Here is a 70,151-nt window from a genome sequence, read left to right as displayed (position 1 = left end):
AACTCACTCCCTCCAGGGTAAGGATAAAAATAAATAGCTGTAAGGATCGAAAACAAATGGGAATCTGGACACAAAGCATTAAATCTGAGCTCAATATTCAGCCTGGGGCTCGCAGTCAGGTTTTGCAGGCCTGGTTGCCCGCCTCCCCCCAACACCCTCCCGGCGTCGTGCACCAGCTGGGGCTCCTCGGCCCCGCCACGACCCGCAGGACACCCCTTCTCCCCCGGGGAATGGCCGGGGCTGTGGAGACCGGGGCCGGGGGGGGGTGCGGCCCTGAGGTGTCGGCGCTGAGGAGACGGCGCGGCGGGAACGTGGCGGGCAGCGGCCGCGCTCCTCCCGTCCGGCGGGCGGCGCTGTTCTCCCCACCGCCCGCCGTCTCCTGGCAACGGGGCGGGCCCGGGGCGCGGCCCCGCGGGCGGCGGCAGGTGCGGGCCGGGGCGGGCGGGCAGCGGCGGAGGTCCGCGCCGTGCAGGTACGGTGACCGCGGGCCGGAGGGGTGGCGGGGAGCCGGAGGTGAGTGGTCGCCCCGCCGGTGCCCGCGGGAGGAGCATGCGGCGGCGCCATGAGCCAGCAGTGGGACGTCGGCCGGGCCTTGGCCCTCTCCGGCCTGTTCCGTCTCCTGCAGGGCGCGGGCAGGGCCTGCGCGGCCCCTTTCCTAACGCTGTACCTCCGGCACCTGGGGCTGCCGGCCCCGCTGGTGGGCGTCGTGGCCGGAGCCAAGCACCTGGCGGCAGCTCTCTGGGCTCCCCTCTGCTCCCGCTGCCCCAGGGGCCGCGGGAAGCGGCGCCTTCTGGTCGCCAGCTACTTGCTGGGCTCGGCGGGGGCCAGCCTGCTGCTCACCCTCATCCCGCCCGCCGACGGGGACGCGGGGTACAAGTACTGTAACGTCAGCCAGCAGCCGGGTGACCGAGGGGCCGCCGCCACGGTGCCCAGCCTGGGCACGAGCAGCCAGAGTGTTTTAAGCACGAGTGCTATTACCAACGCAAAAGCTGTGTCAAAAGAAACAGTGGAAGTGACTATTGATGTTTTAATGGCGAGCAGAAAGCCAACACTAACCAGTGCAGCCTTCCAGGGATTATTTGGCCTGACAGATACGCTAGAGAAAAAAGGCAGAGGGATTGGTGAAGGTGATAAAAAGACAAATGGCTACTTGGATGGTCCCTCTGGCTGGACAATGTCTGTGGAAGCAGTTAACTGGGAGACACGAGAGCCAGAAATGCCAGCTTCCTACAGACCTCCCTTACATGGACTCGAGAAGGAAACGAGCAGTCCAGGTTCTACAGCAAAAGATCTTGCTGGTAATGCTGAAGAAAGCCTTAATGCTACTGAAAGTAATGAGCTCTCTTTGTTTAAAACAACTCTTCCGACTTTTAGAGATGCTTACGTGTCTGGAAACCTTGCAGACCACCAGAAAGACGCTCGAGATGTTAGCCTCCAGGCAGTGCAAAACATCTTTCAGGACAGAGAACATCAGATTTTTCTTATGGTACTGGGTGCTGTTGTGCTTTGGGAGCTGTTGGCTACTTCTCTCGAATGGACAGTGGATGAGAGTCTCTATGAATATCTCGACTTTGTTGATGCAACTGACAGGTATGGCAAGCTGTGGATTTGGAGTTACGTGGGTGCATCTGTAGGCGCCTGCAGCATTGCCGTATTTGTGGATCAACTCAACTGCTTCCTCAGCAGTACAATCACCCGCCTCGCCGTCCATTTCTATGGCTATGCTCTCCTTATAATGCTCTCGTTGGTTGTCAGTGTCTTTTTTCCTGTCCATGTTCCCAAGAGAACCGACCGTGTTAACAAAACCGCCAAAGCCCTGGCTCTCCTGTGGAGTGACGGCCGAGCGATCCTGTACGCCATCACCGTCTTCCTCACTGGCGCTGCTGGGTCTGTGGTGCACAACTTTCTCTTCTGGCAGATGCAGGACCAAGGCAGCAGTGAGCTGTACATGGGGCTCTCTGTGGCTGTCGGGCTAGTTGCTGAAATTTTGCTTTATTTCTTCAAAGGGAAGTTGCTGAGGACTTTCTCGAGCAGCAAAATTGTTGCAGTCAGTCTAAGCCTCCTGGCAGTACAGCTTCTAAGCTACTCCTTCTTATGGACAGCATGGTCAGTTCTCCTTACCCAGATTTTATCCGCCTTTAGTAGCGGTGCTTTGTGGTGGGTGGTTAACATGACAGTGGATGACATAGCCACTCCAGGCATGGACAGGTCCCTGCATGCTGTTCTTCAGGGTCTCTGCTATGGTGGAGGTGCAAGCTTGGGCAGTTTTGCAGGGGGATTTGTCATGAAGCACTTTGGCCTGGCAGTTCTGTACAGGGCGTGCTGCGTGTGCCTGATGCTGTGGCTGTTCTTGTTCTTAATTGTCCAGTCTAAATTGCCGCGGCAAAAAAAAATTAATTATTCTCGTCTCCTGGCTGCCGATTCCAGCGATATGAGTGACTCTGATGAGGAGAACGAGAGGGACTGGCTGGTAAAAGCTATGAAGGATGAAAGCTTTATTAGGAGTTGGTCACAACAGCATGGGATCAATTAATCTGTACTTGAATGTAGGGGGTGGAGTGGTAACCTGGTATGGTGGTGATGATGCCCAGAAATGACCGTTAATCCTAAAGTGCTAAATATATACACTATATATCTGACAAGACAGATTTTTATTAAAAAAAAATTATAAAAGTTTTTATTTTCTTAATTTATAGTGTTCTTTTAGTAATTTTTCCTTTTTAACTTAATGATTTTGCTTCCAAAATTATAACAAGCTATTTCAGGTATACCTTCACTGAAATGAATGTAGCTAAGTTTTTAGTCAAAAAGCAAACTTGAATTCTTGCTCCCCAGAGCTGATGCTGTGGAAACTGTGAAACTGTGACCTGTACTTTGACTCAATTGAATGAAAAATATTGTAATGCTAATGACACACTAAACTTTTTCAAGGTGCTATGTCTGTGAACTCTTTTCGCTGAATAAGGGATGTGAATAAAAAAAATGATTCATTTGCTCTGCTGTCATTTGTAAAATCAGGTTTTGCTGCAGACCGTCTGTCTTCCCATGTTTTGGGCTTTAAGCGTGCTTCTGCATCGGCGTCTATTAGAAAGAACCCACCATGTCCGCTTCCAGTCAGTGCCTGCTGGCTGTCCAAATCGAGCAGAGCAGCCTGTGGACTTCCTTGTGTTTATTTACCTAAGGTGGCACCCAGCTTTCAGGGTGACCAGGAAGCACTCTGCCCTCCTGGTTTGAGTAACTTCTGTGAGCTGGGAATTACCGTGGGGGTATATTCGTGGGATACGATTTCAGAAGGAACCTGGCACTAGCTGAGGTGATCTGGTTTAAGCTGGTGATCCTCCCCTGGTGAGTTTGGCTTGAGGGCAGCCCTCTTCTCACGTTTCCTGTTTAGAACTAAATCTCTGTCCTGAACAGGGCCTGCTGAGTCCAGAAGGATCCTCAAGCTGCTTTATCTGCCTTGCCTTAACCTTCAAAGCACACAGATTTCAACACCTCTTCAATGGGTAAGATTGCTTACAAACGAAAAATAGGTGGTCTGATCTCATTAAAAGATCTGTTTCAGACCTTAAACGGGGCTGGCGGAGAAGCTCTGAGCCTCACAGCCCTTTCAGCTGCCATCAAAAGCTGCTGTCAGTTTATTAGGTACTTCATTGGGCAAGCGACTACATCATTCCTTTGCAGAGGGACAGATTTTAGTAACACCTTCCTAATGTTTTACAAGCCATGAGAACAAGCCAGAGTCTGGCTGCAGAAAGCAGAATATTGATTTAAATGTATATTTTTTATATGCATATGTTTATATAATTTTAAATGCATATGTTATATGTAAGTGGCATTGCAGCCTGCCACCCTGCTGCATTCTGGACTCAGTAGAAAGTGGTTGGAGAGAAGGAAAAGCAAAGCCACTGAGGATAATCTCTTTGTCTGTGTGCATCGATTCCAAATTATCTGTACATGAAATGCTTTCAGGGCAATTAGTTCTCTGTTTTCTTGGCACAAATCACTATGCCATACAGAACACTCTACTAGAATGAATCTATAGATAGAATTGTGCTCGTGCCAAGAATAGCTGGAACTTTTGATTAAGACGTTACCTTCTCCCAGGAATTCAAACTCAAGTTGAGAACAATTTTAGTGTCAAGAATTTATGCCGGCCTTATTATCATATAATACCTCAGGAACTCTAATGACTTGTATCTGACTTCAGCCTTGAGTAACAACTGCGAGCAGCACATCACAAAGCCACGTGTGCTTTTGTGAGATGATTGCTGCAGAAAGAGCTGGAATGGTTTAAAACGCGGTTGCTTCTGTAGCTGGAAGTGACTGCCCTTATTTGAAGCCAATTAAATGGGTGATATGTGCTCTTTTTATCTGCTTCAGAAAAAAAAAAAAAAAAAAAAAAAAAAGCCCTAGCTGCTGTAGTTCCAGTTTTGCAAAGAAAAACCTTGAAATGAGAAGCGGTGGTGCAATCCCTCCTGTGACGGGGGTGGAGAGGTGACAACGGCTGTCTGGCAGAGCTGCAGTGTGACTCCCCCGGGCTCTCACCTCTGTGGTCAGTTTGGCCATGGATGGTTCGATGTGCTCAGCCACTGCCGCTACGAGCAGGGAGGATTTAAGGTATGGCCCAAAGCTTAGCTTCAGCGTGAGAATCTTGCATAATACGATTTTTTTTAAAAAGAGTTATTAATCCAATAAACACATTTGGTGCTGACTCAGGGGAGAATCGTATTTATACAGTTTGAAATATGTTCTGAATTACAAACCACTATGGAAGTGGATGTGGCAGAGGGCTCATTTGCTGACGAAATTGCACAAATTTGGTTAAATCACTTTCCACCGGGGTTTATGCAGTTTCTGTGTGTGAGCTCTCCATCAGTGACTCAATTTCTTCTGTGGTGGTCACAGACCCTGCAAGCCAAAAGGGGAAGGAAGGAGGTGGACTTGAATTGTTCTGTGTGAGACTCCTTCGCTCTGACCACAGCTTTATTGTTCTTGCAGAAGTAAGAACATGCTAAGGCCGTTAGGAAGATGTTAACTGAGAAGAACCAAACTGCCTTTGGGGAAAATAGATTCTCATGATGTATTTCCAACCACATCAGTGGTTATTTTTGCGTTACTTTGCAACTATTGACCAAAAAATGATGTCATACTTCTGTTTCTTTAAATTTTTATTCTTAAACAGCAATTGTAAGGTTAAAAGTGATTATAAAATCACATAAGATTTTACTGTTTGCCTACTTCACTGTGAAATTTAAGCAAATTTCAGGGGCTTATACGTAGAAATAGTTTGGGGTGGTTTTTTTGCCCCTTGGTGTCATTCCAGGGTCTCAGTTGAGCTGTCCCCTTCTTCTCTGGATACAAGTTGATTTAACTGAGCACAGAAGGCAAACCATAGTTAGCACTGAGGAACACGTTCCGCACAATGACGGTCTTTGTAGCTCTTAGATTTTCAACTTCACATAGCTCAATGTATGTGTACTTTGTGAGAGGTTTCAAAGGATCTAAGTAAATCAGTTTTATTAGATGAGACGTCATTTGCCAAAAAATGACAAAGGCCTCTTTGCTTATCGCGAAATGACTTACAGGTCCTGCAGGTAGTTTCGCTATACAGCTGATGCGGCTGAACTGCGATCTGTGTAACTCACCTCATCAGACACCTTATCTTGCTTTTAAAAATTTTGTTCCCAAGTTATAAGGGAGCTAAATTTGCAGATTCTGTCTTTCTCGCAGTTATTTTATGATGGGATATTGCAAATGTTTCCTTCAGCTGCTCTGTGTGCACCTCACATCAGCAATTGACTTAAAGAGTGTGGCACCTTCAGAATATGAAATTAGGTAAAACTCGCTGGGCACTGATCTCTAAATGTCCATTTCTCTTGTGGATCTGATCAGCATGGGAAGATCCTGTCCCGTGTTCTCCAAAGATTTCTATAATTCAGCAAACAATTGCCGCATGTTTCTTTGTGGACTGTTGTGAAATCTGCCCAGATGAATTCACAGGGAGGTTTTTGTATTTTTACAATGATTTGTTTCCCAAAATCGTAGATATGGACCATTTAGGTAAGTCCATTTAGCTGCAGTTTCACAAAAACACGAGGACGATGGGTTTTTTGAGAGCTGTGGAATTATTCTGCATGTTCTGAATGTTAAAAGCAAGAGCTCTTCAATTGTTTTGTCTTCCATGACAGGGCATAATGCTTCTAAGGCACGAGCCGTGCTGTCTTCTGGGCTGCTAGTAGAAGTATTTCTGATTTTGTTCATCTTTAAAGCACCGACAAGACATTACGAGTCTGATTTGAAGTCTTAGGTGAATTATGATTACAGCATGATACCGTGTCTTCGCTATACGGGTCCCATATAGACTTCTTAAAAGTATTAGGCAGCTCCTGACCGTTACTGGCACAAGCACTAAGTAGTACTAATGCAGGGGGGAAAAAAGTATCCGTCTTGAAATTTCTCGACACTCTCAGCTTGGCATTGCTGCGTTTATCAAGAGGGAGCCAATGTAAAGGAATCTCTGCTAATTTAGACTGTGCATTTCTCAGGGAACGGATAATTTTTTTTCCTGCATGGTTTCTCCCCGGGGCCCGGTTTCGCTGTAATATAAATGAGTTTTCTGGCTAAGGGCAATTTTTTACTCTAAATTGGATATGTTGAGACCATAAAACTGTGAACCTAAATGTAGAGGTGAATATGAGGCAACTTTAAAATTAACCTTTGCTTCACCTTTAATATTTAGAAATCTTGCTTGGACAAGTCAAGAACAGGATCACGACCTCACCAGTACAGCAGACAGGGAAGTTGGTAACACGGCTTCATTTTTGAAACTTTGGGAATGTTTCTACCTCTAAGCAGGTTGAAAGGTCAAAACTACGGAGGTAGTTACAACACCGAAAATAATAGGCTTGTGTTGACATGGGGTTTTATTGTCAGTAAAAGGAATTTTGAGCCAGGAAACACAATCACATGCTGGAATAATTTTAATATTCAAAGCATGAATTGAGAAACATGGCCCTGATTTTTTGACAGATCCTAAGGAAAATAAACTTATTCAATAACTCCAAACCATTTCTTCTGACATGTACATCCCTCTGCAGGAACAGGCATTCAGGTCCTTTCTCAACAAGTGACAAATTAAAATACTCGGCTTCCTTCTGTCATCAAGATGCGCCTGAGTTGGCAGCGAAGGGCCTTTTGACCATCACCTTGGAAGCGTTTTTGAAGACTCTGAATTTGTTGAATGTGGCTTAGCCATATCGGTTGTTTGCTGTTGCCTCCTCAGGTTGTTTCTTTGAGGAGCTTCAAATGACCGTGTCCATCCTAATGTTCTCCGAGCTGCATTTTAATTCTCTTTGTATTGTCAGCACCTTTCAAGTGCCTGGGAGATTGCGTTACTGTTGCTTGGTACGGGATGATGTTCTGTGTATAATGTATGTGTACTTTCGGTTGTGTAGGTGCTTGATTTCCACAGAAGTGACTGTATACAGGGAAATATTAGCACTTTTAAGAAATATTCTGCTAGTGCCCTGAAAGCGTTGCTGCTAGTGCCTCTGCTCTCATGTAGACCAGCGGGAAAGTCATCTCAAGGCCCATTAAAACTTCTCAGGTGTGGGTTTGAGCGCGTAGAGCCCACCTGGGTGAAGGAAGAGCCACGGAGTTCCCCTGCGAGGCCGTCCGCCCGGGGCACGCCGGCTCTGTGCCGTGTGGTGCACTTGATTTGCATTCACCTCTGCAAAATGGATTTGTGCATAATGATTACATTCAATGCGGCAGACCAAATAGCGTGCGTTAATTGCATCATAACTGTGTGTATGACTCGGGCCTGTTTGATTTAATCCCCTGTTTTCATTAAGAATAAGGTGAGCGTATAGAATGTGTCGAATTCAAGTTGCAGCCCACGGCAGATCTGGCTACTTGTGGCGAAAGTAATCCTGTAGAGTATTCGGCTGAAGAACTGATTTAAAATATTTACACGTTCATTTTCTCCGCATTGTGGAGCAATCAAAACAAGGTGAGTCACTTCAGACCTGAGTTCATAATTACAGTGATGGCAGAAGCTCATCATTTAATGAGCTGAGGAGCAGCCAGTTGGTGGCTGTTCTTACCTTTCCCATTATAACAACCAAACCACGAAATCCTGAAGTGGCTGTGTCCCTCAGCTGGGCTGTGCCTGTCTAACGGTGAGCCTGGGAGTTAAAATTATAGTCCAGCTGCCTCGGAAACAAAACTCGGGGCATTCCTGAACAATTCATTCAAATCGTGAAACTGTATTTTTTAAGAGAACACCGTTTCAGCTCTGAGGTGGGTTACAGCACATGTCCGTGGCCTTGTGGCTTTGTGTTGCTCCTGTCTGAGTGTCGCGCCTGTGTTCTCGGAGGATTGCTGGAGCGAGGTGCTGCTGTGCCTGCTCACAGCTCGTCGGCTCTCAGACGCTGCCGCTGCATTTCTAACTCAGAGCAGCAGCTCCCATGTCCCTTCTTTTTTTTTTTTTTGCCTTTTTTTTTTATGCATAGACTCTTAATCTTTGTCTCCTCATTTTGTTTATATGCCACAGTTATCCCTAGTGAATGAAGCACCTCCTCCTTTGCACGTGTTCTGGTTTAAAACGCTGGACCAGATCGAAAGTTAGCAATTCCTCTCTGGTTTTTTGCAATGGGAATTCCAAGATTTTGCTCAGATTTATGTCAGTTCCAGTAAGGACATGTCATACAGGTTGCCCAGAGAAGCTGTGGCTGCCCCATCCCTGGAGGTGTTTGAGGCCAGGTTGGACGGGGCTTGGAGCAACCTGGGCTGGGGGGAGGTGTCCCTGCCCAGGGCAGGGGGGTTGGAACTAGGTGATCTTGAAGGTCCCTTCCAACCCAAACCATTCTACAATTGTGATATTCCATGATTAGCTCAGCAGCCTGTCTCATTGGGGGGAGCAGTGAGAGACAAGGATGCTGCGGTGTACTGATAGCAGATGCTGCAGTCTGGTATTTCTCTGCAGGGGGCAATCCTCCGGACCCATCCCTTCTGTTGCCGTGCCTCTGGTGTGCGCACGGATACCTTATTTTATTGCATTGACTATCGACTTCCAGCAATGTCGCTGCCAGACGGGCGGGAAGACATCTGGGTGGCAGCATGAGAGGGCAGAAGCCCACAGCTCTCCCCCAAGCCTGGCCCTCACCTCTCCGCTGCCCTCGCCCTTGCTGCTCTCCAGCCCAGTGACTTTGTGTGGCACTTCCCAAAATGTGCTGGAGGGTGTCCCTGAGCTCCCTCCCACACGTGGTGTGTCCCAGCACCCAGCTTCACCCTCCCCTTGGAACTGTGCTCTTGCACAAAGCCAGCCTGGAGACATCAGTGCCACCTGCGGGCAGGTCCTAGCAGAGAACTGTGTCCTAGCAGGGGACGTGTGTCCCCTGTGTGTATTTTGGGGAACGTGTTCCTGAGGCCTCCACAGAGGACAGCAGGTTGGGAATCCTCGGTGGAGTAAGACCTTCTGGTATCAGTGAGTGAGTGGGAGGGTTTACAATCCACACCCTGTCCTCGCCTTCCCTGCACCAGTTTGTTGGGACAAACCTTCAAGATGGTGGGACTGGTCATTGCTGTGTCCCAAAGGAGAGCCCGGCCGGAGAGAGGAGAGGAGCAGTGCTCATCGCTGAGATCCCCGCTGCTATGGGTGCTGCCAAGGTCCTACCAACAAACCTCTGCATTTCAGACCAATGCATACGATTCTGTGATATCTTTGAGCATTTTTTAAACCCCTCCTGTTGTGTTTTTCCATAGGGAAAAGTGAACTGGGCTGGAAAGTGCAGCTGCCCCGAGAAGCTGTGGCTGCCCCATCCCTGGAGGTGTTCAAGGCCGGGTTGGACGGGGCTTGGAGCAACCTGGGCTGGGGGGAGGTGTCCCTGCCCAGGGCAGGGGAGGTTGGAACTGGATGATCTTTAAGATCCCTTCCAACTCTAACCGTTCTATCAATCTGTGTCTTTGGGGGGGGGGGGTGGGGTGGGGTGTCTGTTTAACGCCGTGCTTCACCCCCCAGCACACCCCATGTCCCACACAGGCTCTGCAAAACCCGGTTCTCTACTCACAGAAGCAACGCCTGTGCCCCCCCGAGCGTACCCCCCAGGACGCGTTTTGCCCCATTCACCCTCTGTGCCAGGAGGGGCCGCTTTTATTTTTCACGCTTTTATTGCTGCGGTTTTGGGGAGAATTGCGGGCGGTGCAGGTCTGGGCTAAAGGGGGGAGGGGGGGGGGAGCCGAGCCGGCCGAGCCCCGGGGCAATAACCGGGGGGACGCTGTAGGGGGGGATCCGGGGAAGGGGGGGGGTGTCCGGGGGGAGCGGGGGGGGGGGGGGGGGGCGGTGCGGGGGGCGGCGGCCGGCAGAGGGCGCGGGGCGCGGGAGCCCCCGCCCGCCCCGGCGGAGCGGAGCGGAGAGCGCGGAGCGGAGCGGGCAGAGCTGCGGCATGGAGGGGAGCCGGACCCCCCCCCGGTACGGATCGCTGGAGTCCACCCGGTGGCCGCCCCCCGGCGCGGGGCCAGGTGAGCACGGCGGCACCGGGACGGGGACGGCGCTGCCCGACCCAAACTTCCTTCCCTACCCCCCCCCCCCCCCGAGCCCCGCCCCAGCCCCCATCCCGGTTGCTCCGGGACCCCCCGTCCCCCCGAGCTCCATGAGCTGGCGGGGAAACCGGCGGCTTCATCCACCCAACGGGGCCCCGCGGGTGTTGCCCGTACCGGTACCGGCACAGCCGGAGCCCCCGCGCCGCGGACATCGGAGTGGGGCAGGAGGGATGGGGGGGTGGGGGGGGGGAAGGACGGATGGAGGGGGGGATGGAGGGAGGGAAGGGGGGGTGGGGGAGAGGAGCGAATGGAAGGAGGGAAGGGATGGGTGGAGGAGAGGAAGGACGGAGAGAAGGCACTGGATGGGAGGAGGGATGGCCGGAGGGGAGGAAGGATGGAGGGAAGGAACCGGTGGAAGGGGGGATGGAGCCCGCCATCCGGCTGACGCTGCCCGGAGGCACACGGAGCCGCGGTGCTGTCATGCCCGGCTGTGACCGGCAGAATGGGGTTCCCGCCCTGTCCTTCGCCGCCTTTTCCCCTGCCTGACCAGTTCCTCCAGTATGAAACAGGGTGGGCAGAGCCGGGGGGGGGGGGGGGGAGGAGGGGGAGGGGACGACACCGCCCCAGGGGGATTGTCCAGGCCAGAGTTCCCAGCCGTGGGGCGGGAGGAAGGGGCCCGATGCGGGGCTGCGGGCAACATCCTGGGGAGGGGAGGCTCCTGCAGCCCCTCTGCCATGCCATGCCTCCAGCCTCTCCCCTTCCCCATCGCTTTCTGCTCCCCTTTGCACCCAGCAGGATAGGGACAGGCGGCTGGAAAGGCGGAGAAGGAGGGATGGAGCAAACTCCATCATCCTGCTTGGCACTACTGGGTGAGGGTGCTGCCTGTGAAGCTGTTCAGCTCCTCGGTGAGCTGCCTGAAGTTTCAGTCCTTCTCCTTTGTGCCTTTCAGCATGGTATCCTCCCCTTCCACCTCCCTTGCCTGGGCAGAGTGTCTACATGGACACCCTGCCCTTGGGGGATCTGAGCACTTTCATCACTTGGATCCACTGCTCCCAGCTGCTGGGTGACATCAGGGTGGTCCAAGGGAAGGGTCAAACACTTGCTGGACTCAGGGTGCTGGGAATGGCCCGGGCGTCCATCCCCCCTCGGGTGGCTGCAGGCAGGGTTGTGGTGGCTGCGACGTTTGCTGGTTCGATGCAGTTCTGTAAACTCCCGGCTCCTGGGCGACCCTCAGGAAGAGCGAGAAGGTGGCAATGGACGGTGTCTGTTTTTCGAATGCTGCTCTGCTGTTTGCTACCATGCCAGAAGGTCTAGGGCTACCAAGATGATTAGGGGACTGGAACACCTCTCTTATGAAGAAAGACTGAGGGAATTGGGTCTCTTTAGTCTGGAAAAAAAGACGGTTGAGGGGGGACCTGATCCATGCTTATAAATACTTAAAGGGTGGGTGCCAGGAGGATGGGGCCAGGCTCTTTTCGGTGGTGCCAAGTGACAGGACAAGAGGTAACGGGTACAAACTTGAGTATAGGAAGTTCCACCTAAACACGAGGAGGAACTTCTTTACCTTGAGGGTGGTAGAACACTGGAACAGGCTGCCCAGGGAGGTGGTGAAGTCTCCATCTCTGGAGACATTCAAAACCTGCCTAGACGCGTTCCTGTGCAACCTGCTCTAAGGTGTCCCTGCTCTGGCAGGGGGGTTGGACTAGATGATCTCCAGTGGTCCCTTCCAACCCTATGATTCTATGATCTCAGGCCAACCCTGTGGAGCGCTGAGCACACACAGCCTCTTGCCCTGCTTGTGCTCCGGAGGTGACCAGGGGAGTGTACACACAGCAGCGGGGTCTTGTGGAGGGGCTACACCCCTGGTGATACCCCCCATAAGTCATCCCAGGGTACCTCACCCATGAACTCTGGTCTTTTTTATGGCTGTGTATGACCCCAGTGGGGCTGGCTGTGCCGGGGGCTGCACAGACCCAGCCAGGGAGATCCCTCCAGACTGCAACGGGCCAAGGCTGCACGTTTCTCCCTGGTTTACTTGAGGGGGCACTGGCAGGGAAACAGTGCCATGGTTTGTGGGCTGCCGGTAGCTGTGATCTCTGCCATCTGAGCGTGATCCTGCCCTCCGGGACCAGCCTGCTCGGCTGTGCGTTGGCAGTCCTGGAGCCTTATATCCCTCCTGCCATGAAGTGTGGGTGGTGGGGATAGCACCTCGTCTGGCAAGGCTGCCCTGGAGCCGGGCAGCGGGTTATCGTCATGCTCGTTATCAAGCTTGTGGAGCAAGGGCTGACTTTGACAGGCTGAATGCCCCCTGCCCATGCTGTGGGCAGAGAAAAGCACACGGCTGAGTTAAAGGCCTCTTGGGATGGAGCCCAAGTAAAGAGCTCTGACCCCCTCCACGGGGGACTGTCAATCAATTGCCCAACTTTAATCATGAAGTAAATCGTTTGAAACTCAGCCCTGCGCTGGTTGCTGCTGTGACTCATCTCAGGCTTGCTGCTGGCTGTCTAAATGTTTTCACCAAAGCCATATGGAGTGGAAGTCTCCGGCTATTATACTCCTCATTAACGATACTTGCTTCCCCTGGGCCGTGTGTGATGATTAGAGCATCTCCAAGTTTAAATCGAAGCTTTCTGCCCTTCCGTGCTTAGAATCATAGAATCATAGAATTGTCTAGGTTGGAAGAGACCCTTGGGATCATCGAGTCCAACCATCTACCCTACTCTACAAAGATCTCCCCTACACCATATTCCCCAACACCACATCTAAACATCTCTTAAACACATCCAGGGATGGTGACTCAACCACCTCCCCAGGCAGTCTATTCCAATGCCCGACCACTCTTTCTGTGAAAAATTCTTTCCTAATGTTCAGTCTAAATCTACCCTGTTGGAGCTTGAAGCCATTCCCTTTGCCAGGTTGAAATAGTGCCAGTCGGGGGTCCTTCTGCTCGGGCAGCGTGGGATTGATTTCTTCATCTGGCTCCACTGTTGTATGTGCAGCTGTAGGAGCAAAGGGACCCGTGGGCAGTGGGGCTACACATCATGGGTGTCATTCCTCTCCATCCCCAAAGGGAGACTCAGGACCAGGAGTTTGATCGCAGCTTTAATAATGTTGACATCCCTGCCTTACGCCCTCGCTGGTGCCGGGCACATAGGGAGGGTGTAAGAAACCCATTCTCAGCTTTGGCGATACCATCTCCAGGGAAATCTTTTGCCCAGCTGTCTGCTTGCAGGATGTGCCGGGTTTTGAGCCCTCAGGAACTCGGAGTGTCTGCCATTGCCATTTGCGACTGCTGTATGGTGTCGCTGCCATCGCGCACAGGTTCGTGGGTGCACCGGTGCCCTTTGGTCTCACCACCATTTCAGGAAAGCTGTGATCTGGCCCATGCCTGCAGCTGTGGGGATTCGGGAACTTAGCATCACCTTGTATCTGCCTGCAGAAAGCATCTCTTGAGCTAGCAGGGAAGATCCACGCACATCCCAGTTGGTTGTCACAGACTGATCTCATTACATGGAATTGCAGAGGAATTTGGATAGGGAGGGACCTCTGGAGATACTGTGTTCAACCCCTTGCTCAAAGCAGGCTCAGTAGATCAGGTTGCTCACAGCCTTGTCCAGGAGGTATCCCACAACCTCCCTGATCCCTGTTCCAGTGTCTCAACAACCCTTCAACCTGCTTCTCTCAGCCTCTCCCCATCTGTCCCATGCTCCAGCCCCTGCCCTCACCCAGATGTTCAGGTCTTGGCATGATGACCTGTGGTCCTGAGCAGATGGTCCCTGAGCAAGTTCATCTTCCCATCCTACCAGCTGCCTATTTGTCACCTGTATGGATTCATTGGTTTCTCGTGAGGTTTAGTGGATGGTTTTGGTGCAGAGGCATAGCTCTTTGTCCCCTTGTCCAGGTGCTCCCTCCCAGGGTTCATGGGCTTCATTTTGCAGGAGCAGTGACCTGGGACTTCTCCCTTCTGCTTCTGGCCTGAATTAAGCAGCTCCAGGCACACGGCTCTTCTCTTAGAGCTTCTTGTGTAGGACTCACTGCTTTGGTGAGCAGTTCCCTGGCACGCCTGAGGACACGTCTTGCCTGAGTGACACAGAATGCCCATGACCCCAACCACACCACCCAAAGGCACGGCCAAAGGCTGAGGAGCTTCCAGCTCGAGTCCTGCAGCTGTTGATCTGCTGTGTGGTGTAGACCTGTCTGCTGTCCCCATTTCACAGGAGGCTGCTGGGAAGTGTCCTACAGAAAGGTGACTTCGGGGGAATGCGTGAGGGCAGCTCCTTTTGGGCAGGGTGGTCCCAGCCACACCATATTCCCTGCCTCTGATGGGAACCCACCCAGAGCTGAGCCAGGAGCTTTCTCCTTCCTGTGGGTAGCTGCCTACGGGCTGAGATTATGTCCCAGCCTCCTGCCACAACAGGGGAGAGCAAAGCAGCACTGCCACCTCCTCCCTTCATGTACACAGGCGAGGATTCACCTCTCCCGTCTGGGATGGCTTCTGCTAATGAGGTTCGGAGATGAGAAGGGAGAAGAAGCGATGCTGACGCCCGTTTCAAACCCTTGCACTCGCCCACGGGGAAACAGCTGGCTGATAACCTCAGCTGAATACTTGTGCCACCAGTGATCAAAGATATTCTGAGTTGTTCACCCACCCACCCAGGCCAGGAGTGAGTCCCCCTCCCCCAGACCCACCCCTGTGCTCCTAGGGATGATTAGGTTTGTCCTTGGCTAATGAAGGCTGCAGTAAGCTCCTATTTTTGTTTATTGGTGCATCTGTAATCAGCCTTGTCGTTACAGCCTAGTCACGGAAGCGACACTTAGAGCAGTGCAGCTTTTTCCTGACGGGTCTCGAGCTGCGCTGAAGTACAGCCGAACCCCAGGGAATGGCTGCCTACAAGCACGCACTGGCTGTACCGTCTGCGCCTTCACGTGTGTCATCACCTGCGTGCCCCCTGTCATCTACAGGGAGACGCTGCCTGTCCCCAGCGCGTGGCTTCGGCGCCTCGGCGGTGCTGGGTGTGGGTGCGGCAAGAGGAGCTCTGGGGTGGCAAAGCAGCAGGATGCTTGGGATGAGGGACTTCGGCATCCCGGTCCCCTAGCAACCGCAGTGTGGTCCCCTAGCAACCACATCCCGATCTTGTAGCAACCACATCCAGGTCCTGTAGCAACCACAGTCCGGTCCCCTAGCAACCCCTTTCAGGCCCATAGAAACAAAGCTCCGGGAGGGTTTCGGTGCAAATTTGCAGCAGAGGCATTGAGCAAGAGCTGATGGAGGGCAGTGCATCCAACCCCACGCCCTCACCCAACCCATGTATTTTTCGGTCTGTCCTGAGCAGGCACTGGTCCCCGAGAGCATCCTGACAGCTTAGAATGGGGGACGGTGGAGGATTCAGCAGGATGGCATTGGCTGAATGCAGCCTCTGTGGTGAGGGGAAGAAGGAGATAATCTCCAAGGAGTCCTCATGAGTTTCTAAGACAGAAACAGCAGAAAACTGTTCTCCAAACCAGTCACGCTAACCCAAACCACTCACATTTCCACTATTAAACCTTTTCTGCCAGCAGCCTTGGAAAGGTGCCTCACTGAGAATGATTTCTCAAGCAGTTTTACGTGACGGGTGGAGGACCAGTGAGTGCAGAGTGTTTTGCCTTGTGCCTTAATGCCTCCCTGCCCTGTAACCCTCAGCACTGGCCTGGGTCCCGTTTGGGATCCCCAACCGCACGCTCCAGCTCTGACATCTGCAGTTCCCAGACCTCGGCTGCCCGGAAAATCCTGCTCCCGGAGCTGGTGCTCCTTGGCTGGGCTTTTCCCTCTCCTTATATGGATAATGTCCCTAGGCTGCCAGAAGGCCAAATCTTGGAGAGATGTGTCCCGTGGAAATTCAAAGGAAGCAGAATATGCCCCTGATGTATGTAATTTTTTATATTTTCTCATAGCCTGGCTTTGCTGTAGCTGCTGACCCCCCTCTCCCCAACCCGTGCTGTGAGTACATCACAGGACAGCCAGATTAGCCCGCGTGTGATAAATGTGCTGCTGCGTGTCACTGATAACGAGCTGTGATGTGTCTGTGAGAGCCAGACCAGGCTGGCAGGCAGGAGCTGACTGTCCCTCAGCTGTCCCCATAAAACGGGCTGGGAGCCGCCGTGGGACGTGCAGGCTGGCAGGCACTGTTTGAATCAGCATCCTGGTGCAAATCAGTGCGACAGCCTTGTGCAAACCAGTGGGACATCAGAGGGGCATGTGTGTAATCTGGGGGGCGGTGAGGGAGAGCCGGTGGCCAGAGCAACGGATGGAGGTTGCTGGTCTCTTGTCCCATCATTCCCTGGCCTTGCCACTGTGCTCTTCTAAAATATACATTACAGCCCCTTTTCCCCGCATTTTGCTGTGAGGCTTTTGCCTCTTGCCCTGAGCAAGTGACATCCCCTTTCCCTGCCTCAGTTTCCCCAAATGGGTTATAGAGGTGATGCTCAGTACTCCAGAGGATGAGGAAGCTGAACTGGCCTGCTGGGTACCACAGGGGCTTTTTCCTCTTGTGGGTTGGGAAGCATGGGGTGTCTTCATCCAGCCTGGGATGGAAAGGGACCAGCTATGGGACCTTCACCTCCACGACTCCTTAGGAGGCCCCTCTGTGCTATATGGGCCCAGCGTTCCATCCTGGGACATACTGGGGACAAAGTTTTTAGCAGGGCCTGTTGTGGTAGGAGAAGGGGTCATGGTTTTAAACTAAAAGAATTAGATGAGATATAAGGAAGAAATTTTTTACGCTGGCCCAGGTTGCCCAGAGAGGTGGTGGATGCCCCATCCCTGGAAGCATTCCAGGTCAGGTTGGACGGGGCTCTGAGCAACCTGATCTAGTTGAAGGTGTCCCTGCTCATGGCAGGGGGTTGGACTAGATGGCCTTTAAAGGTCCCTTCCAACCCAAACCAGTCTATGATTCTACGATACTGGAGGACAGGCTCACGTCTCTGGGTGTCTGTCCATGTGCTGGAGATCCCTGAGGCTTATGTGGTTCTGGAAAAAGGAAGAGATATTCCTGTCCTTCCCTCCAGCAGTTTTTAGCTCCCTTGGCCTCTTGCTGTTCAGCAGAGGCAAAATAATGCTCATTTCTGAGGCTCAGAGAGCTGCAAGCTCAGATGAGGTGGCCTGCTGGCCTCTGAGGTCCTCTTTCATGCAGAGACTTCATACATATTGCATGCGTGCTTGGAGCTGCGCTCAGCCAGCCGAGCTGGCTTTGATGGTAACGCAGCAATGAGCAGACCTGCTCCAGTGCCCAGCCTGGAGAAAGCATAAATAGAGGCAAAACACAGTCACGGGCAGCTCAATGCCCTTGCCTGTGTCAATGCCTTTCCATGTGCCCGTTGGGCTGTCTCCTCTTGCAACACCCAGCAGGGTTAGTGGTTGTGCTGGTCTGGTGTTTGCAGGGGGGTCCCCATGACAGCCCTTTGGTCCCTGTTGTCCTCAGCATGGGTTTAACGTCTCCTGCTGACTAACGTGGCTCCCGTTTCTTTTGCAGAGGACGAGATTGTTTCCATGGCCGACTCCACCACCACCATCGACGACATTGAAGGGGAGCTCTTCAAAATCGAGAGGATCAGGGAGATCCTGGTGAGGAGGGAGTCCGAGCTGCGGTACATGTGAGTACCTCCCATGCTGTCCCCCCTTCTCAGGGTCACCCTAGCATCTTCTCCCTGCCTGATCAAACACGGATCTTCCCTGGGGATGAGCAGAGCTGAGGTCACTTTCCACCTCGTTTTCCGCCTGGAAGCGCAGCCTCTCCCGCTGCTCTGGCTTTGCTCTCGGAAGGGGTTTGAGCAGGTTACAAAGCTGCCACCGATGCTGTGGTGATGTGAGCCAGCCTATTTCCATGCAGAGAGAGGGTATGACACAGGTTTAACTACACTAAATGTTTCCATATTCAACCACAGGCGCCCCGTTTTCCCAGCAGGTCCATACTCTTCCTCGGCACACGACGCTTGGGCTGGGCTTGGGAAGGGACCTGAGGTTTGGTGGCTCATGCTGCTCTCTGGAGAGATCGCGTTGCTCCAGCACGCAGAACTCTGGCTGGTGGACAGCCACACGATCGCAGTTTACTCTCCCTGTATTGAAGTTTTATGCATCCTCCCAGCTCCTCCTTTTCTCCTCCACCCCCTCGCTGCTGAGGGGCGTCAGGACACATCTGGGGCTGGATTGGCCTTGGGGCTGGACCAGCATTGGTGCCTGATGCCCGTCTCCACACAGCATCCTGCTCCCCACCGTCTTTGCAGCCAGATGAGGAGGGACCATTTCAATAATCAAAGCAGTTTTGGGGTAAAAATCTGTTGGCCTTTCATATTTAAGGCAATCAAATAGTCCCTGTGTTGCAGTGGTACTAACCAGCACTTTGGGTGCTAAAGAGAATTTCCCCTGGATATATCAGGCGATTTTATGGTCTGGGAGGAAAAGGACTGACTGGCATTCATAGTCTGGGTGGATTAAGCTTTTTAATACCAGTAAATTGCTGTAGTCAGCCCAATCCTGAGATCCCACGCTGTCAGGTCAACACAAAGCCTGGGATCTTTTGCTGGCAATGGCAAAAATCATATTTATTGGGCTGCAGCATTCAATATGCTGCTTTTTTTAATGTGTCTGGGTCCCCGCTGGTACCCGCACTACAGGCATCACCAAAGCCCAGAAATGCCTGTGTAAATCTGCTGTCTGGGAAAGCTTTGAGCTGGACGGCGGTTTAGAGGCTCAGATTTGGAGTGATGACCTCTTTGAGGCACAGTTCCCCTTGAATATATTGTTGAAAAGGATTTTTGGAAATCATAAAAAGTGTAGTTTTTAAACGCTTTCCATGGCAACCGGTACCTAAATCTCACAGGTGCTGTCAAAAACTCACATCTCTTGCTTTTTCTTATCCCTTTATTTGTTTTCTTCCTTGGCTTGCCCTTGGAAAACGAAAGGAAATCACCTACAGAAACTGCGTACTGGGGTGGGCACGGCTGCAGAAGTGATCACTTGGAAGTTGGAAACGCCAGGGTTACATGTCTGAGTGGTTTGGAGGGGTCATGGGGAACTCAAGCATCGGAGAGCAGCAGCGGGGAGGAGCGCGGCCCTGCAAGGCAGGAAAAGGCTTCCCTGGACATCGCTGCAGGAGAAGAGGGATCCCTAGACCTGGGTTCGGCAGAACAGGGTTAAAAAGTTTGGGGACCTGGGGCTGAAAGGGACTTTTTTTCCCAATACGGGGAGAAAAATGTAATTTTCAGGCTCGGATGGACATCTCCGCTGATGTGCTGCCAAACAGAGGAGTGGCCCATCTGGTCAGTTGATAGCGATCAGTGTTTTCTTCTTGTTGGAAATGTCAAACTAAAATGTTCCAACATTTCTGAGACATCTGTACTGTGGATGACGACGAAGCTCCCAATATTTCTCCTTTTATAGGGCAAAAAGAAAGGTCTGAAATTCCTCTGGGAGGTTCAGCTCTGCACCTCACCTGCTCGGAGCTCTGATCTGCACCCCGGGGCCAGACCGGGGTTGCATGGTTACGGCTGACGCTGCAATACGTTTTATCACTGGGGGCAGAAGTAATCTCAGCTCCGGCAGCAGCCTCCTGGGTGCTTGTCTTTGCAATCTCGCCCAAGTTTTATTGAAATGAGATTTTTTATTATTGCCCATTTATTATTCTCATTATCAGTTTTTACAGAATTAAATTCCAATTTATTTTTAATAATATTTCACTTATCATTTGATTGTTTATTTTAATTTTAACAAGTGTATCGCTAGCGATCAGCCCATTGCCCATGTGTCCCGTGCAGACCTCCCCACCGGTGCTCTTTGTGCAAGCTCAGGGCTTAACCACCATAGGACTATGAGCAGGCAATGAAAGGACAAATGGACCTCCCTGTTCTCCACGTGCAGCTCCCAGACATTGGCATTGGTGGACCTGTTCAGTGTGGTGTACAAACAAATGAAGACACTGTCAGACAGAGCAAAAATCTGACGGAGCCAAGAGGAAGTCCTCTCCTCCGCCTGAGATGATCTCCTCCTACAGCAATATCTTGCAAAGTCCCTCTTCGTCAGTCTGTTTATTTTCCCTTCCCTTATTAATTTTTCTGATGTCCTCTGTTCAGCTGACAAAGATGCATCTTCAAGTAGCTCCAGCAAATGTGACTCATCCCAGAAGGCGTGGACGTCATGACTCAGTGGAAGGACCAGCAGGATTATTGAAGATGCAGACAGGGCTTTTAGTAACGCAACTCTTCAAAGGGAACCAAAGGCACATCTGTTCAAGGTGGCACCCACACAGAAGTCAATCATGTATTACCTGTAGACACAGATCGTGTGTTAGGGTTTCTCGTCACTCACGGCCATGGAGCTTGCTAGAAACTTCAGCTGTCCTCTTCCAGGTTGGACAATTTCCCATGTGCCCTGCAAAGTGTCCAAGGAGTCCTTCTGCATCGAAGGCTTGGACAACCTTGGGAAGCTCATGCTAAGATGCTGGGGTGCTTGCTAGGACTTAGGAGGATGTATGGTGCTTCTGTCTAGGTGCAAAACGGATTGTCTGATTCCTCACAGTCAACGTTTGGATATGCTGCTCCTCTTGGAGGCTCAGTCCAGACAGGTTGACCACTGTGCCCTGTGGTGTTGGTGCTTATCAGCTTCATCACGGAACTGCTCAGTGAACATGATGTTTAATGGGGGCAAACGCTCCCCACGCCGTGTAGTCAAGGCATCATGCACAGGGCAGCGCAGGGCCAAATTCCATATGGACACATCTGGTATCCAGCTGAGAGGTTTGTGCCACCAGGTGTTTTCCCAGCACAAACTGCTCATGGTTCAGCACCCACATCTGTTGTCTAAAACATTCAGGGCTGCAGTCACAAGTCTCTAAGGTCTAGGAACACCTTAGATACGGGTGTTTCTGAGATATCAGTGGGTTAGTTGCACTGTCATAAGGAAATGGTCCTGGACAGGTGTCCACATCTACCTCAGGGTGATGATGGGAACCCCCTTTTCTGCTGGTGGAGCTACTCAGCACCATCTGAATGTGCTGCCTGACCCCAGCCCCTCTGCCATGGGGCTTCTGGTGCTGTTGCTGTCTCCAAGCTCCTGGAGGATGTGTATCAAGAGTGTGAGGACTGATGTGTCAATGAAGGAGTTGCTTCGTGGATGCACCAATTGAGCAATTTCTGTTTCTGGGGCCATGGAAGCATGGAAAATTTGGGGCTGGATTTTGGATGGAGACACTTTCTTCTAGCTTCAGGCCAGGTAACAGAAGTCGGAAGATGCTGGATGGTCTGGCCAGGATGGCTCACCCATGCCAAGGTAAGCCTGGAGAAAGGAGAGAAGCTTCCCAAATCCCAGCTCAACTGTCAAACCCTGATCAGGAGATTCCGCGCATTGCCACAGGGTGGCACTTCACAGAGTACTGCCAAGACATAGCTTTTGTGGGGGCTTGTAAAAACTCTTCTTAAATGAGCCAACAGCCAAAATCCCTGATGAGGGACTTGAATTCCAAGGTACCTTAATGCCAAGGAAATGGTGCTTCACCAGCTGCTGGTTGGCTGGACTGTGCCAAGGCTCGGGATGCCACGTCAGAGCAGCATTAGGCTTTTCCTAATCTTCCCAGTGAGGGATTATGTGTAAGGAGCCCAGGGAGGGCTCAGAGCAGAAGGAAAAGTGTCAGATGGGTTGGTCTTGTTATGCTTTGGTTGGAGATGTGGCTGGCCAAGGTTGGCCCTAGGCTGATGCAACCTTAGAGACTGCTGGAAGGGCAGACAGGGCTGGGCAGCCCTTGGGTCACTGTGTGTATGAGTTGCTGGCAGAAAGCAGGAGGACTTTGAGGAAAAAGGCCTAAAGAGCAAAGCAAAGAGGTCTCTAAAGCCAAGAGGCTGCTGGCATGAGAGAGGTCAGGAGGTGGGGAGCATGGCCTGCAGACCAGAGGCAGCACTGGGGGCTATTGCAGTTGTGACTTGCCTCATCTTCGGTGTGTCACCTACCCAGGGGAGATCCTCAAGGATGGCTTGGTTCGTGGTAGAGGGAGGTCTCAGCCGTGAGCACTGTCTGCTCTTGGGGTTTCCCTCACCTCGGATGAGTGTATAAAACTCTTCAAACTGAAGCGGTGATGCTCCTCATGGCCAGACACCATCATTCCTTGGTCCTGTCCAAGCAGGGTTTTAGTGAGGGCATAGGCGTGTGATTTTTAAAAACAAATCAATAAATAAATTAAGGGTTAAGTCTTCTCTGCCAGCCCTAGTGAGCAGCGAGCAGCGTTTGAGCCAGTACTCCCATGGAGGGGATGAGTGTCTGTGGTGCTTCTGAGACGTCATCGAACTGCCTCCGGCACAGACAGGGCCATGCATCCTCCCTCCACTCCATCAGCAGTTGCCACTGACATTTGAGTTGAGCCCGTCCTGATCGGTGTTTTGCTGCTGTCGTGTGGTTTGAGCCAGAGATTCTTTCATTGCCTGTGGCTTCGGCAGGGTCCTTTTCTCCAGTTGAAATGACCTTGTTTCTCAGTGGACCCCTGCAAAGTTTGCACACCTTCCCCCTCTGTTGTGTTTCATTTTTCTACCTTTTTTCAATTCTGCAGAAAGGCAGCGTGAAAATGTCAGGTCTTTTTATGTGGCAGCAGCTTCCCTTTGTTTCCGGATTTTGCTGTTTGGGGATTATTTTTGAAGAGAAGGAGAAACACAGCTGCTATTGCATGGTGGATGTGCCAGGTTTTAATAAGGCTTCATTGTCATTAGAGCAATGAATCCTTTTCTTTGCCAACAACCAGTGATACAACCCGTGTAGCTCCAACAAAAGCTGGATAAAGTGGGCTGCAGTTTCCCACGGGCAGGCAGGTAAATCTGTGCCCCCCGCCGCGGGTGCTGAGCGCATCGCCTTCCAGCGTTGGTTGGGTGTTGCTCTGGAGTTTTTGAACCTTTTCTCTCCCAGTCTTTCCCTCAGTGGTTTCATCTGTCTCTTTGCAGGATGGATGACATTCAGCTTTGCAAAGAAATCAGCCGGCTGAAAAAAGAGCTTCAACAACTCATAGCCCTTCCAGGTGAGGCTTTGTAAAGGTTCAGAGAGCTGCACCCTGCCGCTGCCATCAGCAGAAAGGTTTCCATGGTATACGAGAAGCTCTTGAACGGCTCCCAGCCCGGGATGCTCTCAGAGACACTGCTGCTGCAGGTGGTGCGTGAGCATCAAGAAGTGTGACTTCTTGGGTCTGAGCTGAGATCTTTCTTGGGAGCTTCGCTGCTTGCTGCTGGGGAGTCCTTGTCCCGGCCTGGGCTGAAAGGCAGAGGAAACAGAAAAGGAGAAAAAACGTGAGTCTTTTGAGGAAGAGGTCTCGTATAGGAGGAGGGCAGGAGTTGAGTGAGGTGGCAGTGAATGCTGACACAGTGGGACCTGCCACGCACGCTAAGGAGGATTCTCAAATGAGTTCAGAGGACGAGCAGGGGATGTTGTCAGAGCACACCATGGAGGGCTCCCTTTGGAGGCAGCAGGAGGGAAGATGGCCTCAAGTATATGAAAAACATGTATTTATATGTAAATAACATGAAATAACATGTATTTTCATGTAAAATACATGAAAAACGATTCTTGCTGTGGCCATGTCAGAAATGCGTGTCAGTGATGGGGCAGATGGCAGCAGCTGCCAGGGAAGGGTTCCTGCTTGCCGCCAGGGTAGAATGGGTGCTAAGGGGATGTCATGCCAAAGGGGTTCAGCGATGTCCCCGATTTAGGTGAATTCACCATTCGGGATGTTGAAAAGAGGCAAACAGTCCAGGGGAACATATGTGAAAACTTCAGCTGGAAGGAAATGCCACTTTTGTCCCCCTCCTTACCATGACCAGTGACCCTCCGTGTGCCTGTCGCAGCCAAAGCCACCCTTGACCCTTCACAGTCCAGGAAAGGCCAAACTTTGTTTTTCTAAATGCCCCCCCTCAGCCAAAGTATTCAAATGAATGCACACGCCAAACAGCTCAGGATTTGAATGAGAACAAGCAAGAAAGGCTTCCCCACAAGCTGTGTCCATCATTGTTCATAAGGCTGTGCCTTCTCCTAGGACATCCTCATTCAGCCCCACTAAGGACTTTACGTGTATTTTTGGAACTGGATGGGAAACATATCCCTGCTTATTGGTACCCATCCAAGCATTAAGATCTGGACCACCACGAGTATCTCTCTGAAGATGCTGCACTCGCCGAGAGCAATGAATGTGTAGCAGGGGGCGATGCCTGGATGCAGACGAGAGAACAGCTGTGCACATCTGTTTCCCAGAGCAGCAGCTCAGCTCATCGGTTCCGTACCCAAGGTTATCTCAAAGCCAAGGGTGGCAGGAAACCTTGACCCTTCCTAATGCCATAGTTCCGCTACGCTGTGTGTGTTTGTGAATCACCAGCACACAGTTAGAGCCCAACTGCTGCTTAATATGCAGGTCTTGATGAGTTTAATACAGCCTGGGTGCATCCAGAGGGAGGTTCAGGCAGGGGAGGGGAGGATTCTGTCATAAAAACGGGAGCTGCTTGCAAAACGTAAACCCAAATCTCATGTGGGCTTTTAATTCAAACACCTTCTAGTTCATAAAACAAGATGACCTAAATGATGGCTCAGGACCAGAGGTAAACACTGGTTTCTGAAGCGTGAGAAATGTGGCTGGATTTCCTTCATCTGCTTTGGTTTTTCATTTCTATCCTTTTCAGCACTTCCAGATTCAGCTGAGGGCAGAAATGCTGTTTGCATCAGGGATGCTCTTTTTGTCTTCTTTATAACTTGGCTCAAATCAGGCTCTGCTGGAAAAATCCTGCAAATCGTTGGTCTTGTGAGACTATAGCAGTAGCTCATTCGTAAAAATGGGCGTTGAACTTCGGTTCGGATAAAGATTCAAGCACGTCAGTGCTTACTCAGAGCTCAGTCAGACCTGTGGCTTGAAATCTCACCAGACCAAGGTGCCTTTAATAATTCAGAGAGATATCGTGGTCATGATGGACTCTGACATCAGCAAGTTGGAAAAAAAAAAGGTGCAGTGTTTACACAGCAGGTATGTTAACTCTGACATGCTCTAGCTCGGGAATGCAGATTGTTAATTAACTCCAAAGAGCTGGCGTGTTTGCGTACAGCCTGATGTTTCTGATTTGTATGGCATCCAACCGACACCATAAAGTGGTCCTGTTCCCACCAGACAGGTGGGAGCTGCTGCACAGAGACAGTGCCCATGGCCAGGCGACTTTGCATTAACTCCTCATGGTAGAATACCAGCAGCTGTGGCCCAGACCTCAGTCCAGATCAGCTTTCTCTGCCAGGAAGCTCAAGCTCTCTCCCTGCACAAGACCACAACTGTAGGAGAAACCTTTGTTTGCTGGGGATGTTTCTAACAACGTGATGATTATGAGAAGTTCCTCCTACTCAGACTCCTGCAGCGGCACCTCTGATCAATATATAGCAGACTTTAAACTACAAATCAATACATAGTTTAGGTAACTGCTGAGACCCAGCCGGCAGGGTTTGCTCCATACTGTGAATTTCACTGCATTTTTATTTAGCTGAAGGAAGGCTGGAGATTGATCCGTCCTGCGCTAGATTGATTTTGGAGCTGGATGCTGAATTCAGAAATGGTATTAAATAGCTGCAGCACAGACAGTCATAGTTTCCACCTAAGGTAGCTCTCCATTTATGTCTAACAATCCTTAGCCCTATCTCAATCATCTTCATGTATCCCACTTAACCATCATGTACCAATTTATATAAGACACGACTTCATAAGATGTGAGAGTTTTCAGGTCTTCTCTAACTCACTGCCCAACTGTGACACCAGTGGGTCCCACTGTGCTCAAGGTAAGTCACTCTAAGGGTTCAGGTGACAACCCAGGATAACACATTCAATATAGCCTGTCAGACAGTTGTGGTCATCCTTGTTGCTGGAGTGGGAATGGGGCTGTCAGTGGTTTGACAAGTCAGATGTAGATGATGAGATCACTGGGACCGTGTTCAGCAAGGGAATAAGGCTAGAAAACCCAGTGGATCACATTGGTTTTCATGTCTCTGTATGTATGGGATAAATGGTGGTGTGAGGTGTTCCTAACGCATCTGGGATTATTGATAATTCCCTACGCACCTGAACCCCTGGCTGGTTTCTCAGCCGCATGGAGGACCTGGCTCAGAGGTCTCTGGACCCCTACCCAGCTCAGGGCCAAGCTGAGACTGGTTGGATGTACTGGCACGGGAAATGCAGGTTAAGCACATCTTGACCAAAGGATGACATCTGAGTCTGACATTTCTGAGCTCGTTGAGACCCAGTACGCAGCCTCTTCAGCAGTGCAGGGTGAAGACCGCAGGGGAGCTGCGGTCATCTTCCACAAGAGCAGTCACCTTGTTGAAGGGTAGAGTTGCATCATGCAGTGCTCAGCCCCATGAAATTTTGGGGGAGAAACTGAATATTCGAAATTTGATGACACCAGAGCTGTCTCCTCCCAGCCAGGGTGGTTTGGGATGAGGTTGCTTATTCAGTAGCCTGTATCTGGGTCCAGGTGCTTACTTTGGGTTGGCTTTTACCCCGACTCTCACATCTGCTCCCAGGTCAAGCAGAAGCAGAGCAAGCTTGGCCTTAGCATGAATAGGATGGCCGCTGTTGATGTCTTAACTGTGTTCCTTGTGCTGCAGAGAATGAGAAGTCCAACGAGGAGAAGCAGAGGGAAGAGGAGCTGGTACAACAGATACACAAGCTTGTGGAAACGCGGGACTTCCTGGTGGACGATGTGGAGTTTGAGAGGCTCAGGTAGCTGGGTGCAATTCATTCTTTGCACTGTGGAGAGTGCAGTCTGTCCTCTGATCTGTATCATGCCTTGCCAGATGGTCCTGAATGCCTTGCTGCTCCTTTCCTGAGTGCTAACCAATCTCTTTGTCACAGGGAAAGAGAAGAAGACAAGGAAATGGCAGAGTTCCTGCAAAGTAAGCTCTCCAAAAGCTACCTCCAGAAAGCAAGTAGGTGGTTGATGGGATTTATTCCTTGCATTGAACCTTCCTGGCAGTTTCTCCCCTTTCCTAAGGACTTTGTACCCAAGATTTTGTTGCTCTGCATGGGGCTAGCTTACTTGGAGGCCATCTGTTGCTGGAGGAGGGTGTGGGGAAATTGCAACTGGGGGCTGCTGGTGCTTGAGATCACATTGTGGAAACATCCCAAAGTGGTACAGATGTTAAGCTTCCATTTCCCTCTTGGCATTTCCCAGCCAGCATGTCCTATGAGAATGTAGATGGGTAGGTGTCTTTTTATGGTTGATGTACTTCATCTGACCCTTTCCAACCAGCTCCTTACATTTCATCACACCATTAGCTAAGGTCACAAGTTGTGGTATCCATCCAGTCCTCCTTTCTTCATGGCCTCTGATGCCTACCCTCTTCCCTGTGCCTCCATCATTGCTGGAGGAACACCTCCCCAGTGCAGTGGGAGGCATTTCCAGCCCAGGGTCCCTGTGCCTGTAGCACACATGGTGATGTGTCTCCTGGATGCAGAAGTTCATGCCCAGCTGTGGGTCAGAAGAGGGTCAGCATATTAGCCCTGAAAGGAGCTCTAAGAAGCAGCGATGGGCCTGTGCTCTTGTCATTAGGTAGACATTGATTCTTCTTTCCGTAGCTCCTGTCAAAGAGAAGAAAATGACTTCCAGGGGGCAGCAAACCTCTGCACCATACATGACCAAAACGGGCCTCACCCTGCTCAAGGAGTGCTGTGGCTTCACCTGCTCCATCATGTAGGCGAGTCCCCAGCTCCTCTGCACAGGACATGACCATGGTAGCGTACACGTCCTGGGAAGCTGAGCCGGGAAAGAGGGGCTTCCTTGGTGTGCTGAAACAGCCAAGTGTGGGGTGGGTGTCTGGGACACGTGCAGCTCCTGGTGCTGCAGGTGTGGGGCGTGAGGGACCACCAGGCTGCAGCCCTGCTCTGGGGGGCTGCCATTGGAGAAAAGTGCTGGAGCCCCCCTGAGTCCTGAGAAAGGGTCTGGAAGGGAAGCAGCTGTGGTTGTGCCTGGGAGGAGGACGAGGGGATGGAGGGAGTTGAGTGAAAGGGGAAGAGATGGAGGGCAGGGAGGAGCGGGGCCAGGCACACTGCGTACCCAGGCACCAAGGCTTCTTCTTCTAACAGGAGGGAGTTGTCGATGCACTACTGCTGTGCACACCTGGTGCTCATGGAGTTGTACCACCAATGCCTTTTCTCGTAGCGTCTTCTCTGAAAACCTCGGGAGCCATCATGCCTTTCTGTCCTTGAGGGTCCTCACGTGCCTTCTCGCTGACCCTCCCACCTGCTCCTTTTCGGCAGGTTGCAGTTAAATCAGCGGCATCTGCTGACAGCCGCAGGTGCCCAACAGTAAAGTGATGCGCCCATTATTTTTAAAACAGGGTTTACTAAGGGCCAGGCTGTGTCAGTTGTGCAGGACCATCCTCTGGCTGCCGAGGGGCAACCAGATATGTCCCTATCCATTTCCCAGTTGGTCAGGGCATAAAACCATTCCAAACATTGTCACTTTGTGGAAGTCTCAGGGAGTGGCAGATCCATAGAGAGGTGCTTCTTGCCAGTGCAGCCTGCTGTGGACTTCCCCACTTTATCCCAGGAGCAGGATGAAGTGACCAGGCTCACAGAGGTGGATGGTTGGATCCCCACTGGACCAGCTCTGCCTGGCTCAGGCTGCCTCCCTACTCTTATGCCTATGCATGAGACTGCTCCACAGCACATGATGCCAAAACTGGTGTCTGTGGGGACAGACAAGTCAAGCAAGACCTAAACAGTTTGGTGTGGGATGGAGCAAAGCCTGAACTTGTGATAGTCGGTGAGACGAGCTCACTCCTGTCAGAGTGTGGTGAGGACACAGGTGAAGCAAGTCACATCTGAGATGAAGTTATGTCTGTAAAGATGCGTTTTAATACAGTTGAAGTGAAATTCTGGTCTCCAGCACCACAAATCTGAGTCCAGACCTTAAAGCTCATCACAGGGCAGCGGCAAAGAGGTGAAACCACTCACCCACTGAGCTCCCACCTTCCTCCATGCCTGGGGTTCACTCAGTAGGTGATGAGCATGGCCAAAGCTGAGTGCTAGGTCCTGACTGTCAGCACGTGTGACAAGCACTGTGTAAGAGGAAGATTATGGTAATGGAGTTTTAGTGGGTTGTAGTCTCTGTGGGAGGATACAGCTCATCTTTAATATTGCTGGAGACTTCCATTGTAGCAGGTGGCCTGACACCCAAGAGTTAGCATTATTGCCATTAGGCACTCTATAAAGCACGGTTGGCTCTCTAGCCAACTGGAGAAGGGAGGCACCAAGGAGATCCCATGGTTGCAATCTATGGTTTCTTATCTCTTACCTTTCCTCCCCAGGTCTCCAGCCAGAGTCCGCAATCTGCTCTCCTCCGAGAGTTTCAACTTCCCAACATTGTTCATGCTTCCCACTGCGGCACCACCGCTGAAGAGACTTCCCAAGCAGGCTGGCGCAAGCTTGAATGATGGCATGTGTCCTTGGTGCCACGTCAAAGGCCGTCTCCTCCATGACATCAACAAACACCTAATTCCACCTGAGCTCAGCTTGGAAAAGGTGTGTGCAGCAGTGGCAAGCGAGTCCATGACAAAGAGGACCGTTACAGTCCTTCACCTGGACAGAGTAATAAAAAAAGCACTGGGAGCTAATGTTTGGAGGACATTGTGCTCCACCATCCAAGACATGCTGTGGCCACAGCTGATGTCTCATCCTTAGCTTTGTGCCACCTTGTGAGTCTCTGTGGGATGGTTCCTGAGGACTCTTGGTGGGGAATATCTCTGGTCTGGGTTTCATTGTGCTTGCACCAGTTTTACTGCAAGGTGCTCTATGGCTCTGGGTAGAGCTGAGCAAAGCGTGAAGGGCAGTCCCCAGAGAAGGCTGAATGAAGGGCTAATTCTTGTGAAATTATCACCTGAGCACAGAGCTGGTGTGTTGAACTACAGGCAGATGAGTCGCTTTCCCCATCTCACTATTTCTGGATTCAGTTTTCAGCTCCAAGAAAAAGGAGGAAATCAGAGCAAAAGAGAAAAGGAGAAAAATTCAGAACAGGGCAACATGTAGAAGGAAATGAAAACCAAACAGGAGTCTGGAAAAGTGGCAGGGAAAGGTAGAGACAGCAGGCGAGAGACGCTCTCACTGCCAAGAGGACATTCAGTCCTGTCCTCCAGTGCCTCTGGGCTTGGCACCATGAGCTGGACTTCAAGTCCTGTGCAAAAGACTCATGGTACCTTGAGGTCACTCAGTGTCTCAGTTCCTCTTGTCCCTTCTAAGCATCCACGTGTATTGAGATGGCACAGCCAGAGCTGCTAATGCCCATTGCCGCAGGACAGGGGCTCTCTTTCTCACTGGGTGTGAAGGCCTGTCACATCTCCCACCCTGCACTTCTGCCCTGTAGGCTGTTAGGGCCTTACTGGGTGTCCAGGAGTGGCCTCCCCTTTGGGCAGCTGCCCAGGAGGTCTAGTTGCCCTCTGGCCAAAATGCTGAGTCCTCCAGCTCAGTGCTGCTGCATCTTGCTGTAGGGTCTTGAGATGATGTTCCTGCCTGGGTCACTGTCCAGCATGCCCATGCCACCGAGATGGTCACAAGCCATCTGGGTCTTTCCATTGCACCTGATAGCACATTCATCCTTATGAAACACAATGCAGGGGGGGTCCTTCCTAGTGCAATGCCATAAGCAGGTCCAAGTCCCTCCTGCATTTCTTTATCAGCACTGCCAGAAAACCCAGTGAGTGGAAACCTGTTCTCTAACCTTTGCAAGGGAGTTTCCACTCACTTGTCCTTCCTGAAAAATCTCCTCCCCATATGGATCTTGCCAGCAGCCAGAAAAGTCCATAAACTACACCAGTCCCTTTGCACACTCACAGACCAGGGTGCAAGGCCCAAATGGGTGGACATGGTCATCTCTGGTACCTAGGCACCCGGTCATCTCTAGCAAGCTTGACACTGCTTTGATTCACCTCTGAATTTACTTCAATGGTCTTATTCTGAAACCTTCTTACATTTTGTGCTGCTTTTTGTTAATGGCCTACAGCATCCTACAAACACCACCTGGCAGTTCCTGGTGCTCTCCTCGCTTGGGGGAGGCTTCAGTGTGGGCTGGAGGGAGCACCCGGTAGATCACAGGGGCAAATTCAATCACAGAGAGCTCCTCTCTGCTTTGCCAACTCTGTGTAAGGGAGTGAGGTGCAATACACAGTTGTCCAAGCAGGTGTGACAGGCCATCATCGGTAGCATCCATCCTGGAGTTGATGGAACAGATTAGGCCACTCGCTCCCTGCTCTTCCAGAAACTGTCCAGTGGCAGCTTTGCCTGGTCACTCTGCAGTCGCGCACATGGTGCAATACCGGTGTTTGCTTTGATCCACACAGACCAAAGGCTCAAGAGCTAGAAGGCCCCCCTCACTGTCCTTGCCTTCCCCCAGGTCTCCTTGGGAAGGGTGACTAACTGAGCCAGTTTGTTTGGTTGGACCAAGAGGGAGCCGAAGGCAAGGAAGAGCCCTTGATTCAAAACTTGCTTTCCTAATCCATCCCTCCTTCCACCCCACAAGGCCCCAGGACCCAGACTTCAGCTGCCGAGGAGCGCTTGGGCAGGCAGCGAGGATGGCTGAGGGGAAACGGGCAAGGTCCTGGCCTGTTTTGTTCTGCGTTTGCTGGCTGTGTTTGTGTGGCTGGTCATGGAGAAGGAGACAGGCTGCTGTCCTGGTCATACGATACTATTTGGCCTGTATTTTAACTGATGGCAAAGGTGTGCAGCACACGGGAGCGACACTGTTTCATGTGCATCGATTTCAACCCGAACAAATAAATGTCTGTTGGAAGTTTGGTTTGTAGATGTTTTCCTTGCCTGGGACCTTTGCGGAGAGTGGGCTAAGGCTGTGTCACAGCAGGGTGGTTGACGTGGAACAGAAACAAGATCCTAAAAAGTCAGACTGGACTTTGGAGTTCCCTGGTATTGCAAGAGTACAGAGCAGCTCCTGGTGCTGCAGCAAGATATCCAACCCTTCCATTCCTGGCTCTTGTTCTAACATTTCACTTTTTGGGCCAGGGTGAAAAAATCTTTGGAAAGGCAAGAAACTGCCTCCCTGGGTTAATATCCTCTAATGCTCAGAGCCCTGAACTCTTTTGATATACTTTTTCACTGATAACATCCTTCTGTCCTCACCATGCCTCAATGGTAGGGTTAACAGAGGGGTTGTGGAACATCAGATGTCTTCTATATGTGGCGCTTTGCTTAATGGAGCACTGAAGGGTGTCTGGCTGCAGCATCTCTTCTCTTGGCCCCGTGACTCTGCCCCTCCTGTATCCCACACCTCAGCTGCTCTCAGGAGGAGGAGCAGGACCTGCAAACTGTAGGGTCTCATGGGTTGGGGAGTTATCTGTCCTTGGGATGGGTGATTAAAGAACATATGAGAAGCATCTCATGGTGGACATGCTGGAGAAGGCAAGGAAGTGGGAGATGGGCCAGGTAGGAGCTGAGAGGCAGGAGAGACTCTGTGCTTTGAAGGTCTTATCAGTTATGTAGGACCAGGGAAGCTCGCAGTCACTCATGGACGCGACGTGCTTTTATGCCAGCGACTGCTGAGGGGGGACTGGGGAGCTCTGTCACCCACATCCTCCCTTGGATCAGGTGGCTGGAAACTGCATGGACAAAACCAATGCTCTAATTTGGCTTTAATGACTTCCACGTCTTTGCCATCTGGCGCCCGGCGGTGCTTGGCACGCCAAGCCCCACATAAGTGCTAATCACGGGGTTAACAAGCCAGAAATGACTTCTGAAGTCACTATGAAGACAGTGGTCAGTGCTAGCACAGGGTTGTCCCTGCGCCTCCTTGCAGAGTGCCTGAGAGGAGATAGCCGCTCTCAGGTGAGAGCATCCTAAGGGATATGGAGCTGACAGTGCCTTCCCGTACAGCCATGCTCTGTGTCAGAGCCTGTCCCTGTCACTCGGACTGCACAGCGGCCACTCTGCATCTGGCTGCTCTGGGGCACAAGCCCCTCCAGTGGGAATCCCACCGTCGGTACTGGGGCAGAGCTGCCCCGCAGAGCAGAGAGCACCGGCGTCGCTAGCCGTGCCCACGCTGATGAAACAGCAGGCTGCTCCAGAGGAAATGTTGACATAGTCCAGATGAAACCAATAACAACATTGCAATGTGCTGGGGATTTTCCACCAACAAGAGGCAAAACAGACTGCAGATTTAGCCAATACTTTAATCATCTCTTCTCTGAGCCAAGAGAAAGAAATCTTACAAAAAAAAAAAAAACCAAACCCAAACCCAAGAAACACAATGCAAACAAATCCAAACCCTGCAATTCCCCAAGAAGGAGGGCTATTAACACAAAAAACTTGTTTATTATACACAGCGTCACAGAACTGAAACCCTGATACCTGATTAGGTGATTTTAGTCTCTGCTTCCATATCCCACAGCATCATGAGTCACATTGGTTTCGCTTTGCCCAAGAAAGCGAATAGAGCTGGTAGGAACTGCATTTTCGTGCACTGTGCTCAGGCAGTGGGTTCTGCTGGTTTTGAGGTCCCTGAGCCAGCAGGATGGCTCCAGAAGGCAGGAGAAGGGGAGCATGGTGGATCATCCAGGAAACCCTGGCAACCCTGAGAGTCCCCTCCCTGGAGCAGGACTTCAGGACCATCACAGCTCCAGCTTGGCATCTTCTGGCATGTCACAAGTGGTGAGAGCAGAACTTGTCCTTCTGCTAGGCTGGGGAGGCCTTGGTGGGCTTTGCCTTAGCTTAGATGAGAGGGTTTCCTTCCTTTCCAGCTCCCCGGGGAAAGAGCGAAGGAAGGATGAAATGAGTTTCATAGGCAGGAGCAGCCAGTGCCTGTCACCTACTCCCCTATAGCCCCTGGTTCCCCTTCCAGGCAACCCTGACCAAGGATCCCTTCAGCCCAGTCGTAACAGTGTCAGTGCACACTTGGAGTACCACCTTGTCCCCTTTACCCCCTGGGGATCATCTCTTGCCAAGGCCTCTTGAAGAGGCATCTTTAGGAGCTCCTAGTCATGTGTGGAGAGGTGAGGAACTCAGGTTATTTAGACATCTTGTAGACATCCAGGGTACAACCTGTGCTCCATAAGATGGCTAGAGCCTCTCCTTCGGACCCATAAGTACAAGGACACCGAATCATTTGGGCTGGAAAGTTAAAAGGTGCTGTTGTGGTGCTTACATCTCTCTGAGTGTGCTGCTGGCTATGAAGACCATCGGGCATGGCTCAGACAGGCGTCAAATCTCCTCTGGAGCAGTCAGGGAAATACCTTCTTGTCATGCCTTCCCACCTGGGACAAGGCCAGAGACAGCGTCTCTTCCACGTCATCCCTGTCTGTCCTTCCAGAAGCTTGGCTGGGTCTAATCCAGGCTGGTGTTAGACACAGCTTTGTCCCACCACCCTGCTCATGGCAAAGACATCTGGTAGGTCTCTGGGGATAAATCCCTTCCCCTGATGTGCCCACAGATAGAGATCGCTGGTCTCCTGGTTTCTCCCTCCACTAGCTTGTCTGCAATCCCTGTGGTGGAGAGCCTGACCTTGTCTCTTTTAAAGAGCTTGCTCAGCTGGTCAGAAGGTCAGTCCTGCACCTGAGGAGCAATGCCATCTGTCCAGCTCTATGGAGGAAGAAGAGCTAGTTGCAATGCCTCCCATCAGTCTGGGCCTTGAGTATGGCTTACTCATGCCTGGGTAAAGACTTTGCATTGGTGGGGCGGGGGGGGATCTGCTATCTTTGCTCTGCTGGCATGGCACGAATGGCACATAAGAAAATGCAAAATCTGCCCTCAAGTTTCAATTGCTGGTCTCTGACTTTCTAAAACCAGGCATTCCCCTGTGGGGCATGGATAGGGTCACAGAACCAAGCAGTTCCAGCAAACAATGCTGCAGAGCAGCATCTACAGGTGTTGTGGCTTCATGTTCAGGATGATGGGGCTGCTGGGGTTGAGCAGGAGTAGTCGGGACATCAGGACGGGTCAGAAGGACAGGTCTTCATCTTGGCCTTGTACTGGTTGACAGGTGGACACTGCCAGGTCCAATGTGCTGAATGAAAGGAAGAAAATACATTGAAACAGATCAGAAAGTACCTGGTTGGACCAATGTGTCTCATTGTCTTTCTGTTCCGTGCTGAAGGTTCCTTAGAAGAGCTCAGCTCAGGCATCCAGACAAGAGACAAGTCTTTGAACTGGCCAGCACTCAGTGTCCAAAGGACTTCAGGAAACCTGGCCTATCCGTCTGTCCTCTCCATAAGCCCAGCCTGGAGACAGTCGTGCCTTCAGACCATCACTCACAGAGTGGCAGGCTCAGAGCTGCAGCCCCCTGTCTCCTTCAGCGGCTGGGCAGAGCTGCTCCTCTCCCATTAGCTCCCAATAACTCCCGTCAGCTGCCACCAGTCAGATGGATCAAAGTGGGTGAGGGGGTGGCCGTGGGTGGAAGGAGAAGGGACAGCTGAGTCACTTCTCAGGATGGGTGTAAGTGCTCCTGGTCCCTTTGGATATGTCACTGCCAAGATGAGATGCAAGGGCACAAACGTGCAACATCGTCTCTGCTCAGATGAGTCATGAGTTGACTTTTCCAGTGCCTCTATGAGACATTTACCAACCTCTGGGACCCCTGAGGGCCTCCGCAAGGTTTACTCTCTCCTGCTTGGGTTTTTTTTTTTTTTTCTCTCTCTTCTGCTGCTGTGTATTTGGTCTCACAAAAGGAAGGCCAGCATCCGAGGATGCTGCTGACTGTGGGGTGAAGGCTCTCAGCTCCAGCCTTGGCACAGACAGCTGCTGGTCTCCAAGGAGATGACATGCCCCCCGTGAGGCCCAGTCCTAGGGCTGAGCACAGGGTTACTCCATGCAAACAAAAAGAAATGTATTTGCTTCCCATTGAGAAATCGATTTCCACTGGCCTGAAGTGGAAGTCCATTTGCTGGGGACAGAGGCCCAGGCATGGCAGCAGGAAGGGTATGCCTTTCGGGGTTTGTGGGAAGTTCTTCCCGTGCAAGGAATCACTGCAGACCCACAGCCCCCATGTAGGGTGTTTACCAAAGGCAAGGGAAAGCCTCCCATTTATCCTTACCCCATCTCTTCTTCATCCCTCTTAGCTCCCTGAGCATCCCCCCGCAACCATCAGCCCTGTCCCTAAGCCGTGGTCCACTGTTCGTGTGGCAGCTAAATGCCCCCTCCTTCTGGATGGCGAATGGGTAGGAAACCAATCCAACATCTTCCCAACTCTGTCATTCACCCCCTGGGTGACCCTGGGCTCCTCCACGCTGTTTCTGCTCCCAGACTGGGCACCTCTTTCTTCCTTGCACCCTGCAGTCCTTGGAGCAAAGACTGTATGTACGCTCCAAGCTGAGCAGAGCCCAGAACGCAGTAGTGGTTTCATGGTGACTTCAACAGGACATTAATCTGGGCTCCTGCCACAGGAATCAAGATGGCTCTTGGCAAATGGCAGCACTGTGGGGATCCCAGCTCTCTGCAAGGAGGTGTTAATGCCAGGGCTCTCAGCACACCCACAGGCTCTGCAACCCCTTCCCGACCTGCCAGGGTCTGGCTGCCTGTGTTCAAGGCTAGTCCTGATGTGGGAGAGCTGGGTAACCTGGGATCAGACTGCTGGAAAAGCAGATAAGGCATGGGAAAAAGCTGTGTGGAGCCTTCACTGGAGCTTCCCCTGCTGTGCTTGGGAGCTGCATTTATGCTTAGGTCCTTGCCCTTTGTTCTTGCCTTGCAGGTAATCACAGGATCCCAGACTGGTCAGGGCTGGAAGGGCCCTCTGGAGCTCCCCCAGTGCCACCCCCCGCCAGAGCAGGGGCACCTCCAGCAGTGGCACAGGACACGTCCAGGCGGGTTTGCAATGGCTCCAGAGTGGGAGACTCCCCCCCTCTTTGGGCAGCTGTGCAGTGCTCTGCCGCCCGCACAGGAGAGAAGTCCCTCCTCAGGTTGAGATGGAACTTCCTATGGTCAAGTTTGTGCCTGTTACCTCTTGTCCTGTCACTGGGACACCACTGAACAAAGCCTGTTCCCATCCCCCTGGCACCCTCCCTTGGAGTATTTATAAGCATTGATGAGATCCCCCCTCAGTCTTCTCTTCTCCAGACTGAAAACCCCCAATTCCCTCAGCCTTTCCTTGTAAGAAAGACGCTCCAATCCCCTCACCATCTTTGTAGCCCTTTGCTGTACCTGTGCCCAGCCCTGTACCTGGCTGATTCCCACCTTCCCTTGCTGATTTGGTGTTCTGGCTTGACCTTGGACCTGCCTCATTACTGCAGACTGGCGTGGGAATCACTGGACGCAGCCATGAGCCTCTCTGCTTTTGCTCACCTACCACGGGGCTGCATCATCCCGTCGGTGAGGATATCCTCCCGCCTGCTTTGCTGCCACCTTAGCTCGTTCCCTTGAGGAGCAACCCACTCTTGCCCCTCCCCGACAGTTATTATCCCTGCTTTACAGAATGAACATAATATAATCATTAAAGTGTAGGCACACGGTGGCTGCATAAAGTTGCAACAGCTTTTACTTTTCCTTGCCAGCTGAAACGCAAACTGCCACTCACCTCCCACCGCTCTGGGGATCTATTCAGAAGAACACAGGGCATGTCGTGGCCCACACTGCATTTACACGTCAAGGTTTCGGAAAGAAATGAGCTCTTCTTCCACATATAGCAGCTGAGAAACAATTACTGCCCTTGCCTCTGCAATGGGGCCTTTCCCTATCACGTTTTCTTCTGCGCTGGCATCACACTGAGGACACTGCGCAGGTTCCTTTGCTGCTGATGGATGGTAACTCGCTAACCTTCAATGGCCCAACATGGGTCTGAGCTCAAGAGGCTTGAGGCAGATTGGATTTCCAGGATGAGTTCTTGCTGAGACCTGACCTAAAGTACTATGTTTCTAATTGAGTTTGTTGCGATGAATTCAAACCTGCGGAGAAAGCGACAGCACATACAGAGGGACCATCCTCTGTGCAGACTCTGCACCAAGTGTTCCCACTCCGAACTCATCCTTCCTCTGCTTTCCAAACAAGCAGCCGGCACCAGCCCTGAAGAATATGTGTTGTCCTTGCCACTCATGAAAGCACAGATTTGGAGAAGGGAGGGTGTTAATCTGTGCCTTCCTCACTCTGGAAGGAAGGGGTCTGGTGCTTGAGCCACCCCCAGGCGTTATAAACATGGACCAGCTGGACTCTGACTTTCCTGGAGGTTGCATTAGCTGAATCCACTGGCTCAGGACAGGGGTAACTACTGGAGAGAAGGGAGCGAGAGCCTGTGATCAATGGTGTCTTGCCTCAAAATCGGTAAGCTTATGTCATTGAGTCCTTGGTCCATTAAAAGGTCCTCCCCAAAAGACCCTGAGCCTGGTCTGAACTCCACAGTGTGTCTCCAGAGCCATTTTTAGTCTTCTTGTTTTCTGTTCACCATGTTGGCACTCATGATGAACAGCCAAACCCTCAGTGCAACAGCTTTGGGTGGTTCATCCTTCACCTATACCCATTCTCCACACTTGCCCTAGCAGTGTGAGGGGGAAGGTGAGTTTTAGTACGCAGCCCATGGCTGTGCAGAGAAGTCCACATCCATGGATGTGCTGGGTGTGGTGTTGGAAAAATCTCTGAAGCTCTCCCAAAGCGCAGTTCCCCCACCCCGTTGTGATGTCCCTCTCAAGTATCTCAAAGCTTAGGCTGAGTGGGAGATCCAAACCTGAACACTAGCACTGATCCCTATTTGAGACCACATTCCTGTCCCAGCCTGCTTTCCCCGTCTTGCATGCCTTGCTGGGACACTGTCTCCTGCAACCAGAATCCCATCTGCCAGAGAAGGCACCACAATGGCATCTGGGTGAAGCTGTGGGATTGAGCTGCTCTGATGTTTCCAATCCTCCCAGGAAATTAAGAGACACTTTAAAATATTTGGTTATTTTTAATAGTATAAAAGGTGTTAGCAACTGTGCAGGACAGAAGAGCCAGAAAGGTATGAAACTTCACTGGTGCAACCTACAGTGGAGTCTGTAATATCTGTAGGGTCCTCTGTCCTCCTATTCCCTTCCCACCCTGCTGAGCTTTTGCTGGCAGAGCAGGTCATGTTGGTATGTCCCTTATAGCTCCATAGGTATAGATGCTCGCTGGCGGTTCTGCATGTCCTTCCGTTTCACCTCCATAGAGATGTCTGTGAGGTCTTGGATAAAATGCTGAATCTAGGGTGGAGAAGAGAGATTGCAGAGGTCGGAGCAGGGATGGGAACAGGAGGCAGAGGGGAGATTGATGGACCTTTTGGAGGGCAAATTTCACCAACCAAACTGAGCAGGAGGATAAGACCATTTGCCTTTCTGGATCTGCACAACCAGAATGGGCTTTTGTGGGTGAGTCTGAGTTTAGGGCAAGGGTGAATGAAACCAAACCTCGGGCATGGGTTGATCTGCATCCCTTGCCCCAGCCTGCCTGGTTCCCACTCTTTCTGCCCCCACAGGGACCCACACCCTGCTCCGTCTCCTCAGATGAGGCAGGTTTGCCTGCTCTCTTCTTGCCCATTCCCCTTGCCCAAGAGAGAGCCCAGGTGAAAAGGAGGGTGTCTGTTGGGCACATGGATTTCTCTGGGCTCTCCCCTCCCTTTGGGCAGCTGAGGATCATTACTGCTTCTCTTTCTGGGCTCTGGCTTGGCTCTACCATGTTCAGCTGTCTGTGGCTGTCATCCACTGGCACGTTCAGGTTTGCTTTCAGCTGCGTGCTCACAGACTGGAAGAGGTTGAGGATGGCCAGCTTGATGGTCCCCAGCTGCTGGGTTTTCTTGGCAGTTGTGTTCTGGATGTCAGCCCAGTGAGCCTCCTGAGAGGAGAGGAGACAGACGACACATGGACATGTCTCGGCAAAGATGCTGCTTCAGCACTGGAGACCCTGGCTTGGGGACACTAACTTCTGCACTCATCTGTTTTGCTAGGAAGAACCTGTCCTTGCCCAGGACTGTGCTGGTGGTGGTTCAGCTTGGTGTGATGGAAGCAATTCCAGGAACCACCACAGCTGCTCCTTGCCCCAGAAACCTCCCCATCACTCCGCCAGCTCCTGCAGTCCTCACTCTGGTGGGTCCTCCCTGCAGGCCCCATTTGCACTCCCCACAGCAGGGCTAGATGATACCCTGGGAGCAGCACATCCCACTGCCACCCTCTCAGACCACGTGGTTTCCAGCTTTGCCTGATAGCACCCGACTCCTGGAACCTAGAGTATCTAATAAGGGAATTTGTCAAGCCCCCCCTCAGAATGATGCAAGGGGAGCTGAGGGCATTTCTGTGCACTGAACACTGGTTACACATTGATGTGCCTCATTACAACCCAGTTTACCACCAGTCTGGTCACTTTTGGACTGGTGAGGAGGGAGGAGATGAGCCCTGGTGGGCAGATGCTGTGCAAAGGATGAGAACAAATTAAAAGAATCAGCAAAACCAACATCACTCTGAGGCCTGAGCCATAAACACTAGAGACCACGAGACAGGCCACACTGAAGCCCCATTACAGGGATGATGCTGCAAGGAATGGTGAATGGAAATTAGTATGACCAGGCTAGACAAACCCAACGGGCATGTGGTGGAGTATGCTTGGGTTTTGTGCCAAGGCAGACCTCCCCAAAGCCTGGTTAGCTGATCTCTTTTGACTATGAGGTCAAGCAACAAGTGAAAGATCACAATGGCTTTGTGAGGGCCTTGTTTTAACCCCTGATGTAACCTGTTTCAGACCTGGTCTGTCATTCTTCTGTTGAGGCCCCATCCCTGGGGGTGTTTAAGGCCAGGCTGGATGTGGCCTTGGGCAACCTGGTCTAGTGGGAGGTGTCCCTGCCTATGGCAGGGGGGTTGGAACTCTATGATCTTCAAAGTCCCTTCCAACCTAAACCGTTCTATGATTCTATGATCCTTCATTCTATAACCCCTTGGAGGGACAAAATTAAGCATCTCCTCCAATCACAAGGACTGCTACTAGGCCTTGCCCTGACCCTATGGCTTAGGGATGAGCCATCAGCTGGTTCTGTGACAGCCAAGACTTGGAGATCTTCCCCTGCCCACCCCACATTTCCTCACCCAGAAGAGGATGTCACTTTGAGCCTGGTCAAAACGTAGTTGGAGCTGCACCAGCTCATTTTCGTACTGCAGGATCTCAGCTTCTTTCTCTTCCATGTACCGGTCCAGGAGCACTTTGGCTTGCTCAGACATTTCCTTGTCCCTCTGTTGTGACTGCAGCAGGTCCTTGTGCACCCTCACCAGTGTCTTGTAGCGCCAAATGATTTCCTGGATGTCCTCAAACTGCAGCACAGGGCTCCTGGTGTTAGTAAGCCTCCTGCCCTCCCCTCATCATGATTGCACATCTCGTGCTGTTTGGCACTCTGCCCTGACCAGGGACAACACCTTCCCCAGATGAAAGATCTTCCCTTCTTGACGAGACTATTGCCCCAATTGGTTTGTGAGCATTGCCACATCTCCTGTATGATGACATCCCACTGTGCCCATCCCAGAGCTCTCACTGCCATAAGCAACGGGACATATTGTACCTCTTCCCCAGGTGATCAGTGCTCTGATAAAACAGAAAGCACAACTGCAACTGCCAGTGCCAAGTCACCTAGACACGGAAGGGGGGCAGCTGGGACTGCTGGAGGATGAGCAATGCATGGTGTGATGCCTGGGCATCCTTGAGAGAGGGCACAGCTTTTCTGACAACGGCCTGGGTTCCCATTCCCAGGCAGCTTTTTACTTCTCCCAAATCATCAATGTGACATGAAACAGTGACAACAAGGGGTTCCCATTCCCCTCAGCCCTGTGCTTTCCCCCCTTCCAACAGTTTTTCTTTGGTTTTCTCAAGCCTTCACCTCATTTTTTGGTTCTCCTCCCCTAACTCTGGTCCCCTTGGCTCACCTTAGTTGCAGGGAATCTCCTCCCATCCCATCTGAGGTCTCTGTGTTTGACCAAGTGTTATGATTTCCCTGGAATTGCCTGTCTCCTCTAGGTTTAACACCCATGTAAGGCGCTCCTCGAGGTCATGATCTGTCTCTCTCATGTCCAAACTCACCTGTGAGATCTTCACCACATCCTCCAAGTATTTGTTGAAGATAGAGTACTTCTGCACTCTGTTGCAGAGTTTCTGGTGCTTATTTTTCAGGGCTTCCAGTTCCCCCTTAGCTCTCAAAAGCTCACTCTCCTTTTGCATCTTCTTCTCTCTCTCTTTGCTGGCTTTCTTCAGAGCTTGGATTCGCATCTTATCACTTTCCTGGTGATGTTTCCCCCACCAACACACACACACACAGAGGGAAAGGGAGACAAGGGAAGATGGAGCTGGGTCACTCAACAGCACTGGGAAGAGAAACTTTCACAGAGGAGACACCAGTAGTGGAGCACCCCGGAAGCATTTTTGCTGCCTTTTTAACAGGGCCATTCCTCTTGCATTGACCCTTCGGTCTTGGAGACAGGGAGCTGGGACAGCACTCTGATTTTCAGACCTACTGGTATCTGTCCCTGGAAGACACCTGGGTGTCAACAGTGCAGACAGGCTGTGACCCTTCTGGAGGAATGTTTGGGGCCCTCAGGAGATCACACTGTACAGGACAAGTTGTCTCCTGCCCAAGCCCTACCAGGGCTTTCCACACCTGTGGTACAAAACGTGCCCTGCCAGACCTGTTCCTCACACCTCCAGGCTCAAGGGAGGCTTGGACAGACGTGGTGTCCCAAAATTGTCTCCCCAAAGGAGGGGAGGAGGTGGTGGTGTGGCTCAGGGTCATGTCAGTTGAGCAGGTGTACCTTTAAAGTCCTCTCAGATTTCTCCATGTGGGTTTTCAGCTGAGCCTCCTTGGCGTGGAGGTCCTTCCACCGGCAGGTTATGACTTTCATCTGCTCCCTGAAGTCCTGGTAACACCAGAGTGAGCGTGACATGGCTGTCTGCACCTGGAGCCAGTCACCTGCCCACTGCTGCCCTCTAGAAACCTCAAGCCCTCCCAACCATGCCCCAGCACCCTCCCATCTTTCTCACCTCTTCCTTCACCTCCAGAGCCTTTTGCATCAGTTGGACTTGCTTCTTCTTCACCTGGAGATGAAAAAATGGAGATGGGGAGTCCTCCTCTGTCAGTCTGAGTTTCCTGTCACAGAAGTTTTCCTCGAGGTTACACATTGGGTTCAGTACCTTGGCAGGGTGTTGGCTTGCTCTGTCCCATCATCCCACTGTGTCCTGGGTGGGGCGACGGGGCAGAGCAATCCAACACCCTCTCAGATCCCATCTGGCAGCATGGCATCCCCCCTCTCCCCAGCGGGGATCCCACTGACTGGGCAAGGGGGTGTCACAGGGAGGGACAGGGTTGGGGAAGGGAGGTACAAGAGGTGACTAAAGTGGTGGAGATAAGGGATGGGAGTTTGTCACAGTGCGGGGAGGAGGGATGGAGGAGACAGGTGAGGAGGACAGAGGGGATGGAGGTGGGTGGAGGATTCCCCTCACCTGAGCAAGGACAGGCAGTTCTGCTTGTACTGCATGCAAAAATAGGCCAACAGGTCCTCATCACCCATGTTGGCCATCGCTCCAACCACCAACAGGGCCCAGGGAGCCCAGATCCTCCCGGCAGCGCTCCTCTCCCAAACAAGCCCAGGAGCAAGGGGCTGAGGGCTCAGTGGTGCGCGGGAGAGACAGCAGGGCAGGGGATGAGCCCCTGGATGCCTCTTGCCTCTGCTTTCCCAGGACTTTCCTTGCCCCAGTCGTGCCTGTGGCCACCAGCTCTTCGTGGCCAGTTGGCATGGAACGGTTGCTGGGGGCAGCTGGAAGATGCTCAGGCGGTTACTTGGCAACTGAAGCAGGGTGATGCCCCCATGCCAGCAAGGGGGACCGACCACTGTGTCCAGGACCGGGACTCTTCAGCACTAAAGGGAAGCTGAACAAATGCAGATTTCTTTCCCTTCCTCTCACTTTCTCTTCTTCCTCTGCTAAAAATCAGCCCCTGCGTCCTGTGATGTCTGCTGTGTTGGGGAGGTATTTCAGCGCCCCAACATTCATCTCACTATCTCACTCGCCCCTTTTCTTTCAAAACACCAGGTGGAAGGACAGTTAAACTGAGGCACATCCTCAGAGCCGCTTGGTCACTGTGTCACCCATGGTTCCCTCTCTGTGTGGGACTGAGGTCTACCGTTCTCTGAAGACTAACAGATTTTTGAATTTTTATTTTTTTTTCCCCAGAACAAGGCATTTGAGCAAGGTCCATTGCCCAAAATAAGGGGTGATATTCATTGGCCAGGTGGGGGAAAACCTACAGATGATGGTGACCTTGGGGTCTGCTCCTTCTGCAGGAGATTTCACCCTGTGATGTTTGCTTCTGTCAGCCTCTGGCTTCCTCACTGGCGTAACATACAACAGCATTTCTGTGAGCTACCGAAGCTGAAACATCCCTGGCTCAGATGGGAGAAGTCTTCATTTCTGTTACAACCCTGACTTGCATCAGGGAAATTGTTTTCGGGGAAACGTCACCTCTTGCTCATTATAAACCAGTAAGAGCTGGGGAAAGTCAGCCAGATCCACCTCCTCTTTAAACAGCAAGAAGATGTATGGCCCAGGAAGGGACCATTTGTTACATGGCAGATGCTTCATTTAGAGACAAATGATGCAAGGCAAAGCAGTGAATACACCTGGCTTTTATTACTGAGGTTCAAATCGGTCCCGTCAGTGACAGGCGACTTCCCCTCTGTCCATCCCGAGGTCATCATGGGGCTGTTCCCACCCTGACAGGTCAGGCAGATTAAACCCGGTCTTCTGGAGCAGTTTTTTGGACCTTGGCACGGATAAGTCTTGCGTGAGAGCGGGGCTTGTGCCTGCCTGCAAGGTGAGGGGGCTCAGCCCTGCCTCCAGCAGGCAGGGATCCTTCTCTGGAAAAGCCCTGCCCACCCTGGCATCCCCTGGGCTGGAGGAGCTGCTGGTCCCCAGCAGAGCATGGGAACCCACCAGACAAGCAACCAGGAAGGTCTCAGCACATCTGAACTTCAATTACTTGCTGCCGAGCCAGGAGCTGGGGCAGAGTTTGTCTGGGAAGGCACAGTGGCCTGCTCTTTCATGCAAGCGGAGCTGCAGAGCCGTGTGTGTCCTGGTCCTCTGGTGGCTGAACTGTGCTGTCTGAAATTAAAAAAAAAAAAAAGAAAAACCTACAATTTTGAGGGGAACAGTCTGAGGCAGGGGCTGGGCAGAAGGATCAGCTCTTCAAGCAGTTAAAGTTCATTATCGTTATGAGTAACTGGAGACAGACATTTCCAAGGGGAAGCACTGGCTGACTTGCCAGTCTATCTGAGAATTCCCTGTTGTGTGACATTCTGTCATGCACGTGACAGATGGGCTCGAGGGAGCAAGTGATGTCAGCAGTCCCCTTCCTGCTTGTTAGGCACCTCTAACACCGAGGGGCTGCCCCGACCCTTTGGCTTCACGGTATTTCATCGTTCCTGAGGAGGTGCTGCCCTTCCGCAGCAAGAATAGAAAGCGCAGCCCATGATAAAATCCCTGGGGTTTTACCTTCCCCCGTAGATAGCTGTGGGACTCTCGCTTTCCACGCTGAACACTCCGAGCAAAGCTACCGCTGCCTGCAGGCTCACGAATGAAGGAGAAGTCACCACCGGGTTTTATTCTTATTGATCAGTAGAAGTTGCAGCCGAGTCCAAGGAGGGTCAGTCAAGGTAAAGGTCTCGGGGTTGGGGGGTTGGAGGCGTCCCAATACTCTTGTGACCAGGGAAAGCCTCTTCCTGTGCTGTCTTTTTGCCTTGTGTTGGCATTTGGGAGCTGCAGTGCCCACTGGCTCTGCACAGCAGAGAGCCAGGCTCAAATCGCTTGTGTTACTCCCAGCCTTCCCTGTGTGGCATCCCACAGACCAGCCATCACCAACGTTATCTCATGGATCCCTTCTGCTCTTGCCTCCACCTCCCCTGTTTTGGCATACAGCAAAGCTGCTTGGATTGGAGATCTTTGTGTGCCTCATCTGTACAGCACCTTGTGACGTTCACTCCTTGTCATCATCACCACAATGCCATAACGATCAGCATAAAATACATGCACTGCAGCAAACAGGAGTCCCCAAGACTTTATTCAGGGGGGGTCATCTTCTGTGTGAGACAATGAGTTGGCTGAGGACAGGACTGTGAAGTCAGGAAGATGTGGTGTGAACGCCTTGTCGTTACCAGGGTACCAGTGATGCCTGCTGGGGTGTTGAGAAGGTGCTCCGGAGAGCAGCTCCCATGGACTCACTTTGATGAGTTTCCCACTTGGTCCGTGGGACAAGCCCAGGAGAATCCTGGACAGGGTTGCTGGGTCTGTCTGGGAACATTATTTGGGTTCCCCGGTCTGCCATTGTTTTCCGAGTTCCTCCATGTTTGCACTGATGAAGCTTGTATGTGCTCATGGCTTTCTGTGGTGGTCCCCAGCATGGCTGGGCTAGGGTATCACTCAGGGGTCCCCCCTGCCGGTGTTCCTCTGGGCTTTTTTGTGTTTGCACACCCTTTTGCGTATTACCCAAGAGTCACCTCCAGCACATCCAGGCTCTGCTGGAGCCCTTCATGCTTGCCTTGCCCGGCCACCAGCTCTGCCCAGAACAGCTGGCTGCTGTGGAGAGGACATCCAGGTCCAGCGTCTGTATTGGAAAGATTAGTAAGGAATCAAAAGGGGACTAGTGCCAAACAGCCACTATCATGGGGACATGGGGACAACCTAAACTAGGAAAGGTGATCTCAGCCTTCCTGGATGGGAGGGGAGGAGGAAGACAAAGCAGTGCTTGGAGAAGGGATGATCAGGATGGAGGGAGAGGAAACACGGTGATGGTTGGAGAGGGAAAGACATGGGTGACCAAGGGGGTCTGAAAATACATCTTGTGTGTATTTTCCCCTGAAGGTGAAAAGGCTGCTGGGTGGCCTAACACAGATGCCCCTGAATTTTAAGTACCCAGTGACACACAGGTACAGACCATGCAGCAACATGGTGCTCTGGGCGTCTGCATCGACTCCCTCTGTCTTGTGGCACCCTCATCCCCGCAGGACGGGCAAACTCAGCTCATGAATCACCCAAAACCATGTGCTCTCTTGGCTCTTACCTGCTCCGAAACCAACAGACCCCATCAACAGATCTGCTTCCCAGGGTGCTGAACCCTCCTGGGCTGGTGTCTGCTGGTTGGGAAGCCCCGAGCTGGGATCGGTCCTCAGCCCACCTGGAGGGAAGCTGAGCAGGATGAGATCAGACCCCACATTTCACAGCTGTGGTGAAAGTGCTTGCAGACAGCTTTTTTTTTTTTTTTTTCCTTAATGTTCCTAATCACCATTTGCTGCTTTTATCCTCACACCGAGGTTTTATCTCTGACAAAAGCTTTCCTCCTCAATACACTATGCATTAAAAGAGTTTCTTCCTATTATGCTCTCCATAGCAACTGCATCAGCTTGCCATGAATAAATTACCTCTGACTTGACATCCCTTATTAGAATATAGAAAATGCCATTTCTGAGTCATAGCCACCCAGAAGAAACCTTTCCAGTTCATCCTTTACATACATCCCCCACCTTTTTACTCTTTGAAGGAAATTGCATTACTTCATTTTTTTTTTTTCTTTTAAGTCTCCTCTGCTCTTGAAGCCCCTGGAGTTGAAGGCTGATGGAAAGCTGACACAGACTTTTCCTTCTGGCCTTCAGAAGCTCCCAGCACAGTACAAACCACCTTTGTTGACAGCTGATTCCTCTGAATCACACCGGGCTCTCTCTTGGTGTGATTTTGAATGGCCAAATCTCTTCCCGGCACCTTTCCTCAGTTCTTAGGTCCCCAAGGGACAGGCTTAAGGGAGAAGTTGAGCTCCTATCCAGGGAGAGCACAATGCTGTATCTTGGTGGGAATAGACAGCATGGGGACGTTCCAACACGGTATCTTCATTGAGTGCCCAAGGCTTTTTGGAGTTGAAGATCAGTTCCCATGTGGAACTGGGACCATCTGGAGTCGAGGGAAGGTCCCTGCAGCGCTCCAGGAATCTGTCCAGCCTGACATACCTCCCAGTTTGCCAAAGCACTTATATTTTCGCTGGGACAGTGTGGCCGTGGCCCAGGAGAGGGAGCACTTATTAAACAAGTGTGCAGTCTCAGATTCGGTCCCGTCCTGCCCTGTTTCCTTGCCCGGGGATAACTCCAGGCAGCCTTTCTGGTGGTGAGCAGAGGTCCACCCCTTCCACACAGCACACCTTTCCTCTGCCCTGTTCCCATCCCAGCCTGCCCCTGCGATGCTGACAGCAACGCAGGATGAATGCGCTGATCTGTAAGGGAGAAGGGGCCGGGGAGCCTGAGTCACCGCTCAGTGCCTCTCCCCCCACGCCACTGCGCTCCCCTGCTACCTTCTCTCTGAGTCATCCGGCACAGCAGGATTTCGGCTTAACTCCCAGAAAGCCAAAGCTGTTGGAGATGCCCATCTCCTCTGAGAACCTCAGCACTTCTTGGGCAGGCTTGGCTCTGCTCTGCGGAGTCAATGTTTTCCCTCTCCCAGGGTTCCCAGACACAGATTTGTCCCCAACCTCTGTACCTGCACCCCAATCCTGAAAGGCACCTCAGGGTGCACCTCCGGAGTTGTGGCTTGGGGGAGGAGGAGACTCAGACTTAGGAGCTGATGCAAGAAGCAGCAGGAGATGGAGCTGAGAAGTAGTTTCTAAGTACCAGACTCTCCACCTATTTGCAAACTGGCACACCCTTAAATTCATTTAGTCATTTCCAGGCACCTGAGAGAGAGCACAGGCTGATGGGGAAGCACAGGGCAGCTCTGCTCTGCCACCAGACAGCCGTGTGGCCACGGGAAATCCTTGCCGGCCTCTGTCTCTGCCATTCCAGTGAGGGTGAACATTTTTGCCATGGGGCCTCAGGTTCCAGCGTTAGCCCCAGCCCTGCCTTTGGGGCTCCTGCAGGGCAGTCACTGCCTGTTGCTTTCTCCAAGTGCAGGTGACACGTTGCAGAAGAGGGTGAGTTGGGAGCACTGAGCTTTACCAGTATGGTGGTATCATTTCAGGAAATTTCCCTATATATAGGGACTTCTAAAGCCTGACCTCCTGGAGCTGCGGGATTATGAGACGCTCTTCAATGTCCATTATAGAGAAGTTTCCAGTTAAAGAACAACCACCTGAAAACTCGCAACCTCAAAGGCGAGTGGGTGCAGTATTTTGTGTTTGACTTTTTGCCCATTTTTTTCATTCTGTAAGACCTGAATCACACAAGCTTAGGGGTTAGCCATCCCCAAATGCTGTGGTTGCACCATCAGTTTGGTGGTGCCTCCTGAAATCCCACTTCACTGTGTGGCTTTGAGCAGACCTGCCTGCTCTTCCTACCTGTGTCAGGGGGAGAGGTTGGTTTTGGCTTCCCTGGATACTATGGTGGATCCTTGTGTACATCAGGCTCCACTATCAGGGCAGTAAATTGTCCAGTTTCTTTCTTGCAATGAGTTATCTCTGTTCTCACTTAGTTGGGTTGCAAAAAGGGAATAGACTGGTGAGCCCACTAATGAAACAGGTGTGTAGACTTTGTTGGAAAGGGTTATTCCACAGCTCCCTGCCACCCCTGGTCCTACAGCTGCTTGTTCCCTTACTGGTGTGGTTCAGCCTGTTTGGAAGAAAGTTGCCCATGTGTGGCATTGAAGCAAGGAGATGGTGAGTATTTGCTGCCGGCTTTCAGTGCAAGGGAACAGCAACCTGGATATTTGGGTGAACAAGAGAAAAATGGAAACACTCTTGCCGGTTGGAGAAGATCAATTCAACACAGGTATCCAGGGATGTTTCCATTTTAAGACATTTGCTGAGCAAATCTTTGTAGCGGGTAAAAAGAGATCAAAAAGGACAGATTGCTCTTTCATGCAGAGTGGTCCATGAATCAAAAAATAAGGATGATGCAGCAGGAATAAGAAGCAAACTATGACTCAGTGTCCGGACATCCCCGTGGCAGCAGCAATCACTGGACCATGTTAAAATGGGCTCATTCATTTGCTGTGCAACGGGGAGGATGAAAGAGCTGGAGGAGGAGGGGTGGGTCTGCTTCCAGCTTTCGGATGTTGCCTATTCTCCGGCTTTGAGAGCTGATCCCCAGGACCACACATCTGGACACAAAAGCAAAGCAGCAAGCAAACATTTATTTTTCCCAGGAATAGTTTGCTGCTCCTTTTTTACAGCCTAAACTGCTCAAAAATTGCATTCACACCAGACAATAGTGAAGGCTCACAGATCTGCCCCAAGGCAGGTGCAACTATCCCTTCCCAAGGGTTTTGGAGCAGCAAACTGCCCTTACCTTGTTTCAGTTCAAGCTGGGATCTGGATTGTGTCTACAAAGAGCACATTGAAGGATCATTATCCAACTTCATGGCAGATGTCTTGAATGGAAACATCTCCATGGGTGAGGCCATCCCAAGCTCCCATTGTAGCTGGTGAGAGGAATAAGCACTCTTAGGAATAAGCACATCTGATCCCTCAAGGCTGAATGAACTTCTGGAACCTCCTGCTTCTCTCCATGGACTATCCAGAGCACATGCCATGACCAGCTTACACAGACACATCCAATTTGGCCACCTTGAGCATCCTTTTCAGGCCCTGTAGCTCCTCACTTGGCCTGGGATCTGCCTAATCACTGGATTGAGCCTGGTCACCCAAGCGGTCCCTGGGACTGACCTGTAAACAAGAGGTCTAAGGATGAGGAGGGGAAGTCTGGCTGGCTGGAGCTGCGGGCTGCAGGGGGGAAGGATACCCTGATGGTGTGGGTAGACCTCATGGCTAGCCTTGCTGGAAGCAGGTCACTACATGTGTGCAGACATCACTCCTTGCCAGAAGCAGATGCTGAGACTCATGTTTTGTCTGTAAGCTCTGCTAAAGATGCGAGGAGTAGATTTTCATGCTCCAGTTGGACTTCCTCAGCCTTAAGAAAATGATGCCTTCCAAGAAGCCACCTGAAACCTTGTGTGCGTGCAGTGGGCTCCTGGAGCCAACCAGCCCCTCATTTTGGGCACTGTGGTTTAATCCAGCCCACTATCTCTGAACAGCCCTCAGCAAGCTCCTGCAAGCTGGCCCGCCTCCAACTTAGTGTCCTCTCCAGGAGACGATGGAGGCTTGGTCCTTGGTGGGAGCATGCAGGCAATGGGGCTGGGGACGTGGCACCAGCCCAGGCAGTCAGAGCTCACACAGTAATTACAGCAATGAAACATTTGCTGTACACACATCTCCGGGACCTCTCTTCTGCTGGGTTTTAGCAATGGTTCTGTCATGGATCTGGATTTTCATTTGACAGGGACACCCAGGGGTGCCATAAGCCCAAAATTGTCCGAGTTCATCTTCTGTGGAGCAAATGCTCTCAAACCCAGAAGCATCAAATGAACGGTTGTTTCCCAGGGAAGCTCTGACAAATGCAGCAGCCTTGTGGCAACATCAGGAGGGCACTGGAGGTACTAAGGTGAAAAGAAAATGCCTCTTTTTTATCTTAGATGGGTTTTTTTTTGCTGGTGTGAGGCAAGTCCTGGCATGTGGGACCAGTCTGAAGCTGTTCTCATACTTCCCAGCCTGGGGACAGAGATGGTGACCTGATCTCCAAGGTGTGTCTGGGCAGAGTCACGGCTCCAGAGAGACCTGCCATAAATAAACTCCCCCAGCTCCAGCACTCAGCTGGTTTCCAGCGCATCAGAGTTGTTTGGAGATAACGAGCTTCCTGCACTCACATCAGCTAAAGCTGCCTCATCTGCCACAGCTGCTGGAAAGGTCTTGCCCTCCCTTTCTTCCCCATCAAAGGTTTGATTTCAGCTCCACAGGAGCTCAAAGGCACAGCAGGATAATTACAGCGCTGGAGATCTTCAGATTTCTTGGGCTGGATTCAGCTTTCTGGCAAGTAAGCAGAGCTCAAAGCCCTTTTCCAAGCACTCAGTCCTGGGTTAGTTCTTGCTCTTGGGTTTTGAAAACCCTCCTGCCAGACCTGGTGGCACCAGACCCCATATGTGACTCCACTGAGCCCATCAGAGGAGACCCAAGCAGAGGTGGCACCATGGTGGTGAACATCAGGCAGATGGCAGAACAGGGGGAGAAACAGAATCCTGGTGTGGCCAGAGCCCAGGGACCACAACAGAGGGATGTTAGGGTGTCTCAGCTGTGTCCATGGCTCCTGAAGAGGACCATGCCTGAAAAACATAAAGTCCCTGTGGGGAGGCTCAAATCAGCAAGGCCAAAGAGCATGAATGAAGTCCAAGGCTCATGCTCCTCGTACCAGGCAGAGGCCATCCCAGCCTGCAGCCGCGGCAGAGCCTCCTGACCCTCACTGCTGCAGCAAGGATCAGGCTCGGAAGCGAGATGAGCTCTGGCCTTTGGCCTGAATCATATCACCTAATCACAGACCTGCTAAGCAGGATGTTTCCACAAGCTGAGAGGCTCCGTTGCAGCTCCCAGTTGCTGAGGAGGGAGCATTTTTGCATGCAGCTGGGGCTTTTCTGAGTGCTGACACAGCAGGCGTCGTGATCGGCCAGCAATGCCATTTCTGTGGTGTGGCCTCATCCTTGGTTGCAGCTCAACGTAGGTCTGACTCCATCCCACCACGCAGGATACAACCTCGTGCAATGAGATGGGAGCTGCTCCCAGACTGGGATCACCTCTGGGAAGGGGATGCTCCGGCATTTTTTACCCTCTGGGAGACCAAGCTTTTCACTACGAAGCCCTGTGACAGTGCAGAAGCCTTCTCAAGTCCTTTCCTACTGCTCCATAGTGATGCACCAGATCCCTCCTCCCTCCTAGCCATGAACAAATCCTGCTGAAGTCAGTGCCGAGCAAACAACGGGAAGATTTCCGGATTAGACCTGCACAGGTCTTGATTTGCCCAGTTTTGCTTTTGGGCACTGCAGACTCCTCTTTTGCCTGTGACCCCCACAGCAACCCCCCCCACACGCTGCCTGGACCTGCTCCGGCTGTGCCACTGTCCCCACACCGTATTTGTGCAGCCGATATCTCCTCCAGACCTGCATTTCACACCCTGGGTGCTTTCAGCCCCGTAAAGCCCCAGTCCACTGATGCCACTCGTGCATTAGAGCCACACCACCTTAATCAGGAGGGAAAATACAGCCCAGGAATCCAGGAGAGAGCCCCAACAACCTCCCTTCAACCACTCCTGCAGCCTGACAGTCACTTGGGGGGGGGGGGGGGGAGTGATGAATGTGTTAAGCTGCCATAATCCGTCCGTGACTCCTGGAGACACAGCCTGGTCCCTTGTCCCCAGCTGCTCATTCCCAGCCCTTCACACCCCCCGTGCTGGCACAAGTGTTTGGGTAGCCCTGCCCTGGATCAGTGCAGGGAACCAACTGCCTGGAAAACATGACCAACATCAAAGACCCGCTCAAGAGCCTACAGAGCACTTGTGTGGATGAAAACTTGTGCCCAGGAAAGGGAGGGTGTTTGAGAAGTGGGACAGTGGATGGGCAAGGGGAGGACATGGCAATGTTTTACACTGGTCCCCCCCCCCCAGCCTGAGCAAGATCTCTCCTGAGCAGGGCTGATGTTGGGGCTGTGGTCCCCTTTGGAGACACAGGGCAGCCCAAAGTGTTGGTACAGCTCATAACATCACTTCTTCCTTTCCATCAGGCCTTCTGTCCTGTGAAAAGAGGACATGAGGCTTATTTCGTGAGAATTGATCATATTAGTGTTTATAAACCATTTAATAACTCACCCCAATTTGGTCTGATATCACTCTGATGATGGGTTGATAATCCCTCCCCCTTTTGTTGCTGGGTTTGTTCCTTTCTGCCCCATCATTCTCTCCAGCATCCCCACAAGCTCCCCCAGACCCTCCACCCTGAACACATCCCATCCATCTACATGCTCCTTTATCCCACCTCTCCTGTTCTGGCCTGTTTTCTCACAAACACCCCCCACACACACCCCACCCCCTTCATTAACTATCTGGTCACGTCTGGATTTTTATGAAGATTAAAGCTAAAAAAAGAAGCCATCAAACTCCCCTGCATTCCCTGCATTCCCTGCATCCTCTGTTTGTTCTTCTTTCCCACTGAGCAATGAGCTGAAGTTCTTCTTCACCTTCCTCCCTGCAGATGCTCCTCATTCTGCCTGCGGTGCCCCTGCACGCAGCAGCTTCTGCTTTCCCGTTAACATCCTGCTCCCTCCTGTTATCCCTCCAGGTTCAGCCTTGCGCATATGCTCTTCTCTTCGGTGCTCCGGCGTTCGAGGGCTTGTGCAGCCGTCCCAATCCTCTCCTGGCAGGTCCTGTGTTTCTCTGTGCTGCAAACATTTCCCGCGGAGCTGAGATAGACCCCCGCTTGGGAGCTGCCAGCTTTCCTGCCTTCCTTGCCCTCACAGATCCCCTGGGCAGGAAGGTCCCTGTGGGCCGATGTCTGCTTTTTTCATTGACATCCATATCCCACGGCTCTCGTCCCTGTGTTTTGAATCCTCATGTTCCAGCTGCACTACCCCCGAGATTTGCATTTGTGCCTTTTCCCTGGTCAACCCTTACTTGAAGCTGAAAATGAGTGAAGTGCTCTGATTTAAAAGTGGCGTCTCTTTGTTTCCCACCAAAACAAGCCTCATCCACACACTCTCGCTCTCTGCAGGGCGCAGCGCGTCTGGTAGAGAGGACGCGGGGAAAGCCGTGAGCCTCCAGCTCCTTGCCACACATCCAGAAAAATGAGGAGGTGATGCCATCCCCAGGCTCTGGGAAAAATAGCAGAGGGTTTGAACAGCGAGAAGGAGATGGGCAGCCGGGGCACACAGCCAGGTATGGTGGGCACCTGTGGGCGAGGAACCAGCACTGGTTTCCATGGCTGTCTTCTCCATCATACAGCCCTGGGTCTCAGCATCCCCCAGTGTCTTGCACACTTTCTGTAGAGCTGCCAAATACCCTTCAGGAAGCACTGGCAGAGAAGTACTGGTCTGCAGGGACACGCAGCTCCTCTTGCATGGGCTGCTCCAGGCTTGTGCCCTCCCGGCAGACACTGGTGTGTCACTGGAAGTCCCCCAAACTCTCCATAGGTCTATGAGACTGTGCAGAGCCTCTGACAACAGGTCTTGAGTTCAAGCTGCCAGGCTGCAGGCTGAGCCGTGACCTGGAAGGGCTTTGTCCTGCTCTGAAGATAGAGGGGGAAGGTGGCCAATGCACCGTGGTCCACGGAGACCAGGGGAAACACGAGCCAGAGAATGGGTTTTGCACACAGATCTGGGGTATCAGACCCCATCAGGGAAGAATGTGTCCCAGATTAGACAATTTGGATGTTTTTAACTGGAGAGCAGGGCTCTGAGCCTGATGGATGGAGCTCAGCTGAGGGCATCACTGGGCACAAGTGTCTCCACCTTCTTTTGAGGGAGCTCAGGAAACTGTGGGCAGAGCAGAACACTGGTTTGATGCGGGGCTGCAGGGCTACACACACACACACACCCACACACACACACACCCACACACACACCTGGGATTTGGGCTGGCTGAGGCGAACTCCTCTAAACACAACTGTGCTCCACAGGTACTGGGGGTCTCTTCCCTCTCCCAGGGTTTAGGCATCCTTTATCTCGGTCCCATTTATCTCGCGGTCCTGAAACTATATTGGCAGATGGTTTCTCCAGTTATTGACGGGTCCAGCCACTAACTCCCACCACAATATCCTTTCATGGGCTGTTAAAGACCCTACTGGAGTGTTTAAAGGGGGAAGGACCTCCAGGACGAGGGTGGTATGGGGTTTTCCTCCTGTTTAAAGACACGTGGACCAGTCTTTTTTGCGGAGCAAGTGTACAGCTGGAAGTCTATTAAGGCAGTTTTATGGGAGCTCACACTGAGCGCTCAGATTAATTAGCTGGCAGTATTGCTAATGATCTCTGCTGCAATGAGTTGTGCTGGGAAAGGTGCAGCTCCCAGGGCTTCGGGGAAGCAGATCTGATGGCATGGTCCCTCTCCAGACAGGCTGTCTCCCCTTGCACAAACATAGCTGCTCCTTCCACCTGGAGAGCTGCAGACATATCTGAGCCTCCCAGGATCTGCCAGGACCCTCCTATTTGTCTCTCCTCCATCCCACCAATCTCTTGAGATCCTGCAGCAAGTGGGTCTAGTCCCCAAATAGTCTGGATGTACCTTCCCCACTCGCTGGCTCTGTGGTGCCACCAGCAAGACCAGGGATTTCCAGGATGGTCCAAACTGGAGTAGCACTTGCCTGGGGGCAGAGTAGAAGTAGGGAGTGACCATCATCCCTTGGTTTGCCCATGCCTCTGCTGGACTGTGGGTTCGTGACACTGGGATGCCATCCTGGAGAGTCTGCAGGCCACAAAGAGCAGTGACTTGCCCCCAAAAGGGGACAGAGTCACCAAACAGCTGGCAGTCACCAAGCACTTTGCATATCTCATTTGCTCCCCGTTTCCAGCTCACGTCTCCGTGTCTGGGACCAAGGACACCATCAAATCTTGCTCTCCAGTTAGCAGAGCACCACTTCTCCCCAGGGGCCACCTTCACATCATAAAGGTATTTGGAAAAAAGACAAGTTTCGTTTGGGCCAACTGTTTCGTGCTGCTGCCTTGGGAAAGGAAAGATGACAGAAGAGCTGAGAAAGCTCCAGAAGCAGTGTGGTATGTCTGATGTTGGCTGATGCACAACTCCCCTTACTCTCCCTCCCCGTGGCCCCCAAGACCCGGGGCCTCCGAAATGAGCAACCCCCAGGCTGCCAGGGAGGGGGTGAAGGTGCCCGAGCCTGAACCCTGTGGACAGGAGGGGAGGGAAGGAGGGATGCTTAGGAAGGGTGTCCGTCCCTGCTGAGCATTGGTCAGACAGAGACACTGCGGTAAGTCTTTGGCAACCGCCCTGGTGACTGGCAAACTTTCTGCCCATCATCTTGGGATGCTGGATGACTCTGTAGAGCTTGTCTGAGCTCTGTGGTGTGTTTCATACTCTTCTCAGCTCCATCAGGGATCGGGGTCCTGTGGGGTCAGAGCTGCGAGGATACAGGGCCTTCGCTGGCAACTGTCTCTGCATTTCTGATCGCTACACACATAAATAAACCAGGGGCCACGCTCAAAGCCCCTGGTCAGGGGCTCCCCACGTCTCCTTGGCTCCTTCCTGCCTCAGCAGCTCTCCACTGGGAGGACGGATGTGTCTGTGAGATACAAGCACTTGAAATCCTGCCCAAAACCCAAAATGTTTCCCATGTTAGGGAGCCAAAAGAGGTGAAATGGCCAGTGCTGTCTTGGGACCAGCCAGCTCTGAGTGCTAGTCCTGAGATGGAGAGAAAAAGCAAGGCTGGGGGAGAAACCCAGCCTGGGCGGCATGCTCCATGTGGATGGAGGTGGGCTGGAGGAGGCTGGGAGGGGAACCAGTGCCCAATCCACATCCAGTGTGCCATCTCCTCCAGGAACATCCTCTCCATCGCAGCCGCTTGGTGCAGGAGCTGCTCTGGTCTGAGCTGGCCTGGGGACAGCGGGGTTCGGGGTTCCTGTGACTCCCATCCTGTGAAAAGCTAGGGTTGAGGTTGGAACCTGACTTCTGCCTGTACTGGGGAAGGACGAACAGGTCGGGTTGCACCAGAGGTAGGTGAGGGTAGCAATGGGGGATGGATGCGCTGCTGCCACCACCCTGGAGGAGGGGGTGATGTTCTGCCACCGGATGGACAGCAGGCAGCCACGTGCCTGCAACCCCCCAAAGTCTTGTTATGGTCTCTCTGGGGTGACATCTGAAGGCTGCAAGGAGTGGGGGCAACATATGGCCCTGGGTCACTTTATGCAGGTGCTTTTCTGTGGCAGCAGCTGCCCACTGTGAGGGGCCCGGGGGAAGCCCTCCAGGCACCCATGGAGGTGTCTGTGCCGCTCAGGGAAGCAAGGAGTGCAAGGAGGTGTCATCCCCCAGCTTCCAGAGAGTTCAGCATGTCCCCTGAATCACAGCACGGAAATTCAAACTATGCGCAGGGCATGAGAGGTCAGAACAAGCCCAAGTCCCCAGCCGGCCATAAAAGTCTGGTCAAGATGAGGCAACACAAAAACTAAACATTCAGGCAAGCAATGGATCCCAAGGAGCACAGCAGCTCTTGGAGATGGTGTCAGCTTGCTTCTGCTTCCCCAGCGAGCTGCAGTCTGGGGACATCGCTTGATGGGTCTTTGTAAGGTCCAGCATGGGAACGTCAGCTCCTGGCATGGTGCAGGCAGCTGAGATCCCTCCGTACCCCACAGCATCACTGGTCAAGGCTAGGATAAAACCAGGGGATGGGTAGGAGCCTGACCCCAATCTGCAGAGCTCTGAAAGAGCCTGATGCTGAGATGCAGCCAGTGTTCTCCCCTCCAACCATTACTAAGACCAGGACGTATGGAGAGCCCTGGTCTGATACTGCCCGTATGTTCCTTTGGCTTTCAACCCACAGGGTTGCTGGGGGGGCTATCGGGGATATATTCCCAGGATACAGGGGTAGAGGTTACACAGGGAAAGTGTCCAGGAGAGCACAAGCAGAGGACCTGGCTGGATCGGGATTTGGGGCAGAGAATGGTCAGCACGAGATGCCCCTGTGCTCCTCACCATCCCACCGCCTGCTGAATAGTTTGCTCCCTCCCCATCCTGCCTCTCCCTGCTGCCTCGCTGCCGCCTCTTGCTATTGAGATCCCTTCTATCTGCTCGGGATTGCCCTGGGCTTGAGGAATCTCCCTTCTCCTAAAGCTGTGCAGTTGTGTGCAACCCGCAGCAGCAGGTGCAACGGGTGGAGCGGCGCTGGCAGAGCCCCCGTGCCATGTCCGACCCTTCCCCAGGGCCTGCGATCCTGATCCTCGTGGGAACTCCCCGCCACCCACCCATTCCCCTCCTTATTTACGTACAGCTGCTGCTCACAAATAGGCTTCCCGGAATGGAAACCTCCGGCAGCTCTTCGGAGTGGAAAAGCGTGTGAAAACCTGCCACGAAGGGCTGGCTGCGAGGCAAACGCCTCTTTCTCCAAGGCTCAAACGCTCCCTGGCTCAGCACCCGCATCAACTGCAGCAGGAGAGAAGGGCTGGATGGTCGCTGACTGCCCCCCTGCTCCCCGTGGGGCAGAGCTGGTCCCAGGGCTCCTGCCTGGCCACAGGCACCGGGGTCTGAGGCACGTTTGAAGCTGGAGCTCAGCCTGAACATCACGATGGCCCGTGGTGGAGCGGGAGGCACAGCTCTGTGCATCCATGAGCCAGCTGTGCCCATCGGGTCCCCTCCACCCTCCTGTTTGTGGCTGCGTCCCCTCTGCGGGATTGAAGGTTCTCATGAGGAGCAAGAGGCAGTGCAAAGAGCTTGGCAGACTCCTCATCCCGAGGAATGGCACCGGGGCTCGGCAACCCAGCACGAGATCCCTCAAACCGGCTGAATCCTTCAAGCAAGCCCGCAAAGCTGGCCAAGAAAGGACTTGCCTAGGAACGAAGGGCAGATGAGTGCGGTTCATGCCTCACCCTGTCTTTAAATGGAGAAGCGAGACCTGCCCGGTGCTGCTGCCCGTGGTTTCCCGGCAGGCGGTACATGTGCCGGGCTGCCTGCCTGCCTGCCTGCCTGCAGGGCTGCCAGGTCACCCGGCGTGCTGCTCCGCAGGGCAACCTTCGGCCACCCCGGGAGGCTGCACACGTACCGGGCTGGCGCCTCGCAGGCACAGAGGCTGCAGGCAAGCACGCCAACCCTTCCCGGAGCACCCGGGCTACCAGGGTCCATCTGGGAGGTCAGAAGCAGAAGGAGCCCAGGAATTCAGGAGAAGAATGTATTTGTTGTTTGATTTTTCAGTAATACGTTCTGGGTTGTGGTTAAATCCTGTTTGCAAAGTGCTGAGCCTGTTGCGAGAGCCGGGAGCAACCCGCACGAGGAGGGCAGGCAGGGGAAAACCCGCAGCACGTTCCCGGCTCCCCTGTGCCCCATCTGCTCGGCAGCGCTGGCTCCCCCAGCTGAGAGGGCAATTGCTCCAGGGATGTGTAGTGGGACTGGGGATGGACCCAGGAGCCCCCGGGCAGGTCCCAGCAGGTCCCCATGCAGGCTGGAGAACAGACCCACCGCCAGGGAGCTGAGCCCATTCCTACCCGAGACATCTCCCCAGCATCGCCCCTGGGATGGGGTGAAGCACGCTGGAGCCTGAGCTCCTGAGATCACACTTCCAGCAAACTCCCACTGATTTTGGGAGCCCATCTGGAGGCACGGGAACTCCCTCCCCGATTTGCAGAGGGTGCTGAGCCAAAACACCTGCAAAACCAGCCCTGCTGGGGCTGGGATCCTGCACCGAGAGCCCCGCTGCTCCCAGGCGAGTGGGAGTAGGAGGAGCCAGAAGACTAATATGTTTTTAAGTGGGGATGTCACTTATAAGCCTGAGTCAACGCTCTCATTTCCCCGGGGACCCCAGTAGTGACATTTTCACTGCACGTTTTCTGGAAAAGGCCCAGGCCGCTGGAGGACGGGAGCCAGCGCAAGGCCCATGCAGGAAGGCGGCCAGGCTGCTGGGATGGCCCCGGCCACGTGCCACAGGGCCCTGGGGAGGAGGACAGCCCTGCCCAGCCTTGTCCACAGCCTTGTCCCACAGCCAGGGGCATGTGGCACCACCGTCCCACTGGTGGTATCCTGGTGGGACAGCCAAAGCGAACCACCCTCCCTTTGCTGCTGAGAGGCACCTCTGTGGGGCATGGAGGAGTCCCCATGCATCATCCATGGCTTCATCACAGCACATCTCAGCCTCAAGAGGGCTGTGTGACACGATGGAAGGGGAGGAGATAACCCAGGTTCAGGATGGGGCTGCTGTGGTCCTCCCTGCACAGCAAGGAGACCTGAGAATTGGAGAGAGCAGGGGCTTCCCCAGGAATGGGGAACTGCACATTTCTCCAAAGGGGTCTCCAGCATCACAAGAGCTGCTTTAGCCAAGTCACCCTGAATATGGACAGCCAGGAGGCCAGGACACCTACCTCTGCTGGGACATCCAACTGCCTACAGCCCCTGACCTGTTTTGGAGAGGGTCGGGTATTCATACCCGCCGTGCTCCACAGGTTGGGACAGGCAGGCACGGTCAGGGCACGCTGGCTGCCACAGCCCCCGCAAGCCAAGGAACCACGTGGCTGCCGTCCCACCTGCCCGCCTCTGAACTTCCCCACCACAAATGGCTGGTTTACTTTCGCAGCCGGCTTTTCCCGAGGGACATCCACCGCAGGTGTGCTCAGGCTGCAGCAAAGGGAGCAGGACAACCCCGAGGCTCCCGCACCACCACTTCCTGCACCCCCTCTGCCCCATCACAGAGAAAATCTCCCACGGAAAAGACTTGGGGAGCAGCCGCTTCTTAGAAACTCTGCTCAGGGCCTTGTTCCCCTCTTTCCTCCAGCTGCCAGACTTCTTGCAATAAATCAGAGGATTTTCCCAGCACAGCACTCCCGCTGCCAGACCACAAGCGCTCTGCTAGCGCTTTTGTCTCTCATTCCCGATTACTTCCCTCCTGTTTGCTTTGCTGTGGCCTTTGCTCTGGAGTTAACCCCCCTTTTTCTCGGGGATGCGTCAGCAGTGCTCTCTCAGAGCCCCGGTCCCCACATCTCCCATCCCTGCGTGTGGGTTTGCACGGCGGAGGGTGGGAAACGCAGGTGGGGGCCAAAGCCGTGCCCACCGGCACCGAGGCCTGGCTCTGAGCAGGCATTTCCAGGAACAGTGGCTAAATTGTCCAGTTTTGGCTTCAGTCCCCACGAGTTTTTCACCTCCACTGGTTTAGAGGCATTTGGGGCATCCTCCACGTCCAGTGCGGCGTGACTGACAGCACTGGGGCAGGGTGCCGGGGCTCTGCTCCCACTGCCAGGCAGTGCTGCTCCAGGCAGAGGATGGCCGGCGGGCAGAGAGGGCTGGAGGTCGTTGAGGCTGTCCCCCAGCTTTGTAGGCAAATGGACAATTTGGGGTACAACGCCTGCCCCCCTCCATCTTCACCCATGCAGCATCCAAGCGGAGTTTGCAGCTCCACAGCTCCAGATGTACAGTACAGGTCCACAGCTGTCCTGGAGCCAGTGGTTCCCTCCCCAATGGGAAGGACCCCAAGTGTGTGTGTCACCCCAGGACACCAAGGGACAGGGAACTGCTGGAGAAGGTCCAGCAAAGGGCTACAAAGATGATGAGGGGATTGGACCATCTTTCTGATGAGGAAAGGCTGAGGGAATTGGGGCTTTTCAGTCTGGAGAAGAGAAGAACAGGGGGGATCTTAACAATGCTTATAAATACCCAAAGGGAGGGTGCCGGGGGGATGGGAACAGGCTTTGCTCAGTGGTGCCCAGTGACAGGACAAGAGGGAATGGGCACAAACATGACCATAGGAAGTTCCATCTCAACCTGAGGAGGGACTTCTCTCCTGTGGGGGCGGCAGAGCACTGGCACAGCTGCCCAGAGAGGGGGGGGAGTCTCCCACTCTGGAGCCATTCCAAACCCGCCTGGACATGTCCTGTGCCACTGCTGGAGGTGCCCCTGCTCTGGTGGGGGGTGGGACTGGGGGAGCTCCGGAGGGCCCTTCCAACCCTCACCAGTCTGGGATCCTGTGATTCTGTGACAGAGTGGCCTGTGCCGCAGCACCCCTGTCCTGCATCCCCAGCCAGGGTCCTGGATGCCCTACAGGGACAGAGGGCCACAAGGACAGGCTTCTCTGGGCTCAACCACAGCTTGACACTGTCCATCAAGTACCCAATGTGCCTCCTCTGGGAGTGCTGGAGAAGATTCACCCTGCTCTGAATCCTGTATCTTCCTGGGGTCTAGAGAAACCAGGCATGGAGAAGTGGAGGGGCTGTCCCAGGTGACACTTGGGTCCACTGGTTACAAGTCAGCCTTCCCCATGCCCCCCAGACCAGTCTGGCCTGCTGGTTAGCTGCTCCTGACGGGTGCTGGACAGGGCTGAGAGAGCATTTCTGCTCCATGCAGACCGATTCACCTCTTCAGTCTGTGGGGAGGCAATTTACCTCCGTTGTCTCCATGCTGGTAGGAAAAGAGTTCACCTGAAATAGTGCAGGTAGAAATCCTTACCCATGGTGGCATCCTCACCCAGACCCTGCTCCTGCTCCAGCACTGCGGTGCATGAGACATCAGAAGAAATATTTGCTCTTGGCGCATTGCATTGGGGAAAAGTGTACAGGTCAGACCAGGTGAGGACGCGGTCATGCCCAGACACTCCCTGCTCCAGAGGTTTGTCACTGGAGAGAGAAACCAAAGAGTCAGGAGGAGGATCGCTGTAGCTCAGGGGGCACAAGAGGGGAAAACTTGGAACTAAAAGCCCCCCATCAGCTCAGAGCCTGCCATGCCCCTCCAAAAGCCAAGTTTTTTTTAGCAGCGAAGCAGTGCAGATAAGAAATGATTGTTGGCCCCAGCAGTTTCTCTGGAGGACAGCAGCTTTGCAAAGCAAAGGTTGGCCATGAGGGCTCCACCAGCTGCGCTTTGCTCCGTCCAGGAGCTGTTCCCAATATCTGCCTGGGTTTTGATGAGAGGAGACAAAGAAACCACGACAGAAGCAAAACAATCTGCTGTTCAAGGTTCCTCCCGCGTGAGGGACGGGAGAGAGAGGTCTCTTGGCATTACTTTTCATTTTCATCCCTTGGGAAGGGCTCTGACACAGCGTGATAGAAACCAGAGCAGTCCTGAGTCAGGTGGGTGGGTGGGAGCAGGCTTGTTGCTTGCTCTGCCCCAGCAAATAGGCACCGCTCTCAGTAGAGGGGAGGATTTGGCTCTCCCATCCCAAGGACCATTAATATTCCAGTTTGGGAGGTGACTCGTACGTGCCCTGGGCTTGCATGCCTTCTCCTCTCGCAGTGGGTCAACTCAACCTGGGCAGTCTGACCCAGATCCCACTGCAGCAGTTGACATGTCCATGAGTGGATCTGGTACCCCCTTCCCTTCCCCTGGGGCTGCAGGCTACCTGCCCATCAGCATTTCTGAGGTAGCTGACAAAAAAGGACCCCCCTCACCCTGGCCAGGGCCTCTCCCTTGCTGCAGCTCTGCGATTTGAATGAAGCCCAGGTGGCAACGTCCCAAGGAACTCAGACACCTCGAGGGAGACACAACACGAGGGGCCCCGTGCAATGAGTTGGTGGACACGGCGGTGAGCCCCTACAGCAGAAAAGGGAAAATCCACCGCGGGCTCGAAAACGGTTTTGGATTCTTGGAAAGCTGGCAAGGTGGGAAAGGAAAGGAGATGCAGGCGAATAGGGAGTGCTGGATTTCTTGCTATTAAATAGCAAAGCAAAGCAAAACAGTCAGTGTTTCCATTCCACTTGGTGTCCGCTCATTTGGCCTGGCTTTTCATTGCAACCTCGGATGAAAATAGGACACCTTTGCTGCAAGACTCCTCATGCTTTTCCATTCAGAGAAAAGTGTTGAGAGTCATGGATGCTGAACTAGTTAAAAGCAAACCATCCCTGGTGCCCCCCTTACTCAGAGAAGGTCACTTCTGCACGGCGTGTGCCATGGTCCCATCTTGGTGCTCCTCACTCTTGTGGTTCCCGAGAGACACCGCACATGTAATTGAGGGATTCTTCACTGGGAGCTTCCCACCAACAGCCTTTGTGTGGAAGAGTCTAGACTGATGCCGCCTCACCTGGAGATTTGGACCGTGACTCCGTGGTTGCGTATCTGGCTAGTCAGAGCCACAGCCCCAGACCACATCCTGGTCTTGAGACTAGAAAAATAGTTGCATTTGTTCACATGACTCATCCTAGAGAAAAGGCACCAGCACCCAGAAGTCCCATTTAGCAAAGTGTCCTTGATGCTGGGCTACAGCCAAGCCCTTCCTCAGTTTCCCAACAGCTTTGCCTTGTGCGTCTACAGCTGCTTTTTGGTGTCTGTGCTGCACAGTGGCTTGTTCAGGCAAAGAAAAGGAGCGCATTTCCACCCAGCCTCGCCAGGACGTTGTCCTCAAGATGGAAAAGGGGTTGAACCTGGCTTTTATCTGCTTCCTAATCATGGTCTTTAGCCAGAAGACATGGCAACACTCAACTCCAGGGGTCCAAGACATGGGGGTCAGCAGGCTGTGGGACAGACAAGGAAAGGACGGAGTCTCAACAAGGGTGGGCGATAAATACAGTCACGTCCTCCCATCCTGCTCACACATGGGATCTTCCTGCCTACCTGCAGAGCACCACGTCCTCCATAGGGCCGGCTACATTCTGCACAGCCCAGTCCCTCCCCAGGAGGGCTTGTGTCATGCCACAGGGCAGCCAAGCTTGCACCAGCCTTTGAGCTCGGCTCTCCTCCCTGGAGGTGCAGCACCAGACCAGCCACAGATGGGCACCAACCCCTGGAGAGGGTGAGACGGTCACTGCCCGGACACGTTCCCGCTCGCTGGAGGTCAGTCACTGTCTGCGATCGTAAAAGCGAAGCCCGATTGCAGAGATTCGTGGTAGGAACAGCTTTCAGCCAAGCAAATGGCTGTTGCAGACGTAGGGAGACAGGAAACATCTGCGTTGTCATAGCTGGCGGGTCCTCCGTAAACACAGGATACATTTATTAAACAGCCTATTTCCCTTCCCCGCCTGATGGTGGGCGCCAAGTCAGCCTTCGCTCAGGTGGGATGAGGGTCCCCTCCAGCATCGCACTTTGGGGTCATGCACCCTCGGCCGAGGGGGTCTGGTGGGGGGGCAGCCCCGCACTGGGACCAGCACCCCACCGTGCCGCTGCAGGGCGTGGGGACGCTGGGGCTCAGGCTGCTCCCCAAGCACCAACTCTTGGCTCTGGCGCACCCCAAATCGGGCAAGGTTGGGCTCTGCAGCTGATTCCTTCCACGGGGGGATGTGGTTGCTAATGCATGGTGAGCGAGCAGGTGGACAGAGGTCCCCACTGCTCCTACGTGGCCACTGGTCGGAGGCCTCACCTTTGGTGTCCCACAGTACCGCAACCCCTGCGCGGGCTGGTTTGTGCAGTCATTCACACAGGAGACAGCGAATGCCGGTACAACTCCCCCAGGGTGGACCTGAAATGCCACACCAGAACAAGGCGTTGTGCTTGCTTTCTCCCTTGGTCTTGCTGTCACTCTGCAAGGGAGAAGAAAATTATTCCAACATGAAGCACCATCACAGTTCCAGCAAATGTCCCTTTTCCTCCCAACGACAGTTACTGCTGTCTTTAATATCATCTGGGAGTCGGTCAAACAGGGAAATTTGCTTATGGAAATTTCACGGCAAAGGGGAAACGGGATAAGGGAGGTGAACAGGAAAGTTTTACTGAACACATCACGTTTCGGACACTGCTTTCCTCAGTATTCCTGTAAGCTCGGGTAAACGGTTAAAAGGAGTTTTGAAGGAACTGCTCATCTGAAGATGCCTGCATCGAGCACCAACCGAGCTGGCCTGTTGGTCACCCTGCCAGCGTGGTACCGATGCTTTGCAATCTCCAGGCTGGCTTTCCCCATCACAGCTCAGCGCACTCCCTCTTAGCAGTCCCTGAGCATGTTCCAAATTTGAACTCCTGATCCTGGACAGTCTGTCCCCAAAGGAGAGATGCAGCAGAGGAGTGACGGTGCGGCACGTGCGGTTCACCCTCTTTGGAGATAAATGGAGGACTCTCAGTGCTAAACTAAATTAACCTTGAAAAATTCATGTCACAACTGACTGCAGCAATTAGTTGCTTTTAATGAGCTGCTTCACCCAGGCTGATGTGTGAAGGTCCTGGAGGAAATCAGTATCTACTGCACATGCCCCCAACAGCCGATGGCTGATAGGAACTGGCAGCCACCTCCCAGCCACTTCCCAGGAAGAAATTCCCACATTTGTGGCTCCAGTTTTCTGCACACAGGTTTATAAGCCCAAGCGCTTAGATGAAGGCTCCTGAGCCCGATGCTTTGCTGGTGTGCAACTGATTTTTGGGAGACCAGGAAAGACAGACTTTTTTAACAGACGTTGGGGAAGGACAAAGCATAACGACACCTTTTAGTGTCAAATCCCCAGGAAAAGAGCAAAGAAATAATGTCGGAGCCGCAGCCTGATGCAGGGATGTGCCATGGTTCCCTGGCTCTGCCGCGGTGCCGATGACACCTGAGGAGGGACGGGCAGTCCAGGCAGGACCCGGTGCTGTGACCCTCCAAGGGACTTCACCGGAGAAGGGGAGCGTAGCCCCGGTGGTTCCCGACGTGGGCTGGCTCAGAGCGGGCTCCCTGCCCTGCTGCACAGCAGGGACTGCCACTGCTTTTCTCATCTCTCATTTTCGCTTCTGAAGAGCTAGAAGAGACCCTGCAGCAGGGGCTGGGACCTCCCTAGGCCATCCTTCAGCCTCCTGGAATCTTTGCTGGCTGCATCCCAGCTGCTCTTGACCCTTAGCTCCTGCTAAGGAGGTTTGGCTTCCCCAGGACATCCCACACCATACTGCCCTGTGGGCTCTGCCCTGTTGGAAGACCCCCCCCTCCGCCAGCCAGCCAAGCACGTGCTGCTGAAACAAAGCAGCAGCCTTGATCCCAGAGGCATGGAGAGATACCAGGCATTGCTGGCTCCATATGGAGAGCCCTGCAGAAGACGTGCTCCTAACTGGTTGCCCTTGTTCCCATCCCCGTTGCCTCTGCTGTGCCCCAGCAAGAGGAATGCAGAGCACATGCAAACATTAGGGGACTTGCAATGGTTTGGGATTGCTAGGGGATGCCAGGCTGTGTTGCCACCCTCCCAGGTGGGACACCGCAGCAGCAGGCTGCAAGCACCTCTGACCTTCCTCCTTCCTGCGAGGAGCTGGTGCCATGACATCGCCTTGTTTCGGGCAATTCACAAGCCCGTGCAACCCCGGCATTGCTCTGTGGTTAGTCTAAATCCACTTGCAGGCTGCAGAGCAGCTTAAACGGATGCTGGACCAGATGTTTGGCTCGTCTTCCCCTGCTTGGGTCTGCAGTTCGTTGCTCCGTGCTGCATTTCCCTGCCTGCGCTCTCTCTGCCTCCCATCAGGGGCCCCATGCCGCCCCCTCTGCCCCCCCTCTCCGAAGGCAGCCGCTGTTTCCCGCTGCGTCCCTTGGAGGCAGAGCTCCTCTGAATCTAATCCTACATCCAAACATGCCTCAACTCCGGAGGGCTCCCGTCCTTGACCCTAGTCCTGGCATTTTGCTTTGGGCTCAAACGTGCGGTTGCGATGTTGTTCGGGTGCCAGCGTGGCTCCCCGCGTCTCTCGGGGCTGCGAGATTTGCCTTCACAAAAAGACTGCATAATCCCAAACCTTGCATTTTGCCGTTTGCAGGCGCAGGCAAGAACAAAGTGATTTCTAGAGATGTCTCTAATTTGTTCCCTGGGTCTCCCTTCTCACCACGGCTTAAAGTAAATACTAATAAATCTACCGTGTATTTCAAGTGTAACCTCCTCTGGTGTATGCCCTTCATTTAGCAGAAAGGCTCCCAATTTCCTGTTTTAAAAGCTATACCCGCGTAAAATTCAAAACCAAAAATTCAAGAGAGATTAATATTTACTCATTAACCACTGGAAGAACACCAATGTTTTACTTCCTTTTCCCGAGTGCAGTTTGCTTAGCTCTGAGAAGTCCCTGCTCTGCGCTTACCCCTTGGTAAGATGGTGCATACGGAGTACTCGAAACCCACCTATTTCTACGGGGCACTCCATAAACAGCGCCGTGCTGCGTGTGGCTAAGGTATTTAGACAGAGCTTTTTGCAGTGAAAGTGGCCTCATCCTGCGACCTCCCTGGTGGTGTCCGTCCACAGGTGTCAGGAGGCCACTGCAGACGAAGCAGAGGACATTGGCCCCAGGGCGAAAGCACCACGTGTCGGGGGCAGCTTGTTTTCGATCCCTGTGTAGATGTCACCTATAATCTTGGAAGCAGCGCCGTCAAAAGCAGATTTCTCTAGCGTGGGGCGAACCTGGATGTAACTGAGCCTTGGAATGTGCTGCAGCGTCCAATTTTCATGCCAGAAGCGTCAGAGAAACAAGAAAAGCTGTGGCAGGATGCTGTATGGTTCTGCCGTGATTCAGCAAGCCGCACGGAAAAAAAAAAAAAAAACCAAAACCAATCCGCGCAATGATTTGAAATGGACCAAGCCAGAATCCAGCCCGTCTGCTTTGCAAAAGCTTTGTCATTTCCTGGACAGTGTCATTAAAGAGGGATTGAAGTGTTTGAAACCCACACCGAATGTGGTGGATTTTGCAATGCTCCCTGGAGCTCTTTCTAAGTATGCACGTGGCTTTGCAAGCGGAGTGCTCTGAAAAAGGACAAACCCTTCTAGGTTTGGCATTATTTGCTCAGATCTGCTTTTCAAGAGCTGCTGACCCGTCGCACCGCTTCCCCAGCACGTACCTGTTTGGTTGGTGCTACCTCAGGTGCTCGCAATGGCTGAACCCAAAAGGGATTTGTCTATGCGATGGGGAAGCCACGAAGGCCGGAGCATCCAGCTCTGAAAATCACTGTTGTCCCTCACGAAGCGCTGGAGACATCTCAGCTCTGGTGCTTTGATAACCCCAAACCTACGGGTCTCCTTCCTTCTGCCCTGATGTGCTCCTGGACTGGAAATGAGCAAGTCAAGTCTTGATGAAGACGTGGTCCAGCGCATCTTCCCTGAGGTTCTGACCTGCCTTAAGCCTCGGGAGGATCCCAGACTGGGGGACACCTGATGGTGACATAGCTGAGTGGTTTATGAATGCACACGCATGAGGAATGGCTCCTCAAACCCAACATTTTTCCCATATCCCTGTGGTGTTAGAGCCTGACCCAGGGGCTGAGGCCCCCCCCCCCATGCCAGGAACTGCTGCTCTGAGCTGCAAAGCCCTT

The 70,151-nt window shown here is 52.8% G+C and overlaps 3 protein-coding genes across 3 annotated transcripts; 2 read left to right on the top strand and 1 right to left on the bottom strand.

Annotated features, from left to right (window-relative positions):
- Window positions 1-562: 562 nt before the first annotated feature.
- Window positions 563-2,931, top strand: MFSD6L (major facilitator superfamily domain containing 6 like; the record flags this gene model as incomplete). Its single annotated transcript, XM_082492015.1, has 1 exon — window positions 563-2,931. One exon carries the CDS (start codon window positions 563-565, stop codon window positions 2,531-2,533), a length of 1,971 nt encoding a protein of 656 aa, XP_082348141.1. The 3' UTR covers window positions 2,534-2,931.
- Window positions 2,932-10,445: 7,514 nt separating this feature from the next.
- LOC309678803 (bMERB domain-containing protein 1-like) lies at window positions 10,446-28,258 on the top strand (the record flags this gene model as incomplete). Its single annotated transcript, XM_082491968.1, has 6 exons — window positions 10,446-10,521; window positions 18,051-18,171; window positions 23,494-23,567; window positions 27,170-27,284; window positions 27,417-27,490; window positions 28,140-28,258. 6 exons carry the CDS (start codon window positions 10,446-10,448, stop codon window positions 28,256-28,258), a joined length of 579 nt encoding a protein of 192 aa, XP_082348094.1.
- Window positions 28,259-39,601: 11,343 nt separating this feature from the next.
- CCDC42 (coiled-coil domain containing 42) lies at window positions 39,602-44,041 on the bottom strand (the record flags this gene model as incomplete). The annotated part of the gene is made up of 7 exons (XM_082492293.1): window positions 39,602-39,700; window positions 40,170-40,328; window positions 41,570-41,791; window positions 42,552-42,749; window positions 43,277-43,381; window positions 43,506-43,611; window positions 43,965-44,041. 7 exons carry the CDS (start codon window positions 44,039-44,041, stop codon window positions 39,602-39,604), a joined length of 966 nt encoding a protein of 321 aa, XP_082348419.1.
- Window positions 44,042-70,151: the final 26,110 nt, after the last annotated feature.

This window comes from Vanellus vanellus (genome assembly GCF_965231255.1).
Source record: "Vanellus vanellus genome assembly, chromosome: 17".
In the NCBI taxonomy this organism is placed as follows: domain Eukaryota; kingdom Metazoa; phylum Chordata; class Aves; order Charadriiformes; family Charadriidae; genus Vanellus; species Vanellus vanellus.
This window is presented reverse-complemented; position numbering and strand designations above follow the sequence as displayed.